Below are 72,089 nucleotides of genomic sequence, written 5' to 3'. Positions count from 1 at the left end.
CCCGGAATACCCCGGGCCCCCATGGTCTAACTCCTTTTGAAATAATATATAGAACACCACCCCCATTTGTCCATTTCTTTGATTCAAACATTGCTGATTTTGCTGACAGCCCTTCTCTGAGGGCCCATTTACAGGCCCTACAGATTGTGCAGAGAGACGTCTGGAGACCTTTGGCCGCTGCTTACCAGGACAAGCTTGAGCATCCGGTGGTGCCACACCCGTTCCAGATTGGAGACACCGTGTGGGTACACAGACACCAGTCCAAGAATCTCGAGCCACGGTAGAAAGGACCCTACACCGTCCTCCTGAGATCCACACACCACACGTCAAGGCAGTCCAGTCTGAGGAATTGACTAATCACAACACTACACCCCAGACATGGAGAGTTCAGCGCACTCCAAACCCCTTAAAGTTAAAACTCCTACGTGGCTCCTCCTAGCCCTTTTGTGGCCTAGAGTCAGTGGGGAAATAAGCCCCCACTAGACAGAAATTTCTTGACCAAGTCGAGTGAAAGATTTCACTCAAAGTTAGCAAAAAAAAAAAAATGGGGGAATGAAAGACCCCAGCTTAGCAGCAGTAACGCCATTTTGAAAGGCTGTACTTAAGATGACTGGTTCAGAGAAAGGTTAAAACACTGAGTACAAAGCAGCTGCCAAGCAGGATGTGTTTGGTTGAAGGCCTGGCAACAGGACGACTGCGGTTGAGCACCTGACAATGAAAAAAGCCCCGGGAGAGGTCCCACACCCTGGTGGGGGGCCGAGTCAGTCGTTATGTTCCAAGAAGGTAGCTAGGAAACTTGCCCCCGGGCTGAACCCTTGGGGGGCCGAGTCAGCCGTTATGTTTCAGGAAGGTAGCTAGGAAACTTGCCCCCGGGCTAAACCCTTGCCATATTAGAATCCACCAATTATATCCCTGTAACCATGCATCTGCTTCTGTATGCTTGCTTCTGCTCCCCAAAATCCTATAAAAGCCCATCCTTGGTTCCGTGGGGCGTGCCAGTCCCCCGAGTGACTGAAGCGCCCGCAGGTGCCTGTGCCTGTGTATCCCAACAATAAACCAAATCCTCTTGCTGATTGCATCCTGTGGTGTCTCGGTCTGGTCTTTGGAGTTGGAGGGTCTCCATCCCGAGGAAAAGTTCTCCCTGAGAGCTTTTCACCTGAAAATGTAAATTACATAGAATTCCCAATTATTTTACCTCCAGAGCCTTAGTCTTAAAACACGCTGGAAGAAACAGTGCTTCTAGAAGCATGTCTTAATTTTGGTTTTCCTGGAAGCAAGCCCTGGGAAATAGAATTGGGTAAAAAGTTTACTAAAGATGGGAGTCGGGGTATATGTGGGGAAATTCCTAGGAAATTCCTTGTGCAGGTTATGTGGTGCCAAGAATAGAGCTCAGGGATTCATGCATGCTAGCCAAGGACTCTACCAACATTCAGATTTATATTTTGTATTTTAAGATTGTGTACAACCCTAAACACAGAAAGCTCTCATGCACACTTGACCTTTGACACTGGTATCCTATTAAGGATCTTGGAAGACTGCTCAGGTCAATATCGTTTTTCTCTCATCTACCTGGACATAGTTTAATGAAGTAAAATGTGACCACCCTGTCTAGGTCTCTTTTCATCAGTGCCTAATGATTTAAAATTTTTTGGCTTTCTGAAATTTAATTCATAAGCCTTCAGGTAGCAATATAGGAAGTAGGATTGACTTTTTAAAATGATCTTTTGGATATAGTTGACTTGTGTGTATCTAATTTTAGCTCAAATCACTTCTATCTCTGAGCTAATAATGAGAAGACTCAATTTTAGTTGCAGCTTTGCCCTTCATTAGCTGTGTGGATTTGAGCAAGCCTTCTCTTCCCTCTGTTCATAATGATTGTCATCTAGTTGACTAAATGCTAGGCATTTTGCTAAGAGCTGTATATTCATTTTCTCATTTAATCCAAACATAACTCTGTGAGGTGAGTCTAAGACTTGCTCTATTTTCAGATAAGTAAAATGTAAGTGACTCACCCAGAGTCAAAGGACTAATAAGTTATGGGATCAGAGCTCAAAGCCAAGATCATGTGACTCAAGTCTCTGAGTATAACCTTTGGGCTATACTGCTTCTGTGTCTTAACATATTGTACCTGAGCATTAAATAGACTTGGTACAGGATTCATAATGCAAAGAAATTCTCGAGACTTCATATTATTTCAGCTACAAAATAGATATGTAACCCCATATTGTCTCCCAGTTCTAACAATGCTTCAATTCCCCTAAAAAGCATCTCTCACTCTGACTTTTAGTCCACCATAGAAAGGGTGGCTGACCTCCACTAGTCCCACTATCTTAAGATTAGGTACGTGATCCATTAGAGAGCTAATCAGCGTATTGTAACCAAGCACTGTAATTTTTGGTTCCAAGTTGATCATGTGATTTAATTCATGCTCAGGATATTTGTCTTGACTTTTGGAGGTGAATCAGGATTTAGGAAGATGTAGGTCCATAGCTGAAAGCAGTCAGCCACAGTTGCCATAGAAACAAGGAAAATGGGTTCAACAATCAACAAATTTATAAGCTTCTGTACTATAAGGGACATTGTTAACTGACTGACAAGCATTAATAGAATAGGAGAAATAATCTTCTCCAAAAATGCACAACATCCTTAACTATTGGCGAAATGAATTTTATTTTGAGATTTCATCTTATCTTTGCCAGAATGAAATAACCAAAGAAAACTGGTGAGAAACACTGGTGAATATGTGGGAGAGGGGCAATCATTTAATGTTGATGCATGTGAAAACTGGTGCTAGCACTATGTAGATCAGTGTAGAAGTTCTTCAAGAGGCTAGACATTGATGGAGTGTATGGTCCAGCCATACCATTCCTAGACATATACACAAATGGCTCTAGTTCTCACCACGGGGATGTATTCCCATATATCTTTCTTGTTGCTGTGTTTACAATAGCTAGGGCATAGAAGAGCCTAGATGATATCATCTAGGTCAGTAAATGCTACCAACGGATGAACAGACAATGAAAATGTTGTACTTATACACAATGGAATTTTATTCAGCTGTAAAGTGAAACTATGGAAATTTCAGCGAAGGAATGGAACTAGAAAAAAATTATACCGAGTGAGGTAACAGAGACCCAGAAAGACAATCTCAGCATGTTCTTGTTCATATGAGGATCCTAGGGTTGAAGGTTTATATTTGTGTGAGAACTTAGTCATAAACCGACAAAGATTAGATCAGGTCCAAATAGGGTAAGAGGGAGTACAAGTGGTCATTGTGTTATCTCCTGATTCAAGCCTTACCTGAACCAGGGCTAAGGCTACAAGTAATTGAACCACTGTTTTAATTTTAGGGCAGTGCTAGAGGTTTGGGGAGGGTTGATTTTGTTACTGGCCACCAGAAACTAACTATTCATTATGCTTCTTTTCTGTCACAAACCAACTAAATTTTGACAAAGTAAGCAGTTTCCTTAGAACGTGGCCTGGCCAGAGGATGCCAGGCCTTGAATCATCTCTAATTATTGCATGAGATATATTATCACAGTGGATGGGGATGTGATAAAATATCAGTTAAGTAATTGGATGAAACTTCATGACTCCCTCCTGCCAGAGGGCTTCCTGATCATTTGATGCTCTCCGGAAGACATTCATTGCTAATAGTCACCATTCCTTTCAAGACAGTGAACTGCTGCCTCAGATGACTGTGAGTCTTTGAGGAAACTTATTGCCATCCCTTTTATTTCTCTGTAATTGCATTTGAACTTTGAAACCAAAAGAATCATTTAGGTTGAGGTAATATGACTTGATTGAATTATCTCCTCATAAGTCCTCACATTTCATTGGCTTGTAGGACTCACAGTTTGGATGAGGCCTTTGGAGAATAGTTTCTCCAATCCTCTCATTTAATAGACAAGGGGGTGGCAACTAAACATTGGTATGAGCCACATTGTAGTTCCAGACTGTCATGAGCTTGATTCAAGGCCTGTTCATGCCATGCAAGGATTATTTTTACAACACTACCTCCATTTTCCTGGTCCTGAATGAGCTTATGTGTTACTTGACTGTACAATAGTAGAGTCCAGGAGACAGGTGAAATGAGTACAGCTTGGTCAGGAGAGAATTTGCCTTGCTTACAATTTTTCCTCTATTCCTTTTTGAGATAGACTGGAGGGATACAAAAGCCTCCTGGATGATCATCAGTCAGGAGACTTCCCTAGTAATTAATGTATAAAAAACTAAAACAATCAAACCTTTGTCATTTGTTCTTACATGGTAAGAGAATTTGTGATAAAGTTTTGGTGACCAGAAAAGAAAATAAGATTTTTTCCTTTTATTTTTTCTATCTTTATTAAATTGGGTATTTCTTATTTACATTTCGAATGTTATTCCTTTTCCAGGTTTCCGGGCCAACATCCCCCTAGCCCCTCTCCCTCCCCTTCTATATGGGTGTTCCCCTCCCTATCCTCCCCCCATCACCACCCTCCCCCCAACAATCATGTTCACTAAGGGTTCAGTCTTAGCAGGACCAAGGGCTTCCCCTTCCACTGGTGCTCTTACTAGGCTATTCATTGCTACCTATGAGATTAGAGTCCAGGGTCAGTCTTTGGGTAGTGGCTTAGTCCCTGGAAGCTCTGGTTGGTTGGCATTGTTGTTCGTATGGGGTCTCGAGCCCCTTCAAGCTCTTCCAGTCCTTTCTCTGATTCCTTCAACGGCGGTCCCGTTCTCAGTTCAGTGGTTTGGTGCTGGCATTCGCCTATGTATTTGCTGTATTCTGGCTGTGTCTCTCAGGAGAGATCTACATCCGGTTCCTGTCAGCCTACACTTCTTTGCTTCATCCATCTTATCTGGTTTGGTGGCTGTATATGTATGGGCCACATGTGAAGCAGGCTCTGAATGGGCGCTCCTTCAGTCTCTGCTCTAAACTTTGCCTCCCTATCCCCTCCTAAGGGTATTCTTGTTCCCCTTTTTAAAGAATGAGTGAAGCATCCACATTTTGGTCATCCTTATTGAGTTTCATGTGTTTTGTGCATCTAGGTAATTCGAGCATTTGGGCTAATATCCACTTATCAATGAGTGCATACCAAGTGTGTTTAGAAAATAAGATTTTATATGACTTAAGAAACTTACTTTCTAATTATAGATGAGTTGAGTTCTTTATAGTAGTTTTTTTTTAATTGACACATAGTATTTGCATCTATTTTTGGCTTCAGATTAATGAATTCTATGACCAGACAGTTTCATGATCAGATTAGAGTTATTGACACTCAGATCATCTCAAATATTCATCATGTATTTGTATTGGGTGTATTCAAAGTATTCTTTGCTAGCTATTTTAAAATATTCAATTTATTTTGTTACCCATAGCTACTGTATTTTGCTGTTAACCTATCCAGTTATTCTTCTTACAAAGGTACACATCTAAACTCAACCATTATCCTCTCTCATCTCCGAGTTTCCCCTGCCCCTCATCATAGTAGATAAGTCCCATAGCATTGTCTGAAAATACCACCAGAATCTGTTTGTGTTGTTAGCTACCCTGGGTGACTGGATGACAGGATGATGCATTTATTCACTGTATTCTGTAAGTTTGCCTGTCTTTCTACTTCATATTCATTCTATGTACCAACATTTCAACTCTATAAGGTTTACAACCAATAATAGTGAATATTAAATTCATTTTGGGGTCACTGTGTTGTCCATTATGCACTAAAAACACCAAGCAATTAACCAAATTACAGCAATTCTATCTTGCGTTAATTCATTGTGAATTTTTTTCATTTCCTAAAGACATAATTAGTACATTATTATCAGTAATTTTACAGACTAAGAAATCAGAGAAGAATGAGGAGGGCCAGTAGGAGACTCAGAAGCTCAAATACTTAGGTCTTTTATTTTAACGATGGCTTTTACTTCAGTGACACTAAATAACCGGAAGTGTCAACAACTGGCCCTGAGGTTGGTTAATAGAGGGCTAGGTCACCACTCAGCCTCTGAAAGGGAAGAGAGCTGGCAGAAAAAATTACCCTTTGAAATGGACTTGGATAAGTGATGGCCATGCACTATAGCCCATCAGCACTGTATCACACACAAAGGAAGAAAGCCCCTAAGACTCTGAGCCTTTGATTCATGATACAATGGCAGAAATTAAGAGATACAGCTCAGAATTAGAAACCGCGTTACCAATTTAGGGAGCAAACGTAAATTTTAACCCTGAAATGAAATAATGACTACCTGCTCCACTGTGGATGACCATCAGCAGTGTTCGTGTCACTATGAAGAGATATAACTATGGAAGGAATCCAAAAAAGACCTGGTATTATTTCTCTATAGTAAGATGAGAGGCAATTTTAACCTTTCTTTTTTCTTAAATTAATAAGAAAGTGAACTGACTAAGCTAATACAAAGTGATTTTTGTCAACAGTGATTTTTTTGGGGGGGGGGGTGAAGGAACTAATCTTGACACCTAGTTCTATTTTATGGAAGATCTGTTTGGAGCTGAGGGGATGTCCTTTAGAAAACATTAATGCTCAAGAACTCCTCACTCTCCAGTAGTAAAGTGTATTTTATGGGCTAGAAATGTTAAAGGTTAGTGGGCAAGTTTACTGCCGGCTCAGTGCCCCGTTTCTGCAGCTTTCTAAAACTTCTTGTAGTAAAGGAAGGAAGAACCTCCTAATGGAAACTGCCTTCTTGGAGCCATGGATGAAGTTGAAAGGGAAGAAGAAATTGAGCAGGAGTAGTCATTTCATACAACTGACAGGTATCATGAAGACGGTCACATTAACTTTATGAGAATTCTCCCAAGAGCCTTTTCACAAAAGCACTACAGCAAAATAGCAACTTCCATAGCAAACGCTGTGAGCTCAGCTAGACAGGGAGGAGGCAGACAGTGGGCATGATAGTGTAATGCCTCCTTTCCCTCAGTACCCTCACATCACGCAGGGATTCGGGGCCCCCTCTCCTGTAAGTCCAAGCCACAGCACAGTAGCCTACTTTCTGACACTGCAGTTAAGCTCTATTTGAACACTTACGTAAGAACTTCAGAATGCACAAGACAGAAGGGCAGATCCTGTCAACTAACTGAAACCCTTCATTCTGAAGATTAAGTAATTAATGCACTCTTCAGAAAATCCTGAGTACCTACTGGGTGGTGAATTTTAGTGCCTCATAACCCAGGAAGACTACTTGTTTAAAGAAAAGAGCTTTGGGCCATGTACAGTGTTATATTCCCCAAATGGACAGTCTGTGCACTATAGAGTTTATAATCGAGAGAGTAGACAAACAGGGACTCAGGTAGGTAGATCAGTAAAGGATTTATTAGTCCTAAGTGCTAAGACAAACCAAAGTTCTGAGTATGAGAGTATAATAGAAAGAAGAGAAAAGCCAGACCTGAAGGTGGACCACTGGAAAAGGTCATGGTTCATGGCAGACTGTCGGCTGAATCAGCAGGTAATTACTGAACTAATGGCTTACACCACCAAGTCAAGTTCTATGCACTGAAAACAAAGCTGTCAGAAACCTTTGACTTTATGGGGACTTTCCCTATTCTTAAATTGAACATAGAGACAAGAGATTAAGAGATGGATGGTGTCATGTGCCTTATATCTCTAATTACCCTGGAGAAGTAAGGAAAACAAAGTAAGCAATGGGGATAGCATTGTAAGGGGTGTGATTTGGGAAGCCCTCAGTGATATGGGGAGACCTAAGCAAGTGCTGAAAAGAAGCAAGGGAATGAGCCCTGTGGATATCCCAATGAAGAACATAAACAAGTTGTCCTGTCTAGTATGGTAGGCCCCAGCCTTATGGAACATCCATATTTACACTGAATTTTAATTTAGTTGTCTTTTGCTGTAGGTCAACTATTCCATAGCTACCCATGTGATATCTCACAGTGATTGTTTTGGAGAGTGCAGATATAGAGAATTTCTGTTGTTCTGGAAATTTCTAACTGTAAGAAGGAGGGAGTGCCCAGTATGAAGTACCCTTAGATGAAAGGACATCATTTACAGATGAGCAGGAGAGTGGGTGTGGCAGGCACTGCAGACTGAGTGGGAGAACTGGAAGGCAGGGGTGGGGGTACAGGGACTCGGAGCAGTTTGCAGTGATGGGGGCTCATATTAGGTCATGAAGAAATGTGAAGCTTGTGAGATTCCACTGCCAAATGGGAAGCCACTGGGAGGTTGTGAACTAAGGATTGTAGGCTCACTATTGTACTTGAGAGAACTGCTATAAGTACTGTGTCAAGAACAGCATATGGAGTCAAAAGGGCAGAAGCAGACCAGTCATGAGAATTTTAGAGCTACCTAGACATTAGAGAATGGCGATTAGATCCAGGTAAGAATAAAGGAAAGTCTACCTATCTTTAAGGTAGACCAATTAGAATTCACCAATAACTTGAAATGATGATGGCATGGATTGGGTTGTATAATTAGAAAAAGCGGCTCATGTCTGATTTTATACTGAGGGAGATGCAATGTGGTTTGTCAATTGAACATAACTTTGCATGGTGAAGGAAGAGGGGTCTGGATGAATTCAAGATAGGAGCTCTGGAGTCATTAAGGCTGGATCTGCTTGCTCTTAATTGATAAAAGGAAGATTTGGGGAGGCACATGCTTGGGGTTGAGCTTTGAACTTATGTGAAGTTTGAAATGACTATTTGATATCAGGATAGAGAGGAAAATCAGGCAGTTATGGGTTGAAACCCAGAATACACTTGTAGCAATTAAAGTCCAGCAACTGGAGGAGTGCATGTGAATGCAGAAGTGTGGTAGGAACTGAGCCAGAGGCACTTTACTTCAAGGAGTAGGGGAGACGAGAGAAAACCATTGAAGACCAACAAGAACTTGTCTGTACAGCAGGCAGAAAAGAGAAGGAAATTTCTGGGCAGAGGTGTGATCAAATGTCCCATCCAGTCTTGTTTCTCACTATTCAAGTAAGATTATTTCAAATCACTCACTCGGTTTAGCAGCATGAGGCCATTGGTATGTTTGTCAGGACCACTCTCAGGGAAATAGATTCAAAAGAGAGATTAAGGAAAGTCATTTTTTTGCTTTAAAGGACAGCTGAGAAATGAAGTTATAGCCACAGGGAGAACTAGGTCGAGATTGTCGTGTTTTGTGGAGATGAGGGAAATCACAGCACACTTGAAGGCTGACACAGATCATTCAACAGAAGGAAAATTTAATTACGCATGAAAGAGAGGCAACAAATGTTAGGGAATATCCTGAAGTAGTCAGGAAAGGAATGGGATCTATTGTACATCTGGGGAATGCATTTACGTGAGACCAGCTGGTCAGGAAACAGAGTAACAGAGGGAAGGCAGAACGTGTAAACACAGACACAGTGGATAGGCAGAAGTGGCTTGAGAGATTCGATGTCCCTTCTGTTGCCTTCTGTGTCCCATTGGAAGAAGAAAAAAATGAAGTCCTTGATTAATCCAGAGTGAAGGCTTGGAAGGATGTGGACAACTGGAGGAAGTCACATCCTTGTTCTTAGGATGGGGAACATATTGGGAAGTGTCAGTATACTGCTAGGAGCCATTTATGTTGTCATGAACTAAAAGGTGAGGCATTTTAATGATTACAGTTTTACTCTCAGCCATTTGTACAAATATAAATTTAAGTTTCATGGAGGGTTGAGTTTGCCTAGGGTTGGTTTTAGTTAGGACAAAAGAAATAGGAGTAAGGGTTGTGCTACCAAATGTAATGCTACACAAGTAATGTTAGCCCAGTCAGAAAGATGTGAGTGGGGCTGGGGAGAGATCAATGGTCAGAGTGCTGGCTATACAAGCATGAGGACCTGAGTTCATATTCTCAGAACCACTATCAAAATCTGAATGTGGCTGTGCATTGCTGTAGCCTCACCACTGAGGGTCAAGAGCTTTTAGGTCAACCTTAACAGTCATAATGGTGAGATTCCAGTTGAATGAGAATCTCTGTCCCAATGATGGAAAGTGATAGAGGAAGACAAGTATGGCCTCTACATTGATGCATACCTGCATACTCACTACATATGCATACAAAACACAACACACACACACACACACACACACACACACACACACACACACACTTTTTTTTTGACAAGAAAAATTTCTTCACCTATCTACTGTAAATAGAGGTTCCCTTCTAGCTGTTGGGAAAACACTGGAATCTACTTTCCATGAGCATAGCAATGCCCAGGACCTTTTTGTTCCTCAATGCTGGGTGATCACAGTGTTTCTAGGTCTCAAGATTGATAGACACATGGTTATAGAAGTGCCAGAAGGAAGTGCTCTGCAGCCAAGCTACGTCCCTAGTCCCAGAGTTGCTATGAGTAGCATGGTCTTATATAGGAGTCTCTCTTCACCTCTTCATTGTGTGGCACTGAACAAAGAACTAGTTTTGCCTTTAAAGTTCTCATCTGTGTCACTGTTAGTACGATCTCTTTCATGAAATGAGGGGACTTCAATGTACGGATGCACTTGCTAACTTTTTACTGCTGTCAGTAGGATTCACATTGTGATTTTGTTTTTAACTTGGCAAAGTACGATCATTCCTTACCTTGGGAACCAGTTAGCTTCTGTCAGGCACTATACTCAAAGGTCAGCAAAAGGACCCCAGGGAGCGATGGCCCATTATATTTTCCTGATTGGCTTCCTTTACAGTGTGACATAGTACATTATCTGCCCTGTTTTTGTGAACTAAGAGAGAATTTGATTGTGACCTTGAGCAAAGTTCTTAATACTCTGAACGTGAGTTCTGTATGTGGATATGAAGATAATTATACCTGTCTTACTTAATCCAGGATTGTATATAGAATGACAAGTGTGAGCTCCATTATAAATGATGTTTCTGTAAATGTAGGACCTTGTTGTTTGTAGCACTAACCCGTATTCATTTCTAACCTCTGGTAAAACTGATAGCTTTGCAGTATGGGCTCATGCAGTCCTGCCCTTGTGTTCCTGTAAATGGTTTACATGGCTATTAGCTGAGACCTCTCATGGCACTCTGGTAGCTAATATTTCCAGATAGGAACTGGGTGTCATGAGTTCGTAAACCATGTTTATCCCTGGTTTTATTTTTATTACATGGTCAAGACATAGTAAATGTTTGGTTAGTATTTGTTGATTCAGTCACTCCATCAGAAACTGGAGAAACATACCTTCATGTACCAATTACAGATACAGGCCCATGCTGTAATCATACCAATTCATTTACATTTCCATGAACATCATTTTATCCCTGTTCCTTGGCCGTTATATCCACTGTAATTTTTATCCCCCACCTTGTTTTTTAAAATATGGAGGATTGATCATAAAATAATGTCCATTTTGAATGTTTCTCGTTATCCTCACTAAAAACAGTTCCCTTGGGCTCAGAGCATAGCTTAGTGATAGAGTGAATGCTTATTATGCATCAGGCCTAGATGTAATTTCACTCTAGAAAAAATAGCTTCACACTCACAGTCTGCACATAGTGTTATATTCATATTGACCATAATGTCTTATTATAGTGGGGATGGAGGTGTTTTTATTGTTGTGTTATGGGTTCTTAATGGAGAAATATTAATCTTACTTTATTTTCAATGGCCAGTGACTACTGCAATACCATGAAAGTAGAATGCTTAGTCCTGAGAAATGTGCCTTGGCTAAGTGGGCTGGCAAGCAATCCCTGTGTTTATTACTTTAAAAGCATGGTCTTTAGTACCCGATGGGCAGATAATTACTGGCATTAGAACTCTTTTGTAGGTGAGAGGAAAGACTGACAGAGATTAAGGTCCTGTCTAAGGTCAATAAGTAAGTGATGGACTATGCTCGTGACCCTAGACTGTTTGACGCCAGAGTCCATGCTTCCCATCTCGTGACTGTTTAAAACTGAAGATTTAAAATACAGCATTCTTAGGCTGGAGAGATGGCTCAGAGGTTAAGAACACTGATTGTTCTTCCAGAGGTCCTGAGTTCAATTCCCAGCCACCACATGGTGGTTCATAAACATCTATGAGTTCTGGGGACCTCTTCTGGCCTGAAAATATGCACACAGGCAGAACACTGTATACATATTAAATAAATAAATCTTTAAATATCTATATGTGGGTTCTTAATGGAAAAATCTTTATTTATATATATATATATATACATATATACATGTGTATATATATCACTCTTGTCATGAGTACCTGTATTTGTTGTTTCCAGATGCCTTTTTTTGCAGACAATTGCATGAAAGACAGAATTCCTTGAATATGTGCTGTAGAGAAGTCAGCAATCTTTTCTTAGGTCAGTACAGTTACTGCCATCCTGAAACTTTATTTTGTTTAGCAAACTAAATTCGCTTCTCTTAATCCCTTCTTGAAATCCTGTTCCAAAGCTACTGTGATTCTAGAGAGAGGCAGAAATTAGCAAGTATGAGTGAAAAAGCAAAAACTAAGATAATTAGGGAAAAGAGTAACATAGCTTGTTTATTTTATAATTCAGTTTGGTATGAACCAGATCATTATGTGGGGAACATAACAAAAGATTCAGGCGAGAGCCATCAGTGGATGCTAGCTACTATCAAAGCATTCTCCAGTAGGGTGATTACAGAAGCAAGGGATGACCTTATGCAGAGAAACCAGGTAGATACACCTGTCAAACGGGGCACATTTGTTGTAGGAGTCTTCTGAAATGACTCTCTGAGAGTTGCGACCCTGTGATGGTAATTCCTGCCAAAATGGTGAAGGATCTAATCATGGAAAAAGATCTGACAAAAGCCAAATTCAAAGGTGTTCTAGAAAACAACCAGCCTGTTCTCTTCTCAAACTGTCAGTGCTGTAAAATATAAGGAAGAAACCACAGGTAGTCCATTTAAAGGAAAGTTAAAAAAAAAAAAAAAAGAGGAAAACAGGCACAAAAACTAAGTGAAACGCATAATCTTGGACGTTTTGTTATTATGTAAAGAATATGCTATGGTAATCTGAAAAATCTAAATAAAAGCCATTGATTAGATAGCATTTGATTAATATTGTTTTGATCTTGTAAATTGTGTTGTGGTCATGTAAGAGAATATTCTTTGTTTTGGGAAATATATAGAAGTGTTTAAGAATGAAGAAATACTATGTCCATGAATTATTTTTCTAGAAAAGAGACAGACTTTTCAATAGAATCTCTGTAGGACAGATCTAAAGTACCTGAGAATTATGGAGAATGTTCTACTGTTTTTACAACTTTCTTGTGTGTGTTGAATTATGATAAAGTTGAAAATGTAAACATTCTAAGTCATTTGAAATCATTGCTCTGCTCACCTCCATGATGCTACCCTGTCATAAAATAAGTAAAATGACTTTGTTCTCTCTCTCTTCATATATCCATTGGGATGCCTGTTCCCAGAGCAGAGTTTGGCCATCAAGAAACCGTAACCCGAATTTTGTGCCCTATTTCTGAAAGCCTTGCTGTATCATATCACTTTTCTTGACCTCAATCCATAACACTAAGGATTGTGCTAAGCAATCTTCAATACTTCTAGAACATTCATTTCTGGTTTTCTAAAGTCTCTTGGGCATTTCAGCAACATTGTAATCTAGACATGGTCTGTGATGACAGCTTTATGATAGGTTTCCCTTCACATGGCATTATGAATTTACCCAAGAGAAATTTCACTTACTGTTAAAGGGAGGAAAGAGGGCCATGATTCATGAGGTGAAGCTACTTGCTGCGAAGCCTGAAGACAGCTTGATCCCTAGAACGCATGTGGTAGGAGGGGAGAGCTAACACTTGCAAATTATCTTTTGACCATGTCTGCTGTAATACATATGCACCTGTACACACACACACACACACACACACACACACACACACACACACACTGTATTTTTTAATTTTTAGGTAGATAAATGCCATGTGGATGATCACAGAAAAACATTTCTTTGACAGCAGATTTCTTCTGACTTGGCAAAGGGCTGATTCATTTCCAAAAGCTCTAGGTGTGTTTTAGCCCCTGCCTTTCATTGAAGGATAGAACGTGTGGATGATGGGAAACTTAGGGACAAGGGGAGTAGAGCTCAGCTTCAGCATAAGCCCTACAAGCTGAACAGTTGGCTGAAGGTGCTTCTTTAGTAACTGACTTTCCTCTTCCTTAAGTAGAGGCAATGAGGCTTAAACCTTTCTCCAGCCTCTCAGAGGTCCTGTGATGAATGGAAATGCCATTTGCAAACTGCTGTGAATCCTTTGCTACAGAGGTATTTAATTAACAAGGCATCCTCATCAGCATACAGTCAGCAACTGCTACCAAGGGTGCCAAGAGACTGAGGCTCTTCATGTTACCAAAATCTAGAATGTGCCATTGGATAGCTGAGCATGGCGGGTGGGGTAGATCACTTCCCTTTCCTACACCGGCCAGTCTTATCTCAGCTCTAGTTTTTCATAGCAATTATACACTGTAAATGAGCCACTTACTTGTCTATAGTAATTATAGACAATTGTCCTTTAATAATGCAAATCCAAACTGGGCAGGGACCAAATCAATTTTTACACTCCCGATATCCTATGACAAACTGTAGGAGCTCAAAAAGGATTGAATGATATACAATCTATGATGAGAAATTTCAAACACATTTCTGTTTTTACTAGCATATACTCATCATACACAGTACAATATAATCTAAGGACATTTTATGTAAGTATATAAGGTATTTTGTTCATACTCTTCAATTATCCCTATTTCTCCCCTTTCCTCTCCATTCCTTTGTTTGCTTGCCAGGCTACTGTCTAGTGTCATATATGCATTCATGATTCTGTCTGTCTGTCTGTCTATCTATCTATCTATCTATCTATCTATCTATCTATCTATCTATGCATCTATCTATCATCTATCTATCTAAATAAATAAATAAATAGATAAATAAATAGATAAACAAATAAATAAAATCTAGGTACCACAGATGAGAGAAAACCGATGACATTTATCTTTCTGAGACTCATTTATTTCACTTAACCATCATCTCTGGCTGTATCTATTTTCCTGCAAATGACATAACTTCACTTATCTTTATGGCTTAAAAAAAGTCACTGTGCATAAGGACAACATTTTATCTATGCCACTACTAGTGAACATCTATGTTGGTTCCATGATTTAGTTCCCATGAATAGTCAGGCAATAAATATGGTTGTGTGAGTGTCTCTGTGATACTTGGTGTGGAGTCTTTTGGGTATAAACCAGAAATGGCATGGCTGGGTCATATTGTCTACTTTTAGATTTTTGAGGAAAATCCATTCTGATTTCTATAGTGACTAGAACAGTTTGCATGCCCATCAGTGGAGCACATCCATACCAGTCTTGTGATTTGTTTTTGAAATGACTACCAATCTGATTGTCATAAAATGAAATCTCAACGTTTTTTCAATTTGCATTTCTCTGATGATTGGTGAAGTTGAACATTTTTTCATACATTCATTAGTCATTTATACTTCCCCTTTTGAGACGTATTTATTCTGTTAGCCCATTTGTGCATAGAATTATTTGATTTCTCATTAATTAGGATTTCTAATTCTTGGTACTTCTATTATTTCTCTGTCAGATGTATAGCTATCAAAGATTTTTCTTTCATTCTTTAGTTTGTTTCTTCATTGGTTGTTTCCTTTGTTGTACAGAAGCCTCTTGATGTTATGAGGTCCCATTTGTCACTTGGTGCTATTTCCTGAGCATGTGGAACTGTGTGTAGCAGCTTTTGCCTACGCCTATAACTTTAAATTTTTCCCCTATTTTTATCCTTTAACAAGTTCCAAGTTCAGATCTACTTAAATGCAGAAGAATGGAACCAGATCCCTGTATAATCTCTCACCCTTTTTTAAAATCAACCCCAAATGGATCAAAGACCTTAATGAAAAACACAAGACCTTAATATTTATAACACATTGGACCTCATTTCCAGGTTATTCATGATTACCCACACATATTTGTAGTTCCATAGACAAATAGGTAATTTGTAATGAAGATGTCCTTTAAAATACCAGTTATGGACAGGTTAAGTTGTAAGTGCTACTTTGTAAGAGGATATCTTATATGTGAATGTGAGCTTCTTCAGGAAATACAACGTGGTTTGGTAGAAGAGAAACATATGAAGAAAGTTAATTCTTATATTTGAAATGGAGTCTGTGTGTAACACTATGTTGTGTTTCGTTACTGCATAAAATGCATCCATTTTATTTTTTCCATTTTTTCTTTATTAACTTGAGTATTTCTTATTTACATTTCGAATGTTATTCCCTTTCCCGGTTTCTGGGCCAACATCCCCCTAACCCCTTTCCCTCCCCTTCTATATGGGTGTTCCCCTCCCCATCCTCCCCCCATTACCGCCCTCCCCCCAACAATCTAGTTCACTGGGGGTTCAGTCTTAGCAGTACCAAGGCCTTCCCCTTCCACTGGTGCTCTTACTAGGCTATTCATTGCTACCTATGAGGTTAGAGTCCAGGGTCAGTCCATGTATAGTCTTTGGGTAGTGGCTTAGTCCCTGGAAGCTCTGGTTGCTTGGCATTGTTGTTCATATGGGGTCTCAAGCCCCTTCAAGCTCTTCCAGTCCTTTCTCTGATTCCTTGAACAGGGTCTCGTTCTCAGTTCAGTGGTTTGCTGCTGGCATTCGCCTCTGTATTTGCTGTATTCTGGCTGTGTCTCTCAGGAGCGATCTACATCCGGCTCCTGTCAGTCTGCACTTCTTTGCTTCATCCATCTTGTCTAATTGGGTGGCTGTATATGTATGGGCCACATGTGGGGCAGGCTCTGAATGGGTGTTCCTTCTGCCTCTGTTTTAATCTTTGCCTCCCTATTCCCTGCCAAGGGTATTCTTGTTCCCCTTTTAAAGAAGGAGTGAAGCATTCACATTTTGATCATCCGTCTTGAGTTTCATTTGTTCTAGGCATCTAGGGTAATTCAAGCATTTGGGCTAATAGCCACTTATCAATGAGTGCATACCATGTGTGTTTTTCTGTGATTGGGTTAGCTCACTCAGGATGATATTTTCCAGTTTCCTCCATTTGCCTATGAACTTCATAAAGTCATTGTTTTTTTTTTTGACTGCTTCTATTTCTTCTTCTTCTTCTTTTTTTTTTATTAACTTGAGTATTTCTTATATACATTTCGAGTGTTATTCCCTTTCCCAGTATCCGGGGTCATTGTTTTTGATAGCTGAATAATATTCCATTGTGTAGATGTACCACATTTTCTGTATCCATTACTCTGTTGAAGGGCATCTGGGTTCTTTCCAGCTTCTGGCTATTATAAATAAGGCTGCTATGAACATAGTGAAGCATGTGTCTTTTTTTATATGTTGGGGCATCTTTTGGGTATATGCCCAAGAGAGGTATAGCTGGGTCCTCAGGTAGTTCAATGTCCAATTTTCTGAGGACCTCCAGACTGATTTCCAGAATGGTTGTACCAGTCTGCAATCCCACCAACAATGGAGGAGTGTTCCTCTTTCTCCACATCCTCGCCAGCATTTGCTGTCACCTGAGTTTTTGATCTTAGCCATTCTCACTGGTGTGAGGTGAAATCTCAGGGTTGTTTTGATTTGCATTTCCCTTATGACTAAAGATGTTGAACATTTCTTTAGGTGTTTCTCAGCCATTTGGCATTCCTCATCTGTGAATTCTTTGTTTAGCTCTGAACCCCATTTTTTGGTTCTTTTTTTCGGAGCTGGGGACCAAACCCAGGGTGAACCCCATTTTTTAATAGGGTTATTTGTCTCCCTGTGGTCTAACTTCTTGAGTTCTTTGTATATTTTGGATATAAGACCTCTATCTGTTGTAGGATTGGTAAAGATCTTTTCCTAATCTGTTGGTTGCCGTTTTGTCCTAACCACAGTGTCCTTTGCCTTACAGAAGCTTTGCAGTTTTATGAGATCCCATTTGTCGATTCTTGATCTTAGAGCATAAGCCATTGGTGTTTTGTTCAGGAAATTTTTTCCAGTGCCCATGTGTTCCAGATGCTTCCCTAGTTTTTCTTCTATTAGTTTGAGTGTGTCTGGTTTGATGTGAAGGCCCTTGATCCACTTGGACTTAAGCTTTGCACAGGGTGATAAGCATGGATCGATCTGCATTCTTCTACATGTTGACCTCCAGTTGAACCAGCACCATTTGCTGAAAATGCTATCTTTTTTTCCATTTGATGGTTTTGGCTCCTTTGTCAAAAATCAAGTGCCCATAGGTGTGTGGGTTCATTTCTGGGTCTTCAATTCTATTCCATTGGTCTATCTGTCTGTCTCTGTACCATACTATGCAGTTTTTATCACTATTGCTCTGTAATACTGCTTGAGTTCAGGGATAGTGATTCCCCCTGAAGTCCTTTTAATTGCATCCATTTTATTTTTAAAAGGTAGTGGACCCCTGCCTTCCTGAAGAATGGCATCATTCAACCTCCCTTTGTAGCTCCTCTATACATACAGCTCCAGCCTTCATTCTGGCCCATAATTTGTTTCATCATTGAATTATTTAGTAGCATAGTGGTTAGAAGTGTGGATGCAGGGTTAAACAAATGCTCTGCATTCTGGGTAACTTTGAGAAAATGGCTTAACTTGCTAAGCCTCCCATTTTCTCTTGTATAAAATGGTAGCAGGGGTGAGTAAAGACTGAATCCATCTCCTGGGATTACTTTGAAGATAAAATGAAATTCTGTGCATAAAGCACCCATCATTGTGCATAGAATGTTGACAAGAATCTTAATATTTATTTTTGCCACATGTCTCCGTGTCCAGAAACTGAGTTCCTTGTATAAATACTGTAGAGTACTTGATACTTTTCATTCTCCTTTAAGCATCTGTTGCCTTATGCTGTCTGTCACTCTGTCTCCACTTTCTGTAGGTCATTATTTCTTCATTTTTGAGTCCCTACTGCAGTACTCCCTCCTCCAAGGTTGTTCTCACAAAACTAAAAATAAACACCCCACCTTTCTGCTCTTCACTGTTCTAAGTGATATTTTTTTCTATATTTCCTTAAAGCCTTTTTTGAGGTCAATGTGACAACCAGATGAATTGAGAATTCTCTTCTGGACTCCTGCATATGTGGCTGACATCTGCAATCAATTTCTTCTTCTTTTTCTATGAACCTCTGTAATGAAGTAATGTCTGCCAGCTTATTTTCCCTGCCACTCATCTTGACCAGTACAGATCCACCCTGTGGTCATGTACTGCACATAGTAGGTGTTCAATAAGTGGGTGACTGCAATATTCAGCAACACAGCCTGAGAATCTGGCTTCACCTTAAATGGAACTTTACCAGATATGTAGAAATGAGTCTCTGAAATCCTGTGAACTTTGGGGCTGTGGAAGATTAATTGCATGTCACATATATTTTATGACAGAAAAATTTAAGTTAGTTTTGGGGAATTCTGTATGAAGATATCGATCTAATTATTTCCTTCAGGTCATTATCATGCTTATTTATCATAGAGATTAAAATATGACTACATGTTATTGTGTGTGTTAATTTGCTTGATTTAATCATTCTTCAATGTAAACATAAACATATTTTAAAATAAATACCTGTAGTTATTTCTTGATTAAAAAATAATTGCACAGGAAGCAGCAGAGTTTGGTATTTGAAAGGGCTGGGAGGAATTACATCTATCTTACCACCCTCAAAAGATGACAAGTAAAAGGTGAAGTCTGCCATGTTTTAAGTGGGAAAATGTCCTTTACCTGGATGTACAGAGTGGGCTGGGAAGGTGATACCGCTTGGTGTTACTCAGCACAACTGATCTAGGCAGAGTGGTGGGGTTAAAGTGGAAAAGAACTTCTCACACATCGTATAAAAACTCAGAGCAGGTCTTTCATAGCCAACACTATATATGATCATAGTTTATACACCCCAGGACTAACGATAACAAGGCTTAAACAACTTTCCTCATGTGTGGCAGAGAATTCTTGGCAGGTGGAATTCTCAACGTTCCTATTCCTTGAATTTAGAATTTAGTTCTAGTTTAAACTCTTCTGCTCCATGGCTAGGAGGACTTGATCAAATTCTTTTGTTTAAGGCCGTGATCTTTCAATCTACTGTAAAAGAAAGCTGTGGAACTGCATGGTTGCATAGGCTCTTTTTATCACTTACTAACACACCTTGATGAGATAACCTCCCACAGTAAATGAAGAAGCAGAACTCTCCTTGGCAGGAATACATCCTCCCCAGAGGTCAAAGCAAGCTTCCAGAATAGGGCAGTTATGAACTGAACTGTGCCCTCTTCCAACTCATGATCCACAATGCCTAAAAGCACGCTTCTATTTGTAGAGGTGATCAAGTTTAAATGATGTAATCACATTGGGCCTCGTCCAAAATACTAATGGCCTTTTATGGAGAAAAAGGACAAAAAGGACACAGGGGAAAAAAATGAGTCCCCGGGAGATCCTCCCACCCAGTTTATCCACTGTTGCCACTATTTCATATTCTGGAAATTTTAGGGAACGAGATGCCTGCTACTTGGTCCCTATGTGACATTTTCTGGATTTCCTATGCCACTGTTTGGGATTTCCACACTGGTTTTTCAACTATTTTTCTCTTCCTTCCCTGTTATCATTATTCTTCCCCAAACTCTTATTCCATAAGTGACCTGGGCACCCACTGCTGTAGAGTACAAAGGATATTGTATATGAATTCATACTAATCATCTTTAAAGTTCAAGAAATGCTGGCATCACAAAGATGGGTGACTTTTCAGTAAGGCTTTCAGAGTTTGAGGAACTAAGTATATTTCACAGAACCATAAGGGATGGAGACTTATCTTCTGATGGAGTCTTCACATCTACAGAATTCACCAAGACCCACAGTATGGTCCAGAAAGAGTAAGCTGTTTTGCTTTGAATTTGGATAGCATCTTGGGGCTTGAGCACCAATCCAAATAGTCCCTGATCCACACAAGTGGTGCAGCCTCTTTGGACCCAAAGGTGCTCTAGATGAATGAGTCCCACAATATGGGAATAGTTCAGGCAGAATTTCCAAGTCCTCAAAATGTAGGGGCTGAGGGAGAAAGAAAATTCAAGCGCTGTAGCATGTATCCCCAATCACCAAATGCCAGAATGCTCTCTGCAACTGTCCAAAAAAAATCTATTATCAGATACAACATCAAAATAGAAAGATATTTCTGCTCCTAGCAAAGTTTGTCATTCACTGCAAAGCCAAAGTCATGAGTGGCTTCTTCCATCCAACCAACTCCTTGATTTTCAGGTTCTCTAATATGTGTGTGTGTGTGTGTGTGTGTGTGTGTGTGTGTGTACTGTGCCTGTGTATGCATGTGTGTGTGTACAAATGGTTTGTTTTGACTTATGTAGTTAATAAGAAGCTAATTATAACTTATCTTTCCAACCAGAGAAAAAGATAGGAATTAAGATATTTATTTAAATCTTTCTCTGAAGAGAATGTAGTAATTCAGAGAATGGGTTGATTGAATCTGCAATAAGGTTTGGATTCCTCTCTGGGTGATAAAAACATCATCTAGTATTATGGCTGACAAAACACTTGTTAAGATTTGTAGTGTTAGACACAACATTTCTGTCAATCTCTGCTGTTATAATTTCTTAGTATCGGGATGTAATCCAATTATAACACTGAGGCGGCAGCTGGGGCAATGGCTCAGCTGGTACAGTGTCTGCTAAGCAAGCTGGAAGACCTGAGAGGCAGTCCACAGCCATGTAAAACAGCTGGGGTACCTGTAATTCTAGCACTGGGGAGGAGACAAGGAGCATCCCTGGGTTGAGCTGAATTGGCCAGTTTGAGATTGAGTCAGACCCTATCTCAGAAAGTAAGGGTGTGACTAAGGAAAATGCTATGTGCCAACCTCATGAGAGTGCATGGGTATGTGGACAGAAGTGCATACAGAAGTGCATAGTAGACACACACACACACACACACACACACACACACACAGAGAGAGAATTAAAAATAATAAATGAAACATTTTTAAAATAAAAACTGTGTGTGTGTGTGAGAGAGAGAGAGAGAGAGTGAGAGAGAGAGAGAGAGAGAGAGAGACTGAAACAGAGAAACACACAGAGAGAGACAATGACAGAGAGACAAAGAGACTGAGACAGAAAGACAGAGATACTGAAACAGAGAAACAGAGAGACAGGCAAAGAACAGACAGAAACAGAGAAACAAAGAGACTGAGACAGAGAGACAGAGAGGTGAGAGACTGAAACACACACACACACACACACACACACACACACACACACACACGTAAGGAACACCCAGAAAATAAGGGTTTGGCATCAGAGTATGTTTTGGTAGGCTATGCTACAATGTACTTGAGTTATTTTATTTTTTGAAATAAAATGGATGCAATAGTCAGGTTTGGGGTGCAGATACAAAAGTATGGCTTGTTATTGTTACATATCTGTTTGTGTCTGTGTCTGTCTTTCTGTAGTCTGACTGACTGACTGACTCTCTCTCTCTCTCTCTGCGTGTGTGTGTGTCTGTCTGTCTGCCTATCTCTCTCTCTCTCTCTCTCTCTCTCTCTGTGTGTGTGTGTGTGTGTGTGTGTGTGTGTGTGTATGTGTGTGTGTGTGTGTGCAGAAGCACTTGTGGCGCTGTACATATGTGGACAACAAAGGGCAACTTGTAAGAACTGTTCTCTCCTGCCACCATGCAGGACCCAGGGGTGGAACTCAGGCTGTCAGGCTTGAGTGTCCTGACCTGCGTGTGGAAACATCTCACCCCCATTGATCCTCATTAGTATTCCTAGATTAGGCTTTCTTTGATACTACACCACCCACAAAGAAGAATTTTGTTCAAGCAAATGAACTAGAGAAATTCTGAATGGACAAGGGGCAAGTCAAGGAGAGAGTTGATTCCTGCTTTAACAACCCCACACTGATCATTTGTTTGAATTTTCCAAGTAAACATTATGTAACCCCCCCACCCCCACTCCCAACCCCTGGGAGCAGACACTGAAGGAAACTTACTCTGTGGGCCACTGGCTGGGACAGACACAGGCAATTAGAAAAGCCTCACATCTGTTTAATACTTGTGTTTTACATATTACCACAGCAGAGATTCCAGGCGGATGCTCTAGGGCTTAGAAAGGTCAATCAAACTGCTTTTGCAAGCATCTCTTTTCTCACTAGGAGGGCATGCCACCAGTGATTATGATGGATGGGAAAGAGGAAGCAGAGGTTCACCTGGGACCAGAGTCATTATGACCCTGCTCCTCTTCATCTCCACACAAAATCTTGTTATAATTTTACCATTATCTCCCGTGTTAGCCACTCTCGACTTCGAGTCCTTTCTTCTCCCTCTTGAGAACGCGAACAGAATCTCCAAGTTCACCTTATGTCCTTGATCAGAGTTAGAGTTTAGACCTTAATAGTCTTCCAAAGGTCCTCATGCAAAGGCTTGGTCCCCAGTTAGTGGCACTATTGGGAGATGGTGGAGCCTTCGGGAGGCAGGACCTAGCTAAAAGAAGATGCATTCACCTTTCTAAGGAAATAGAAGGGCCATGCTCTCTCCTCTACAGTTTTCCTGCTCTCAGGTTTCTTCTATAACACAACCCTCCTCACCAGGTTCTGCCTTAGGGCCAGGAAAGCTGCAGCCAGAGGAACAGACTGAAACCTCTTAAATTGTGAGCCCAAGATGATAATCTCAGCTGCGTGTGGCAAAGGCAGAAGCTGAAGAGAGCACATGGTTGTGCGTTCCCAGTCCTGCCCCTGGATGTTTCTTAATGGGATTTTCACTACAAGTTTCAGTTCTGAGTTTCAGTAGTGCAGTTTGTAGTTTGATCAGGCTGCATCTTGTTCTGTATGGTATTTCATCTTCCTTTAGGTAGACATCTTTCTCCACAACTGCCACTGAAGGATGCGGGAAGCATAGATTCATTTTCATCCACCTAGATCCTCATGTGAGACGCATCTCTGGACTTAGTGCCAGGGGAAGGAATTGTTCGTGTGTGTGTGTGTGTGTGTGTGTGTGTGTGTGTGTGTGTGTGTGTATGTGTGTGTATGTGTGTGTGTCTATCTATATGTCTGTCTGTCTGTATGCTATATGTATGTATGAGATGCCTATAACCATTAATACTCTGCTTTACAAGAGATCTGTTATATGAAAAGATGCTTGCTTTTTGTGTAACAGCAGAAGTATATGACACCATGCTATGATTCTAATTTTATATTCCTATGAGTGCATATTTTACAACTCTACGTGTATACGTACTTATAGATGTACATACTCATGTTTAGAGAAAATAAGCATGCCACCAAATGCTCATTTCTGAGCCATGGAATAACATGCTATTATTATTAATATGTTCTCTACAGTGACCATGCTATAGCTATAATGAGAAGAAACAGAGACCTGCTAAATGGTTTCGACTCCCAGGACCCACATCATGAAAGGAGAAAAAGAACTCCTGCAAGTTGTCCCCTGACTTCCACCTGTGTGCCGTGCATACACATGCTTAAGTAAGTGAAAGACAGTATCAAATTTAAATAAGTTGCAGAAAAGATTTACCTTATAGTGGAGACCAATACCCTACACCAGTTACAATAAAATCGGTGAAATCAAGTGTTATTGATGAGTCTGTGGGATTTTAAACAAAAATTCCTGTAGCTTAAGGCTCGTAGTTTCATCAATGATGTGGGAGATATTACAAGCAATTTTCCTCTAAAAGGCAGAAAGGGTGATAAGAGTTTAAAAATCCAATGCGCTGAGATCACAAAACTTTTCCCTCAGGGTCTCATTGTGTTCCAGGATTATAGGCAGAAGCTACTTTGCTGGTATAAAATTTTCCCTAGAGTTCCCAAGGGAGTTTATGCTCTTTAGGGTTGTCCAGAAAGATCAGATGACAAAAGGCAGAACAGTTGTTTGCCCTGGATGATGTTATCAACCACACGTAGTATGTGTGCACACGAATGCATGCACCACAGCATATGTGTGTAGGATATGGGATAACTTTGTGTTGTTCTCTCTCTTTACATGGGTTCTAGGGACTGAACTCAGGTAGCCAGGTTTCCAGGATAAGCATCTTTACTCATGGAACGATCCTGCCTTTCCTTATTTTTCTGTGGCATGAAATACCACTTCAAGGGAGCTTTTGTGGGAAATTCTTTTCAAGATCGTGAACTTACTTTACATTTTACAAACTCAGTCATGCAAATGAGATGCCGGAGCTCAGACTCTGGTGCTTCATAGCTAGAGAGAGGCAGTTATGGACCCTTGATGCTAACATGGAAGGTGGGAACTTTGGCCTTGTCACTTATGAAGGTTGAGCTGAGTATCTTTCCTCATATAAAAATTATGAGGAAATGACCATTTTCTTCCAATTGTTGGAAGATTCCACATGATACAGATACCAAAGGTCAGGTACCCACTATCAGAATTTACTTTTATTTGCATTGCCCACGTCTCTTGCTCTAATTTCTGTCACATCCCCCTACCTCTGCTGCTTCTGTTTCTCCCATTTCTTTTCTTATGAAATTAGTATCACAAGCCTTTGAGTATGTCTTGATCTTTTCCCATTGGCTCACTTTGATGCCCTTCGGGAAGTGGTTCTAGGTCTCAGTGGACACCAAACTCCACAGCTATTTGCCTGTCCTATAAAAAGGCACAGTATTTGCATTAAGCATTGCACATTCTCACCTGTACTTGAGAGAGTGCATGTGTCTAGTCAGGTGCCTCATACATTTGTAATACTTTAAAAAAAAACACACTGACCCTCAGATCCAAAATGCAGAATGAAACTTTTTGTAACATTAGAGTGCTTTGAGCACTGAAAGAATGCTCAAGCTTTTATAAGTGGCTCAGGTTAAGCATGCTCATCCAGTATAAATCATTGTTGTATAATTTTTTTAAAAGCCAAACAAATTGAAAGTTCAAACATTTCTGGTGCTAACCAAGCATTTTAGGCAAGGGGCATCGAGCCCTTAGAATTAGTTGGTTCAGAAGGCGATCTGTCTCAGGTTGGAGTCCTAAATTAGTTCCTGTACTGGCCTCCTTGGTGGGCACTGCTGTCTTCACATCCACCGTTCCAGCTTCAGGTACCCAAATATATTTGAATTAAAGCATGGACAGTTAGGTAGTTGAACAACTACACTCTTTAGACATGTAGTTGAAGTTCTCAGTTCTGTTTCTTAGAAGTTGCTTGGTTTCAGAGTATTGTTCTACCTTCTCAGGAACATCCACAAATGCTTGTTAGAGGATATGAGGTTTTAGTAAATAATCTCAGAGACGCTTACGTAGAAAACAAACCTCCCTCACGTTTTCTTTCCTAAGGTGTTGCTCTAAATTATACATTCTTGTCCACTATGACAAGGTCTTCAATTTCCCTGAGCTCATTATGTCTCCGTGTCTATTAGTGAGATGCACTAATATGCTCTGGCACATTCAAATGTCACCTTTTACGACACTAGCTTATAAGGAATTTGGGATCATTCTGTCAGGGCCCAGGATGGAACTCTCATCAGTGTAATCACACCAGAGCCTCTTGTGTGCTGCCTTTGTCATTAGCCACATGCTTCATCTGCCAGTCAAGAGCTGCCCTCCCTTTCTATCCTAGAAGAATGCTGGACAGAGAAAACTGCAAGTGAACCTCTAATGGATGCCTACCTGTAACGGTTGTGCTATAGACTGTAAACTGGAAAGAATAATGGGCAATTTACCTAGTTGTTTCAGAAGGATGTTCTCAGAATCCATGGTTCAGGAAGGTCTGTGAGATATGCTGACACTCACTTGAGGTATATTCTATATGAATAATATGAGACAAGAAACTCACTTTGTTCTGTGAACTTATGCTGAAGCAACAAGGATAAAAACATTATTTCCCCTTCCATCCCCTTATTTCTTAAAACCCTGATGTCTGATAGAAAGATAATCTGCTGTGTGTGTGTGTGTGTGTGTGTGTGTGTGTGTGTGTGTGTGTGTGTGTGTCCTGAATATAGCCCACACTGCAATAATCTTTCCTTCTCCATGTTGGTTGTTTCAAAAGAGCCCATACCCTGAAACAGCAGAGAGAACTAAACTTTATAGATTTTTATCCACCAACATATCATATGTATCATAACACTGAGCATAGTTTTTGTTTTAAACTTTTTAAAGGTCAATTTGGGAACAGGCTGAGATAGAATTGAGGTGAGAAAGCATTTCTCAGTTGTACCTTGACTGTATCAGAAGTTAAAGTCCCAAAAGGCAGAGCATATGGGTTTCCCAGCAGTATCAGGAACACAAAGAGCTTTTATTTCCTGAGTGGTGAAAACAGTGAGGAAGGAAGGGAACTGCTTGGGAAGTGAGCGCCAAGATAGAAAGAAAACACACAAACTGTGCTGTCTTGAGACCAACAGTGAGAAAAATGGACTTAGGTCCTGTTTACGAAGGACCGGTTAATGATTCTTTTTGCTATAGACAAATTAGAAACAGTGGTATCAAACATAATGTCTCTTTTTATATTCATGGCTCCACTTTGCTTTGTCATTAACTAAATGAACAGATTAGGGAATGCTTATTGTAAGAAATTGCTCCAAAAATAAACCTGGAGAACCAGGTCAGAGGACAACCAGAAGCAAAAGGGAAAATATTAGACTAGTACATGACCTATAGCAGCCATGTCCCGGGTAAAGCTCAGAGGAATCCCCTGTCCATCGGGATCTAGCCTGTAGTCTAATGTCACTGGCTGCCTAAGTTACCAAAAGAGCCTGAACTGAGGAAAAAACTGACTAAGTAGAAGAATGCTCTGCCATCTTGCTTTCCATCAAGAGAAAAACCAACCCAGTGACATGGATAGGGTGAAGTAAGTTGTAGTGGGTTTTTTTTTTGTTGTTGTTGTTTTTGTTTTTTGTTTGTTTGTTTGTTTTAGCAAAAGAAGTAATTACTCCAAACTGGCCTGGGAAATGATACTCTCCCAATGAACATTTGGATTCCCCTGTGCCTGTCTTGTTTTCAGAATGGCTGAGTAGGCATGTTCTGTGCCAGCTCAAAATATGGCTTTTTGGGTAAGTGATGCCTTCTTACAACTGTAGCCGCCATAGGCCTTCTGCTTTGGTGCCAACCTGCCTCATAACTTAGGTGATCTGCTGCTCAGATGTCTGTAGCCAAGAATGCCTGCGGTTGCAGAGGGAGCGTCTTCCACTCTGTGTCACAGGTGAACTTGGCAGTAAAGCAATGCAAGATACCTTGCTATTCCCCCAGGCTGCGTTTGTTTTAGACTTTATTCCAGGTAAATGGGTATTTATGGATAACCTGCATGTTTGAAGCAGGGGCACAGAAGGTAAGAGCTGTAAGACTACTGGGTCTAGAGGAATCGCTGGAGGGCAGGGGAGGCTCCCTGAGAGTCCCACAGCCTCCCTGTGCCCTCTGTTTTTCTCATCAGCAAAGGGAGTCTCTGAGAAATGCCTCTCATTCAGATACTGGCTCTATCTTGGGTGCAGTTTGCTTGCAGAATCTGGGGTTCTCTTCCCTGACCCCCTTCCACCTGCAAATGCCAAAGCTCATTTGACAAAGGGTGATTCACAAAACAAAGCTTCTGATAATGAAAGTCCTGTCCCTTTCTGCCTCCTCTGGACTTTCTGTTTGTTCTCTTGTCCTTTCTTCTTCTCATCTGGCACCTGTCTCCTCCTACTCATTCCTGATACAGCAGCGTCTCCACAGCAGCTGCTGCCTCCTGTGACACAGCTTTTCTTTCTTTCTCTGTCTAATCAATGCAGATGTTCACACGGGTCTTCTGTCATCTCTCTTTACTTTGTAATCTGCTCCTTCTAACACCCACAGGACACTGACAACCTAACTCCCCTGTTCTGAACGTCACAGACACATGTGCAGTCATGAAGCAGTCAATTGAGCTAAACTGTGGGTAATGTTTGGATGACAAATGCTGACCTTAGGAAATCACTCTGCCTTCTATCAACCATCTTCTCTAGAAGACATCTCCATAGCAGTTGATACCCCATAAGCACATAGACAGCTATTAAATGGGATATGGCAATAAATTTTTAGGACATTAGGGAACGTCAGACTGTAAAATAAATGAAAGACAGAGCGTGATAAAAAAATAAAATAAAGACAGAGTAGTTTAACCTGGGTTACAAGAGTATGTATTTTTTCTTTGTATGGACACCTGCCTGGGTTACAGTAGTGTGCACTTTTTCTTTGTATAAACACATTCTTGAATAGCCTTTATTGGTGGTATTGAAAATATAGAAATCCTGTTCATTAAAATGTATCCATTAACTTATCCTTGCCAGTGAATTTGTTTGTTGTCTGTGTGTGCAAGTATGCATACACTTGGGTGTGCATATCGTGAAGCATGTATTGCCGTGAGAGGACAGCTAAAGTCTGTCTTTTCCTCTGCCATGTGGGGTTTGCGGATAAAATTCAGGTCAGGTTTGGCAGTAGGCACCTTTCCTCACTGAGCCATCTCGCTGACCCAGGCTGTCTTAGTTAAGATGGATACTTCTTTTGTTAGAAAGTGAAAGGAAAAGATTCTAGTGCCTGACTGTAAAAGATAGCATGCACACATGGGCTTTGGTTGTCCTTTGCACTGGTGGGAATGATATTACCTAGGCAACTAGCAGGGACTAATAAATGATACATTATTGCAAGTGTTCTAAAAAATCAGAACAAACTAATTTATTATACTTCTGTCTTCATTATACACCAAGTTGGTGAGTTAAACACAACAAAATTATCTTTTCTTCTTTAAAAGTGTCTACTAAAGATAAAAAGAATATAGTAACAATTAACATGTAGTTCATTACATTAGAAAATCTGATATACATATTTCTATTGCCTGTTAGCTTGTTCTAAGCCTCTTTAACTATTAAAAAACAAAGAGGAAGGAAAAAGAAAGTTGTTGCTGAAAGGCAAACATTCAGTTCAGTTGATACAACATTACAGTACAGTCAACTAACATCTTTCAACAAAGTAGCAAATTTAGTCGTAGCTTGAGTCAAAAGTCTGTAGACCAGATTGCTACAAAAGATTTAATGCTGCTTCCAAACCATATGTTAGCTGTTGAGAGGACATGGTTCGGCTCTTCGGTTCTTCGTATTGATGGCTTCAGAAGAAAGGGGTCAAGCACAGGAGAGCCCCCACCTGTCATGAATCATTTTTATTGAACATTGTAGTTAAGACAGCATTACTGAGTTTAGCACATCAACTAAAATAAAATAATGATAATAATAATATAATAATAATCATAATAATGATAAGGATAAAAACCAAACACAAACTGGAAGCTGAGAGTCACTGCCAGCTGTGTCAAACCCTTGCGATACGCTATACTAAAAAAACTTTGAAATATCCATCCATCCTCTCCACTCTGCCACAACTAGCAAAGTCAAAAGTACAAAAGTCTTCACCTTGTTACTTTTGCAGAATAAAGCAAAAATGTCTTTGTGCTCCTTACTACCAGAAGCAAGATACCCACTGAGTTACCACATGTAATAGCTTCTGGATGTGTCCACCTGGGTTGGCTTGGTGTCAGCTGAGCCATCTTTGTCCTTGTCACTGTCACCTTCCCAGAGGTTAATGAGTGGGGGGTACAGCTCATTCAGTGGGATGGATGAGGTTTTTTGCATATACTTTTTAAGGGAATGGTGGTAATTTTTCCTCTTAAACCTTTTTGCAATGTAAATAGCAATGGATGCTAGACTGATGACTGCAAACATGGACCCCATCACTGCAGCAAGGGCTGTGCTGGTTTCGTGATCTGAGATGTCCAGGGCGAAGGCAGCGGTTTTGGTTGTGACATTGACGCATGACTTTTGAGTCTGCTGGTGGATGTTGGACACCGTGAGACACACTTCATAGTCAGTAGAAGGCTGCAGATGTGTTAGGTTATACTCGTGAACATCTACTGGCACCCTGGCTGTGTATGTTATATGAGGGTTGTCGATCTTCATAGTGGCGGATGACCATTTTAAGTTTGATGTCATGACATTAGAATTGACTTTCCAGGATACTAAAATTGAATGAGATTCTGTCTGCTTGACGTATATTTTCAGCACCTGGGCACCATCTAGAAGGGTTCCATTAACCTTGATTGTGGCCACTCGAGTGTCTGCTCCTTGGACATTCTGGGCAACACATGTGTACCTTCCTGAGTCTTCAATCTGTATATTTGCTATCTCCAAGGTGCCCTCACTACTCAGCTTGTATTTATCTGAAAGGGTTTCCACAGTTATCTTATTTCCAATGGGAGTGACCCAGTAAATTTCTGGTTCTGGCTCAGCCATGGCCCGACAGTCTAGGAAGAGTGTTGTGCCAATGTCCATGTTTAAATGATTTGGGAATGTGTCATGTGATATCATTGGGAGACACTGCTCACTTGAGTCTTGGATTAATACCTCCTTTACCTGCTGCCCTCTATACTCAGGTGGCATGGCGCAGAACATGGAGAGGGGCTCCATGAAGCGAATGTTGGTTTTGTTGGAGTTAATCCAGTGGATGACACAGTCACACCTCAGGGGATTGCTGTGGATGCTGATCTCTCGCAGATTGGGAAGAGATTCCACTGTTTTTTGGTACACAGCATTCAAGGCGTTGTTGTTCAACATTAAGCTTTCTAGAGCCGGGACACTCCGGAAAGCTAAACGGTGGATGTATGACAGTTTGGGGTTATTGGTTGCTTCGAGCTTCGTCAATTCTGGCAAGTTATCCAGGGCATAGCGGTCCACTGAGACCAGCTCTCCCATGTTGTTGATTCCTAGTTCTTTCAACCGAAGCATGTTTTTAAAGTCCCCTTCTTGGATTTTGTGAATGGGATTCTTATTGAGGTCTAAGAATTTCAAATTTGGAACTTTCTGCAGGGCAAGTTGAGGGACTTTGATCAGTTTGTTGTCATAGAAAGACAGGCTCTCGAGGCTATCCAAGCCTACCAAGGCGTTTCCAGGAATATCAGTGAGGTACATTCCTGCTAAAACTAGGCTTCTCAGGTTGGAGAGTGGTCTGAAGTTCATGTCCAAGATTCCAATCACCGGGTTTTCCCCAATCATGAGAATTTCCAGGTTGGGTGTGGAATCAAACCAGCGGCTATCGATCACTTTCAATTTATTGGAGTTCAGGTGCAGCCTTAAGAGATTTTTCAATCCTGAAAAGGCGTTGGCAGAGATTGAACTGATCTGGTTATGGTTGATGTAGAGTTCTTGAAGGTTGCTGAGGTCCTGAAGACAGTAATCCGTCATCTCTGAAATCTGATTTTCCTCTAGATGCAGGGTGGTGAGCTGGGTCAAGTTTGCCAGCCCTACCTCTTTGATGTTTGTAAAGTTGTTCTGGGAGAAATCCAGCTCAGTCAAGTTGAAAAGCTGCTGCAACTCGTCCACGGTCTTGGCGATGTTATTGCTCTGTAAGAGAAGCACTTGTGTGTCACTAGAGAGGTTGCCAGGGATCCTTGTTAGGCGGAGGTCATTACAATCAACAGTGGTGGCTTCTCTGTATGTGGACTGTGGGGTAAACCAAGGACGAATTTCACAAACACAAAGCTGGGGGCACTCACTATTCAATATGGAAGACTCAGTTAATGAAGGTATCAGCAAACCCAGCACCATCCAGCAAGCTGCTTTCCCAGGGCTCAATCTGGCCATGGTGGCTTGCCAACCACACCCAGTTCCTGACCAAGATCTGAACACTATTCAGTGGTAAGCAGAACAGCAAGCAGATAGTGTAAACATTCAAGTGAGTCTCATTTGAACAGAATCCCAGAGTCCGAAGACAGGGTTTTCGGAACTTCCCAAGAGGCGCGAAGCAATCTGAAGTCCTTGAACCGTGTCACTTAATTCCAGGCATGTGCACAGGTCCTTGCGGGAGTTACTTCGGCCAAATCAAAGTCTGGAGACGTGTCTGAAAATTAGATCAGGGGAGATGTTATGCTTATTCTGTAGATGGTCTTTTGTTTACTACAAGGATATAGGCACTCGCATAGCTGAAGAAATGTGTTCAGAATGCTTTCAGAGTATCCAAGCAGACTCTCAGCCTTAGGATGCTCTTGTTATGCACTGCACTAGCTAGAGCTCCTTTCCCTTGATAATCAGAACTGCACATACTTCAGAATAGGCCTTAAACACACACTCATTCTCGGAGTACCCAGGAAAACCTAAAGATACCACTTATTCAAAAACGAAGATTATTTTAGAAAGTGCATGTTTATGCTTCTAAAAAAGATGAACAGTCACTTTTAGTAAAACCCAAACATGGATGGTAGTTTATGAAAGACTCTGTGCATCTGAAATTATCTATGATATTTCCATTAATATCACACTTGTTTTCAGACATACTTTCCTCTCCAAATGCTACAGTCTGTAGACATGTTTGGCAAGAGTGTTCCAAGCTTAAATACTTATATGTAAGAAATTATTTTAGCAAAGCTATGGAGGAAAAATAGCAACTATATTCTATTATATTCCCCCATATTCTAATAGCCATCTGATCTTGGCTGGGTAAAGCAGTGAGTACTCTGTCTCGCTACAAATTTTTATAAACACACAAATAATTCAAGATGTACATGTGAAAATATGTTTCAGGCAAGAAACAGTTGTATGGAAGAACACTAGCCTACGTGAGTGAAACTCTAACTTCAATCCCTAGCACTGAAAATGTGTATGTGTGTGTATATATGTAATATATATATGTATTATGTATATGTTTTAATTAACTACTTGGAATATCACTGGCTACTTAACAGCCACAGGCCACGGATATGTTATATCATCTCTCAATTTATCCAAGTTACAAAATAGGGTTGCTCATAAAGGACTCTTACATTATTATTGAAGAATTGGATCTGTTACAAAACAAAAACTAGAAATCTATATAAAACTCTGTGCAGTATTTGGTACATATTAAATGCCCGTAAAAGTTGTATTTGTCATGTATTGTCATGTTATTGTGATTCTACACATGTGGTCTTAGCTGAATAGTAGTTTCTCAGAGGACAAACGCTATTGTTGATATATACAAATACTGATAACTATTGACTTAAGTATGGATTTTAACAAGATACCAGGTAGAAAGAGTCTGTGTCTTGCTAGTTTATATAATACCAGTGGTTACTGGTTCTAGTGTTATGAATTCGAACAAGCTACAAAATAGTCACTATATAACTAACTGACAGCAATTTTGCTTTCTTAAGAACAGGCTGGCCACTTCTTAATTATACTAAGTATAGTTATATGTTTCTGTATATTTTTCTGTTATAATGCACTTCAGCTTTGAGTACTGAAGAACTTTGGTTGTAGGATCACATCCAAAAATCTTCTAAGTCTCTATGATCTTGCCAGAATGAAGAGTTGCCCTAGAGTACAGTATGATCTGGTTGGAATACAGACAGGCCCTTAGTACACACCTTTAATCCCTAACAATGAAGGTAAGGTTCCTTTGTAGAACAAAGCAGTCATGTTTGAAAATGATGTCTAATTGAGGGGCAGACAAAGTGACAAATCAGAGCAATATTTGACAAAATGAGTCAGAGATAAAATATGCCAAACTTTCACGAGAACAGCACAGGTAAGAGAAACTATTTAAGAGCAGTGAGTGAGAGAAAAGGTGGTGTGTGGTGTGTTTATGAGTGAATGTGGTGAATGTGTGTGTGTGTGTGTGTGTGTGTGTGTGTGTGTGTGTGTGTGTGTGTGTGTGTGGTGAGTTTTATTGGACAGTCTTACAGAGACAGGTTACAAAGAAAAAATGCTAGACACAGGTGAAGGAGCCAGAGAATGAGAAGGAGCCAGAAAATTAGAGCATATTGCCAAAGATAGTGTGAGGCCAGGCAGATCAATTCAGTCAGAAGTTAAGAAAAGCCAGATTTATTCAGTCAGCTTGGAAGATTAAATTGTATGGAGGCTGGAAGCTTCTAGGCCTAGGCCTAGGCCTAGTTAAAACAGAGAAAGAAACAATCTGGGCTCCAACCAGTATCCACACAGCTTGTGTATAACTCTCATCTCTTCACTTCATCTGAGGAAATAAAAGCAACATTTACATTTGATGACTGATGTTTTCTAGAGAAAAATTAAGAAGGAAGTATTCAACTCCAGAGTTCAGAAGCGCAGCGAGCCTAAGCCCTCACTTCATGTGGTACCCTGTGTTGTGTTTTTACATGTCTGTAAAGCATGTGCTTGAACTCTAGCAAAAACCATAAGAATACTTACTAATAGGCACTACAAACATTTCAGTACAAAAATTTTAAAAAGGCCTAAAACTTACTGTTGTTTTATTAACCATGTAAATCTTATCACTAGTCTCACAAGAGGGTATCATGACATTCAGATTGTGACAAGTCCGAGGTGAAATTAATTTGTGTGGCTTTGATGCTTGCTGGTCTGTGGGGAAAGCACATTTAGCATTGGTCTCTCGTTCACCTGCAAATCTGGTTACTTTGCCATTTATTATTTGAAACTTTTCAATAGTAATAAACTACCTGATTTGGATGTTTATCAGTAAATCCCATAGAATGCAAACGTGCAGAATAATATTTTTCAAATATAAACTCGACAAGTTCATCCTCTGCTTGTTTCTGTTAGGATCAGTGGCTCTTAACCTTCTTAATGATGTGACCTCTAATACAGTTCCTTATGTTGTGGTGAACCCCTAACCATAAAAATACTTTGTTGCTACATCATAACTGTAATTTTGCTACATGATGAATTATAATGATAGTATCTGATGGACAGGATATCTGATATGCGATGCCCAAAGGAGTTGTGACTCTCAGGTTGAGAAATACTGATTTAGATCAATTCCACAAGTTCAAGGGCATTATAAACTTTACAAAAGATCTGGCAGAGTTTTTCCTCAATCTTAATTCACATTAGGGAGGCAAATGTACAAACCTATCTTTCAGAACTCTTGGATGGAATTACAGCAAACTTTTATTTTTTGATTGAATTTAAAGAAAGATGTTAGAAAGCAAAATATGCATTAAAATTATTTTAGAAACTCTACAAATAGTGTATTACTACTGAAAAGAACGATAATGGGTCTATAGTCTCACTGGTGTTATGAAAACACATCATTTAGTTTTAATTACAGCATAAGAATTATATTGAAGAGTTCATATTTGTCTTTGTGCATACATAGCCTCAACCAATTGAACAGCCATGAACCTCAGAAACCAGAAGTTCAGATTTCATATGAACTATGTTGCCCAACTCTGAATATGGCTCTTTCGGGAATGCACAATGAAACTTCTAAGATACAAAGGAACAAAAGATGAAGACATATAGAACAATGGGGCATTGAACCCAGAAATAAAAACAATCTCTGACAAGGACTGCACAATGGGAAAAGAACAGTTCTTTTGACGGAAAACACCGGCTGAACTGGATATCCATGTGGAAAGAATAAGGCAGTGACCTTAGCTTACATCGTCTTAAAAAAAAACCTCAGATTACGTTGAGGGCCTAAGTGTAGCATACAAAATAATAAAATTCTAAGAAGAAAGCATAGAGGGAAATTCCCGTGTTGGGTTTCACAGTTATTTGTTGCATATGACACCAAAAGCTTTGGGACGAAAGCAAAAATAGACAAGTAGGATGGTTTCACAGTTACAGCCTTCTGTGCATGAAATAAATCAACAAAATATAACGGCAGCCTAAAATTTGTGAGAAAATAATTTGAAGTCATTTATTGGGAAAAGGGATTAAAAAAAAACAGTATTAGTAAGTCCAGCAATAGAACAATAGCTGTAAAAACAAACAAACAAACAAACAAACACCATAACCTAACTAGAGGACTAAAACACACAGTTTGAACGGTCACTGTCAGAAAGTAGAAAATAGGATGTGGTGGCAAAGACATAAAAATTGAAACCTTTATGTATTGGTGAGACTGTACAATAGTGTGGCTATTATAGAAAACAATATAGGATGTCCTCAAAAAATTATAAAAACAATATGAAATTCTCAAGAATTAAAAATATATGTATTGAAAAAACTATATTATTATGTGATCCAGCAATTCTTCTTATATTTATGGACACAAAGTAATCAAAGGCGAGGTATCAATGTGCAATTTGCCTACCCATTGTTCACCGCAAAATTGTTTGTAAGAGTCAGGAGTTGGTGGTAATCTAGGTCAATCAACAAGGCTATTGGATAAAGAAAATGTGGAGCAAACGACTGACTCTCAGCGTCCATGGGTTTCACATCACGAACTCAATCAACATTGGCTGGAAAGAAGTCAGGAAAAAGCGTGACTATATTGAGTAACGACAGATGCTTAACATTCGTTACATAGAATTATGTATCATTTGCATAAAATTCAAGTGACTTGAGTGTTATAAGTATTACACAAATGTTTTAAAATAACCCTCACAGGAAAGCATGTACAACATTATAGGCAAACACTCCATTATTTTATGTTAGGCATTTTAATACGCGTATATCTTGGTATGTGGAGTGCTGGGTCATCCTCTGACGCAATCTACTAAAGATGGGGGATTAACATACAGGTAATAAGTCATTGGTTTTTTTTTTTTTTTCTGTAAACTTGACACAAGTTAGAGTAATTTGTGAAGAATCCTTAATTGAGAAGATGGCTCCAACAGACTGGGCTATAGATAAGTCTGTAGAAGCATTTTCTTGATTAATAATTGATGTGGGACAGCCACATGAGCAGTGCAATTCCTGGGCAGATGGTTCTCAGAGTATAAGAAATGTTGTTGAGCATAGTCGTGGGGAGTAAGAGAGTAAACAACACTCTCCATGGACTGTGACCAGGATATATAGGCCAAATATACCCTTTCTTTTAGAAAGCAAGTTAGGAGGGTCACTACAAAGCCAGATATATGGTATAATATGGATGAATCTTGGTGACATTGACAAACCAGTCACAAATACAGTATGATTCCACTCTGAAGAAGTATCTAGTGTTGTTAAAATCATAGAACTAGAAAGCAGAACGATAACACCAAGGACCAGGTTAATGGATTAGTGTCTAAGTGACAGTTTCCGTTACAGATGCTGACCAGTCTTAAGATACTGAGTTCAACTGAACTTGGAAATGGGGTAGAGTAAATTGAATGCTGTAAAAATGACAGTAAGTGCATTTAATTTAGGCTAACTTTTATCACATATATGAATTATCTATTTTAAACTCCGTAAAAATAAAAATGGCTGGTGCAGATTAGTTAAAAACATAAATACAAAACAAAAAAGCAGCTTTATTCTAGGACTGGCTGGCTAAATTTGTCAGATGTGAGAAGAAAATGTTCTGCTAATTATGAGAATAATGTTCCACAAACAAAATCTGGCAGTTTCAAGAAACAATCCCTTAAAGAACAAACTGTGGCCTTAAAGACTTAAAGTTGGCAAGGGACACATTTCAATAGAGGTCTTTAAAACAATTAGATGATTACATTTGATGCTCTTTTCTCTCAATGAGATATGTTTGGGACACGTTGCTCTGAATATAAAACCCCAAGGGAGATGAAGTGCATGGAATCACCATGATAGAAAGGATCCAACTCTCACCTGCCCTATCTGTTTTAGTTTGGATGTGGAGCAAAATGATAATATGTGGTGGGATGTAATGCTTAATGTATACATTAAGTTCATATGGATTTGAGAAAAAAGAAATACACATTTGCCATAGAATTGTGACCACAAATATCTCTATTGATTCAGGAAAAGCTAAGCAAACAAAGACTGTGGGAATGTAGAAAGAATTTTCTTTGGGAAGGTCAATTGATCCAGACACTGACTTCTCCATTTTATAGATGTACTGCCTGATGCAAAATACTTGAATTCTTTTTTTTAAATCCCTGTTCTTAGTTAAAATTAAGGCCATTTGTATATTCCACATACATGAAAATTATTTTAAGTAAGTAAAGTAACCTATGAAGAAATATTTAGCCTAAGGTCTAAGAAACAGCGCCGCTCATGGTGGGCTCTCAAAACTTACTTGAATCTGGCATTTCATTGAGTCGTTTCATCCCATTCTCAGCTCATGAGTGGGTAGTAAAGAATCAGCAAAGCTTGTAAGGCCCTGGGCCATGAGGGGTAGCGGGGAGCATCCATACAACAATAATTTATCACTTCTGTTTTCAACTAGTGTTAACTAGAATCTATAGCTAGAAAGCTACAGACCAAATACTGCACCAGACCTAAATGAATGCCTTGTGTGTGCAAACAAATAAAGTACCCATGGAAAGCTAAGAATGCAGCTTAGTGTAAAAGTGATTGTATCGTGTATGTAGTACATCCAAGAGTGATCCCTCCCCCTCCCCCAAACAAACAAACTGTAAATTCAAATCTTTTGGACCTCCGACTTGGAATTATTAGTAACCCTGGGCACTCTAGTTACAACAATGGAAAACTAAATTTGATCCCCAAATGAAGACAGAATGGCAAAGGACATCTGCTTTCATATGCACTCTTTCTCTGATGGACAGATTGTTACAATATAGCTGTGGCAGGCTGGCGAGATGATTCTTCAATTAAAAGCTCCTTGTTGTTCTTCCAGACAACCCTGGTTTATTTCCCAGCACCAACATGGCAGCTCACAATGGCCTATAACTCTAGTGCTAGAGATTGCTGGCGATGTTTGTGACAACTTGACACAGTCATCTAAAGGAAGGCAACCTCAACTGAGAAAATGCATGCAAAACATTGGGCTGTAGACAAGCAATCATGTAGAGCATTATCTTAGTAAGTTATTGATGTGGGAGGGTCCAGCCCATTATGGGTATGGCCATCCCTGAGCTGGTGGTCCAGAGTTCTATAAGAAAGTAGGTTGAGCAAGCCACGAGGAATAAGGCACCCCTCCATGGCCTTCCATCAACTCCTATGTCCAGTTCCTCCACTGCTTGAGTTTCTGCCATGAATTCCCTCTTGATAGAAATGAAAGCAAAATAAAGCCTTTCCTCCTTTACTTGCATTTGGTCATGATGTTTCATCACAGCAATAGTAACCCCGAGAAACTTTCATAGGCACTAGGCATGGACATGTCATGAGTACATATATGCAGGAAAAATGCTCATACACATAAAAATTAAAGTTAAACATCATTTGGCATTCGCAAGACGGCACATCTGGACCACTGCACTGTGACCTTTACATTTTCTCTTAAGAAAAAACTTCAGTAATGCTGAAGTGTGATTTTTGTCCAGATTCAAGGTTTACTCTAGCCATATAGGGTTAAAGATAGTTATATCAATACAAATTTTCCCAGTAGCCCCGCCCACATGGAAGTGGCCATAACTCGATATTATGAAGTCAGCCCTGTGGAATGACCTTCCAGAAGGGCGTGTCCTGGACCTGAAGTCTATGCTGACTTCTGCTGTGCACACAAGTGCTTGCTTGCTGTTAACCCTCTCAAGGCCTTTAAGCTTTTGAACCAACGGGAACCTCTCTTTAGAATTAGAAGTGTGGCTTTGAGAAAGGCTTGGTTTTCAATTCAGCCCTGTGACCTTGGGCCAATTATTAGAACTTCCTAAGTCTCGGTTTCTTTTCCTCTTTAAAAACGAAAATCATAAAATCTATTTTGCAAGCATAGTGAGAACTGAGAGAGCAGATGTAACACTTTTGACAGAAAGCCTGGCACATAGCACACAAATGCCCAATAGATGCTAGATGTTATATTTACAGGTTTGTTGCCTCATATTGAATATAAATCTTTCTTTTTGACATTGAGGACAGAAGGAATCAGTGAGTGGGTGAACCAGCAGATGATGCCCATTGATGTTTGGAACCTAATGTGGATGGATACAGCAGATGGAGCCAAGAAAGAGATGATAGCAAACTGCTTGTGGGGGATTCACCTTATTTCCCTTCTAAAGGAAAGGGGCCTGGCAAGTGCATCTGAACAGCTAATACACGTAGGCTAGACATTCATTTTTCGGACTTTTTATTTCATCTTTGACCCTTTCTCACTCTTAGGTTTCTTTGTCTAGCCATTTTTCATAGTAATATTCCTGGTTCAGACATTGTCCAAGGTGGACCACTCTGTCCTGTTAAAAGTGATCACAGATGTTAAATCCAAACAGGAGGAAAAGATCTGTCTCTACAGTGCGCTAGCAAACAACAAAGCCTATCCCATCACAGGGGCTGAAGGGAGCTTGCAGGGACTCCTTTGCATAGAGAACTCTCCTGAGAGTCCACATTATTCATCAGCTAGCAATGCAGCAGTATGCCTGAGTGGGCTAAACAGCACAGTGAAATGCCTGCCAGAGAAAGGGTTCATTTTGTCGTCACCACAAACTTCATAGCTGACCTTCAACAACTCATATAACCAAGGAGAGAATAGAAGTCCTCCTCACTTCCCAGGCCAGAAGGAGCCTCAGGATCCATTGGATCTACCTATTCTTCTGAAGCCCTGGAAAATTACACTCGCAGCTATTTTCAAGAGAAACAATTGTTCCTTTATCCTTCTGCCCTCTTTTCCCTTCTTGTTACTAAATTATGATGGAGACACAGAATTTAATATTCCAGTGTTCTCCAATTTAGAATTTCTTGGCTCTCCAGGGTCAGGAACGTTAAGGTTGGTGGGTCTAACATAGTAGAAAACAGTGCATGAGAGAGTAAGCCAATCCAACACATTTCAGCTGTGCAAGTTGCACAGCGTCAGCTCTCTGAGGACTTTTGTAGCATGTAGGCATGTTGAAACATCTGAGTTATAGACCAACATGACCACTAATACTGCTGAGTTACGGGGAAAACTTGATAGCTAAATGATTAGATAGCAATGCCTGGATATTATCTGCAAAGACTGCATGTGTGAAAACCCACAATTATAAACATTAAGGTGTGACGCTTTGCTATGAGGAAAACTTCATTAGATTTTCTTTTTAAAGACACTTTGCCCCATTTTTCCTTTTTGTTTTATTGGAGGGGGAAGGTCCTATTTAAAAGGTATGCAGATATAACTGTAGATATTCCCTAGGTGATCAAAATGACCCAGTTATTTGGTAGAGAGACAAAGCAAATCCCAAATGCCTCAATTCAGCATTTCCAAAGCTCTCATTAAATATCCGTGGTCATTTCTTTCTGGCAAAGCAAAATATAATTGTTTTTCCCCACATTTTATTTTTTTATGCTGCAATTATTATTTAATGAACTCCAAAGTTCTCTGGTGGGTGAGTGGTATAAATACACCAGTGTGCAGAGAGGATGGGCACAAGTGATCTTTTGATTCTCTGTCTCTCTCCTTCTTCTTTCAGGCCAGGGCAAATTCATCACCCTGCAGGTGCAGCCTCAGCCACCGTCTCTGGGAAAAGCTCAAAGGCGCAGCTGGTCTCCAAGCTAAGCATAAAAGCTGGGGTCACAATTCATTCAGCTCCTAAGAGGAACTGGGCATGGCCAGCACATTAGTCCTTTGAGGAGTGTTGGCCAGGCATGGTAAACAGGGCAGGGCTGGTCTGGGTGGACTGAAGAATTACCAAAGAAAATTATAAGAAAGAAAGAAAGAAAAAAACCAAAAACAAAACAAAAGAAAAATGAGAAGTCAATAGTCCAGTGCCAGATGGCAAGAGTTCAGTCCACGTGGGTGGCTTGGCATGGTTGAGAAGAGCTATGCGGATAGAGCAGTGGCCTCAGACTGTGACTGGGCTCCCACTAATTGAAGGCAAGCGGGCTATTTCCCTGCAAAATCTGGTGAAGCCAAGTTGGAGGAAGGCTTCAGAGATAGCCAAGAGCATCTCAACCAACCTTTCACTTTCGGGCCACATAGTCGGATAACAACTCTGACTTCATTCTAAATCTCCAGCCACCTGTCTTTTATAGAATACTGCCCCCTCTTGATTTCTTAAAAAAATTAAATTACATTTAATGATTTGGGAGGGGTATGCCATCCTGCATTTGTGTGGGTCAGAGGGCAATCTATAGGAGTTGGTTCATTCTCAGGGTCTGAACTCAGGTTATCAGCCTTGGATTTCAGGCTTGGTGACCAACACCCATGTCACTGGGGCATCTCACTGGCCCCGGATTCTATCCTTCTTCACTTAGTCTGGGCTGTTTAGGTAAGGCTGTAAGTGATCTTTTCATTCTCCTTCATTCTCAATCTTGAAGGTCACTGGTCTTTAGTGTCCTACAAACCAACCATCTATTAGTAGTACAGGAAAAATAACCACACTCAGATTAGCAATTGCTTTGTGGTTTCTGAACCCTCCCACCATAATCTCCCCTTTAATCTTTGCTTAGGAAAATCAGGAATATAGTTAATCATGCTGATGGCCAACAATTTACAAACATTAGTCAGGTCAGCTAACAATGTTTATTGCTGTTTTGTTTTTAAACATGTCAAAAAATTGGTCATAATTATTGATCTGTTTTATAAAAGGAAAGCCAGACCACAAGTTTAATCTTCAAAATGCATAAATTAAAACCTTCATATTGATGACTGACCACGTGTTGTAAACTGTATAAGGACATAGAAATTCAAATGAAAGATGGGTAAAGAGGATGATACAAAAATGAGGAGGGGTGAAAATCATGGATTTAAGATTGCAGAGCCTCATAAAAAATATAACACATCATAGCTAACTTTAATAATAGTCTTAACTCAGGGACCTGCATGGTATGGAGTGACTAAAATGCAAACACAGAGTGAAAACATTAGCGTCAGCTCCGATGTTGTTTGTCATCCATTAATCCCATAGCAGTAACATGGTCCTTTACATCTATAGTGATCCATCATGAGTCTTCAATAGAAGCTAAACCAATGGGTCAGCCAGTCTTGAAATTTTATCCTCCAAATCTGTAAGATATAGAAATCTCTTTGTTTTTATAACAAGGTTCTGAAACAGCAACCAAAGTATACTGTCTACAGTCTACAGTCTTACAAAGTCTAAGGAATCAGTGAGTCATGGAATAGGGGGTCTAGGACCTCCTGCAACTGGAGCCCCAGATCCTCTCTAGTTCTCAGGTACATGGCTGTAGAGACTCCAGTACTGGACCAAAGTTAAGCAATCTGAGTCTTTTCCTCTCGTTTTCGACTCCATCTCTGGGCTGAGTATGCACATCTCTTTCCTGCAGATGCTCAGCTCAGCCAAAAGCAGATGATGTGGAGGGATTTGTCCGCTCTAGGATTCTAGACGAGCAATGATTCTTTCAGATTCTGACCCCACGGGCAGCCCCTTATGACTCTTGGCCTCGGCTTAATAAGAAAAAAATTGAGCTCAGTTGTTTATTCTTATTTTTAAAGAAAATCCAAAGACGTCTCAAGAAGAGGTCACAGCTAGGTTCATATTCAAGCACTACGAATTGGCACAAAAGACAAATTACCTCACTTTCCTGGATCTTGGCTTCCTTCTCTGTTAGCAGGACACAGTTATAGCTCACGTGTAGTCATGCCTCATGTGCAGGTTGTGAGAACTGAATGAAGGAACATGTCGTAAGCAGGGTCTGCAACAAAGCACGTTTCTACAACGTATTTTCCTTTAGAGTTCCCATTACAGAAGATCCAAGTTAGTGTCTGCTCCTCCTACAAACATATTACTGTGTCTCTGAAACTTATGTGGAACAGCTTTTCCTCTTTTTCTACCAGACACTTATTTGGCACATATTTTTCTGTTATAACACTGTAGGAGAGTAGGGATGCCACAAGAACTGACTGAAGCACGGGCATGAAGTGGTCTCCTCAGATAGATACAATTAGAAAATGACAGAGGCAGAATTAAGACTGAGTCATTTGACTTTAAAGCCTGTCGTCTGACATCACCTCCTATGGACGTTTGATGTTCCCAAAGGACCCCTTCCCCAATTTTGAGTCAGGTGAATGGGCAAATTGAAAAGTATCAGAACAACAGACTGGTTTCTTGCATTGGGGTTGGGAGAAGGTGTTGAAGACAATGCAGATTCCTTCTCCCAAATGATTTATCTTAACAAACCACAGAGAAGACTGGAGTGCTCTCTATCCCAAGAAACTTCTAGAATAGTAAAATTGTAGAACATAACCAGTTCAGTTTCCACAGAACTCAAGCTGGCGATATGGCGGCTCCCAGAATTTAAACCAACTTTATCACAATATACAGGAATAAGCCAGTGTCTTCCTGGGCAGGTCTCAGGAAGGTCAACTTGTTAACTTCCCATGAATCAAGATTGCGTCCTGGGGACTGGGGAGCTGGCTCTGTGGTTAAGAGCAGTAACTGCTTTTTTCCAAATGACCCAGGTTCAATTCCCAGCACCCATACTGTAGCTCACAACTATTCACTACAATTCTAATGGACCAGAGGCCTCACACAGATACCCCTCAGGCAAAGCACTAATGCACACAAAAAACAGTAATAATGGTTCATATTAGAAATATTAAAAATCCTGTAGTTCTATGGGGTTTGATATTAAACTGAATTGCTAGTGGTATATATAAAATGTATTTGTTATTTATAAAAGAAGAAAAGAAAAGGATTGCCTCTTGAAAGCCTAACCCTCCCCTTCCCAATTCATTTTCAGAATGCATTTGCAAATGTGCCATTATTTTGAAGATAAGAAATAAGTCATAAAATGTTAATTAAATCTTCACATTCTAGTTACTTAGGATTTCAGCTTTGTAGACCAACAGGAAATTGCTTTAAAGAAGTGTCCTCTGTGTGTACTATGTTAAAATGCCTTTATATGCCTCTTTGTTGAAAGACAGTTTGGATGACAGACAAACCATTCACCTGTCTGGTTGTTGTTAAAAATAACTTTCTCAGCAAGTTTCATTCTCTACCATCTACCAAACAAAACCAAAACACAAAACAAAACCAAAAACAGAAGCCAGAGATGGAAATCCACCCTTTCTCCTACCACATCATCTTAGCTACTCTAGATGGAAGCAGTAAATTAAGAGGATGAAGTTAATAGTAATGAAGACAAGATGAATCTTTTTGAAGTAATGATTCATTTTTTAACTTCACAGGCACTCTTAAAACCTTTTCTTACAAAATAGACAAACAAACAAACATTCATCTTTCAATTTAGAACACATCTGCTCCACCCCATCTGCACATACTTGTGACTGAGAGAAATCTACTCTCTAATCCACCCTTTTCTTCCAGTCTCTGCTAAAAATCTGGTGTTGGTCTGCACATAGTACATCCAATATGAAGGTACTGACTGAATCTGCCTGACTTAGTTCAGTTAAAAAGATCTTCATTGTTTATGATGTTAAGGGGCCAGAAACACCATCCAGATCTTGCCCTTAAAGAGCTTACAGTCTTATGAGAGAGAACAAGACAAATATACCAGTAATCCGCGAAGATAACATATGAGAAGACAACATATGTCAAAATAGAGCGGTGAAGCAGACATCAGAGTTGCCGTCCTGTGACCACCCTGCTCCATCAGTGCCACCCAATATGACTCCCTGCTATGACAGGAACATTTTGTATGTACATATCCCAGCATGGCAGCTCTTGAGTACTTATTTCATACTTGAAATGTGTCTGGTGGGAACAAGGAATGGATTGTTTATGCTTTATTTTATTTTGATTGACTTCAATTAGGTTTAAATAGCCAGATGTGAACCAGCAACTACCACTGCAGACAGCATGGCTATCATGCTCCAAATCCAGCTGTTCATTGACCTGGGATCATTATACATTATATCATTATGTGAATTCTTTTGCCTCTTGAGAGTTTGATCAACTACATCCAGATGGGTTCTGGAGATGCATGTGTATTTGGAAAAGTGCCACTGAAGACTGACATGTGGACTAAGTTTAGATACTTCAACCTTCTTCTGTCTTGGTCTGACTTCACCCAGATACCATACACAGGCCCAGAGGAGCTCATAGGCTATTGGCTGGGTCCTGGTGTCTATAAAGACATAGCTAGGCTTGGTTTTGCCCTGTGTGTTTCTATCCTGTATGTAATCAGAGGTGACTTCATGTTCACAGAATGATAGAGAAGTCCAAGGTAGTGTTTATTCATCACAGTAGACACAGGTCTTAACAGAGTGTCTGGTCTGCAAATGTTTGATAAATGTAAGCTCAAGCAAACAAGGGGTCACAAAATATATTTAGACAGTCTTCCATGGATTAGACTTTCTGGCTCTGCTATACAGTGAAGAACAAAGGCTCAAGGAATTGGTAGATGTCAGGGCAAGCACATAGAAGAAAACCAGGAAAGCCGAGACACTGCTGAATGAAATAGTTTAATACTGCCCTTGAGGTACTCATCTTTCTACTCACAAGATGGTGCCTAACACAAAGACCCATAACTGGTAGGGGACAGAGCTGGGGAGGGGGAGAAAGAAAAGGGGAGGGAGGGAAGAGGGAAAGGGAAAGGGATAGGGAGGGAGAGAAGGGGAGAGGGAGAGGGAGAAGGACTACTTAGCCTTAAATGGGGCACCTATATCATGCCCCTTTGTCCCAAGGTTTAGGGATAGTTTGCAGAAGAGAGGGTGGGAAGGTTGTAAGATCCAGAGGTAGTGGATGATCACAAAGAAACACTGTACTCTGGACAAAACAGGGCCACGGTACACAGAAACTCACAGTGGTGGGGACTACTATGTATAAGACCTACACAAGATCAAGACAGACAAACACCCAGAATGAGGTGGGAGGGGCTCGTTATGCCCCATCCACCCCCCAGGCTAAGGAGATATATTGATAGTTGGTAGCCAGCAGGTGAGGGAGAGTCACATTTTCCAGTGATGTTGGTCTTGAGAACTTATCCATGCTCCAGTGATGGTCCTGTAGCCATGCACTTGCCGGCAGCACCGAGTGGACTCTCAATGGGCTTTAAATCAGAACACAGACATTGGGCAGGAGTAGTGGTGGGGGACTGATGGGAACAGGAGTGGGAGTGGGGAGTGAAGAGATGGGGCAGGACTCAGACTTGATCAAAATATGCATACTTGAAATTCTCCAAAGAGAAGGTCACACTTGGAATTAGAAAGAAATTAAAAATCTTAAGAAAAGAATTACTTCGACAGACTCTTGGGATGAAGAAAGTGTAAGTCTTCACTACAACTGAGGTATTCTCAGGTCAAGAACTATAGACCACCATCGTTCTTCCTGAGGCTATAGTTAAAAATAATAGAAAATGTCCCTTATAAAATCCGTGGAGCCCTGTACTGTATGTCATGCCTTGGTGTACTTCTAAAGGCAAGGCTTCCTGAAACTATTCACAAATTGTTTCTGATGGTGTGTCCATGAGACAAGGCTGTGCATAGAATGGACACTCAAACATGTACTGAAATCTCTCTCTCTCTCTCTCTCTCTCTCTCTCTCTCTCTCTCTCTCTCTCTCTCCCTCCCTCTCTCTCTCTTTCCCTCCCTGTCTCCCTCTCTCTCTCTCTCTCTCTCTCTCTCCCTCCCTCCCTCTCTCTCTCTTTCCCTCCCTGTCTCCCTCTCTCTCTCCCTCCCTCCCTCCCTCTCTCTCTCTCTCCCTCTCTCTCTCTCTCTCTCTTACACACACACACACACACACACACACGTCCATATTATTGTGAGGAAGGTGGAAATTACTCTAGGGAACTCCTGAAATTATCTTTTAATTTGCCAATAACCAAAAAAGGGAGGGGTTGGGAAAATATACCAGAGAGGGTAGCTCTTCACAAAAAATCAGTAGAGACTTGAACCACAGATTGATATCCAAATCTGACTCTGTACCTGTGTTGGTTTCTTATTCTTCCTGGCTCCCTTTGGGTGTGGCAGCAGTCTTTACAAACTAGGGGATTGTAAAAAAATGCAGTGAGTTCACATATATAGAAGCCCAGGTCACACACACATGTCTAGGATTGGTCTAGGCTGAACTGTGTGTTGTGAAAGAGAAGTAGGAATCTCAAGATCTTGTATGATGACTGTTTTTGGAAATTGGTTTGGAGATGTAATTAGTTAAGAAAAGCTGGGACTGAAATGGGATAGGCAACAAACTCAATATGATTACTTTTCTTTAAACATAATGTTTTTTTTTTCATTTACTTGTGTGTGTGTGTGTGTGTGTGTGTGTGTGTGTGTGTGTGTGTGTAACAAAAAACAAGTCTACAGCTAGGGCATTCTATGGAGTCAATTCTTTCCTTCTACCAAGTGAGTACTGGGGACTGAGCACAGGTTGGTTAGGCTTGGTGTCAAGGACATTCACCTGCTGAGCCCAGGGTGCTATGAAGGAAGAGCGAGGTTGGAAAGGCCAGAGAATGCAATGTTAACACTGAGGATCTGCAAGCCAAATCTGCAGAAGCTGGAGTGGGGCAAGCTAGCTTGAGTCTGCTGACATTGAAATAGTTTATCTTGGTCTCTAGTCTCCATAACTGTGAAACAATAAATTTCTATTGTTTTAAACCATCCAGTGTGTGGTCCTTTGGCCTTAGGGAACCAATAAAGTGTGTGGTTTTAATACACATAATAAATTACTCTGAGGCTATACTATAATACTCATTTTATTAATACTTAAGGCACCAACTGTCCTTATGTGCCTTCTCCCCACACACTCCCAATACACACTATGGATTAGCAAAGCAGTCTGTGTTCTGTACTTTCTGAGGTTCTCATGGATGCAGACAGGGCAACCCAGTTCTTCATTTCCAGTAAACTCAACGACCTCGCCCCTTCATTTCCAAGGACCTCATAGCTAAACCAGGAATTATTTATGAGCCATCTCAGTCTATGCTGAAACCACGTTCTTCCAACATTTTGAAAGCCACATACCAGATATAACTTGGAAACTTCTGAAATCAGGACTGCAAAAGAATATTTTATTTTTCTTTCTGGTTAAATCACTTGTACAATTAAGTTCTTTTTTTTCTTTGAAAGAAATGGGCCATTTGCATATCTTGAATTAAAAAAGCAATTTAACATTATCTAACTGAGAAACTGACAGGAGGGTAAACAGAACTACAAACAACAACTGTCCTATTTTTATTGCTGCTTTTAGCAAGAACAATGATATAAAAACTATTGTGAAACTGACTAATTTTAGTCTTTTATAGATTATTTTAACTTTCATCTTGTAATGTGTCTACATGAAATGATTGTCCTCTAATTAGTAGCATGAATAAATGTTAGATGCATGCTATATCTTTAGTGCGGCCACATTAACGCGTCTGGAAGGTCCAGGTTCATTACTTTAAATTCTTCATAGAATAGTGCTTAGAAGTTTTACTTTGGATATGGTGCAGCTTCCGCTGTGTTGTGCTAACTAAGTGGGACAATGGAGCTGATTGCTACAATAACTTTGGACGCTCAACACTATCGGAGCACCTATGACAATACAAGATTCACCACGGTCAGGTCAGAAAATGTCGTGAATAGACTGGTAATGCCAAGGAATAGGTTTCTGCATGCTCACCAAGCTGAGCACCTCCTTTAGACTATAGCAGACTTGACTTCTCTCCAAGGCAGAATTAAAGACTGGCCTATAGTAATGGAAATACACTCTCCACCAAAATACACCAGTCTTATATTTATTTTAGAATATTCACTGCATTTTTTTCTTTGCCTTACTAGGGTTCCGCACTGTCTCTGATCATTTTAATCCAGCAGTTATCTGACATTTTAACTTTTTACATTTTTAAAAAAATGGTATCTCCAATGAAATGGAAGCTTATATCTCTGAGGTAGTGTCATTCTCTAAAGAGTCTGGCTGCATGAAATTTTCAACTTTCCAAACTTTAGAAAAATGTCAAGAATGTATCTCTTCCACATGTAAGTGCTCCTTTAAAATCTGAAGAAGTGCCTGGCTCCAGCATGGTTGGGGTTGACAAATTGCTTGCTTTGTGTTCATGAAAGCCCGGGTTCTATCTCTAGCACTGCATTAAGCAGATATGCTGACGTGGACCAGCAATGCCAGCATTAGAGGAGGTGAAGGCAGGGAGGCCTGAAGTTCATAGCCATTGGCTGTGAAATGAGTTCACGGTCAGCCTGCAACACATTGGCTCTTGTTTCTAAGTAAGGAAATACAATAGATAGATAGATAGATAGATAGATAGATAGATAGATAGATAGATAGATAGATAGATAAGAGTCAAATGTATGAAATCATGTGCATGTGTGGCACAAACTCTCCTATTGGTCAAGATATAATATAGCGATATTTGGCAAATGTCAGTTGTCCTTTGGCTTGGGAGGAAGCCAGCACACCGAGCTGTACATTTTAGAGCAGCAAAACAAAGCCAGCTGTCCCTGAACTCTTAAAATAAACTTGATTTCCAATGCCTCTTCTAAACTATTTTTATATAACTTGCCTAATAGGATGTGAAGAACTGTGTGACGTTACCACACTGAGAGAAGAAAGAAAACTCTATCCCTATATTCTGAGGAAAAGTGTGTTGCAATGGGCAAAGCCAGAAGGCAGGGCCCAAACCATGGAGTGAGGTTGGGGTGGAGGGACATGGGGCAGCAGGTGGGGGTGAGATATATGCCCATCACACTGGGCCTGTGTAAGTTTCAGGACCTTTTAGTTTGACATAAGTCTGTTGTAGACTCCTCCCGAATCATGAGGCAATTCTCATAAACTCTCACTTATCATTTATTTGTCAATCAATCAATGAATCAATCAATCCTATATTTACCTACCTACTTATTATCTACTTGCCCATATGCTCTATTAGTTCTGTTTCTTTGGAGAACCCTGACTGGGTGATCTGTCTGTCTGTCTGTCTATCCATCCATCATCCATCCACCATCCATCCATCCATTTATCTATCTATCTATCTATCTATCTATCTATCTATCTATCTGCCATTTATCTACCTATCTACCACTTATCTGCCTGTTTACCTGCTGGTTCAATTATTGTTCGTTTGTTTGTTAGAGAACCCTGACTAACTGAAGTGTCAGAATTCCCGAAACAACTAGGACAAGGGTTGATTTTAAGCCAGGTTTGTTAGCTTTTGAGTTTTTAGTATTTTATCTGATAAAATACTTGCTTCAACTGCTTGCCTGGATTTCAGTGCACACGGGGATACAATGCAGTGTTCTACTCATTACATAAAACGAAACCAACTTTTGGTGTAAAAATCCACAAAAATGGTAGGCTTGGAAAATTTGCAAATTTAAATTCTGGTTAGCTCAAGGTTCCTAGAAAGCTTGTAGTTTCAAACTTTAATATTTTTCTTCCCCTTTTAAGTTTACTTTTTAACATAATTTTCCACAAAACCATGATAATGAATTCCTAATGGATATATAATTTTAACCAGAGCCCTTGTTATTAATTTATTTTCTTACAAGTTTCCCTTTTTGTTCCAAAAGTATACTTGGGATAGGTGTGTGTGGAAGGGGCAGCTAGTTAACGAGAATTTCTGTTAATCAGGTTTTTAAATTGTTTTTTTAGCAAATTACAATCAGGTGGAAACTACTTTCATGAATTTGAAACCATTTCTTATTATAGCATTTCCTTGATAATGATGTGTCCCCCATCTTTATATGCATTTGAAACTAATGGTCCAGTACTCCAATGTGCTCAGAGCTCAGATGACCTGGGCACCATAAACCTACCGGAGCACTTAAGTGGCTGGTCCTTCATTATGCAGCTAAGGTCTGATCTAATCGAATGGTGCAAGGGAACAGCTGAAAACATTAACATGCCCACGGGTACTATAAATCATGCTTTCCATGCATTTTCTTCAATTCATGAGTTTTATTAAGTTCTAAGTAAAAAGAATAGCCATCCTTGAATATCCACAGTATAATTCTTAACCATTAAACTATAAAGTAACACAATGTTATTAGAAAATCATCTTTATTACATACTCGGCCCATGGTTTTTCTAATAGAAATTATAGTTAACATTTTGAACTTTAAAAATAAAAGTCACTTTAGGAATGATGCAAACACTAAAGTTATCTCTTAAATAATGGTTCTTTCTGAATAACATACAATTTTGACTAATATATACCATCTCCTTTTCTCTGCTATTCTCAATGTGTACTTGACTTTCTTCTTCTGAAACAACCATGTCATCTCATGAGATTTTGTGGATCAAGCGATTACTGGAAAAGAAACACCAAAACACCCTGTTCCTCAGTGGGTTTGGGTGAAAATCAGTAATAAAATCAGGCACAACTCCAAGAGGAGAAACAATGGGGAAGAATTTTAAAGGAACTGTGTATGAAACCACATACATTTATATTGCCTCTCTTTCCCCTCCATCCCCCCATCCCTCTCTCCTCCCTCCCTTTGTCCCTTCCTTTCTAGCCATATTAAGTTGAAAACATTGTCACATTAGGACAGTTGGGCATGTCTTAACTACAAAAATTCATTCTCTTTGTTTTGGTGCTCTGCACTGGACAAAACCGTCATTGCCATCTGATACAGTCCAAGAAAACTATGCGCCTTACAAATTTTCTACAGGATTTTAGGTTTAAGGACAAACTAAACTATGGGATATTCAAATAATTCAAATATTTATAACAATGAAGGAATACACACATGCATAAATATGAACATGTATATGTTCTCTGGTGCTGGGGATTTCACATGAAGCCTTGTATATGATATACAAATGCTCTGCCACTCACCTATAGTCCATTATGTTTAAAATGATTTTACACAAAATTCCCCCAAGCTTGTTTTGAATCCATTTTGTAGCCCAAGCTGGCTTTGGACCTGTGATCTTTCTGGCCTTAGACTCATAAGTGCTTGGGATTACAAGCCTGCATTACTAGTCAACATTGTATTTAACATTGGATAACAACAATGGATTTTTAAAACAAAACCAGAAAATCAGTCACTTTCTTGGAGTATACAGCACTAGATTCCACCATGATGGCTAAGAATACAAACATACAACTTTGTGGATTTTATGTCTCAAAACCTAGGGAACACACACATTAGTGTAGTGTTTGGGGATGATAAATATTACCACCAACATGTGCTTGTGTTAGGTGTTTCATGCACTCCAATTTATTGAGCAACGCTTCTGGGGCAGAGGAGTGGAGGGAGCTGCACTGTATTCTGTATAGAGGGGAAGTTATATGTAAAGTGCTGGCATTTGGAGCTAGGTGTGTTTCTCTAAATCTAGTCCACAGACACACTGGGGGCCTAACAGCCTACATATTGTAGCATCTAAAAAGAGAGTCAGCTGTTTACCAGTGAATAGCACCTTACTGGTTAAAGTCCACAGCAGACACCTGGAACAAGTGTGTGGCATAGGAATTACGTAACATCTGAGCGGGATTTAGGTTGTGCCATGAGAGGGATGGAAATCCAGACAGGGAAGTAAATACAGGGCTCTGAAGATTTGCTAAGGTATTTTCACTTACTTCTTATTGGGTCAGTTCTCTAATGAGGATCAATTCACTATCTATGAGCAAGGTAGAGGGAAGAAGTAAGAACAAACAGGAACCTTTGGGAAGGGGTTAATAAGCCTCAACACAAGCTACATAAAACTGTAAGGAGACCTGGCCTGGGCATCACAGTGACAGTAACAAAGAAGGGGAATATTTGGGAACAACAACTCTAGGAGCATCTATTAGGCATCACAGCTAACTAGACATGAATAAATGGGGTGTTATTAAATACAGAGGCCACCTGTGATAAGGCTGGTTCCCAGGCTAGCAGACAGCCAGGCAAGTGCACTTTTGGAAGTCAAGTGGATTTCCACTGGGGTGACAGACTGTGGGAAATGAAGGTCTGGGTTTCTCCTGCTTGGCACCCCTCCTTGCTGGGCCAGTTCACCGTGGCTTCCTTCTTAGGCAGAAAGCAAACTCGATCACATAGATGCACTTAATTCTTGATATACACATTATTTCCTCTCGCTTATCAGGGTGAAAAGATCCAGCAGACATTCGCATGTAGACAACCACGAGTTTGGAGTGAATTTATTCTCACTTCCAGTACTGAGATTGAAATCTAGGAGGTCACTTCATCTAGCGGGTCCCTTAAGATCTCAAAGTGTAAGGAAAGAAAAAGTGAGTAGTAAAGGGATCATGCAGTGAAAATATAAAATACAACAGAGCATTACTTAAAAAGAACTGAGTGGAAAGACCGGGTGATAACTCAGTCAGCAAAGTGTTTGAACTGTAATCCCAAGGACTAGAGTGTGATCCACCTGAACTACATACTTTTGTGTTTAAAAAGCCAGTGGTTGGTAGATATTTGTAATCCCAGCACTTGGGGAGGCCGAGAAAGGTGGATTCCTGGAACTCCCTGGTCAACCAGCCTAGCCAACCTGGTTATAGGTTCTGTATAAAACATTGCCTGAGAGAGTACTGGTTGACCTGTGGTCTCTGCAGGTACCCACACATGCACACCCATGTGTATGCACAGCTTCCTCCCAAGTTTTGCTCCTATACATACATGTACATGTGTGTGCGTGCGCGTGCGCGCGGATTATACCTCTACCATCTCCTAGACTACTTGGCAACATTATCTGATTATAGTTATAAGTAGATACAACAGTGAAAATAAAATGATTACAAGAGGAATCTTCCTCATTCAGTGGGACGATGAGAGCTATGAGCTACAGTGACAGAGATTAGACAGGGGAGTAGATCTTACGCCTAAGGACAAATCACTAACGAATACCTGTCAGACATTAGTCCTCAGGGGAAGGTAGTCAGCATGTAACTCTCACAGAAGAGCTTGTAGCCTCCCCACTGGGCTCCATTCTCTGATTATTGTAAGATGAAGCCAAGGAAGTATGATTTCCATAAGTGGAGGTCATAGGCAAGAATGACATCCCATACATGAGTCATGTGCATGAGAGTCTTTCAAGATACTTCCAAATCAGTATTAAGAAATTGTGTTTCATGGGCAACATAGGTGATGGCTTGTCAGTTAACTCAGCGATAAGAAAAGGAAAGCATGGTAGAAGGGGTAAGAAGGCAATGAACGTAAGTCAAAAGTAGGAATCTAACTTATAAGACACTGCTATTTTGGCACTCATTTTTTTCTTTTCATTCTTTCAATCCTATGGTTTGTTTTCTGATAAGATTCAGTTTACTTAATTGATACACACAAGGCTATACATAATACAGGAGAGAACCCCCAAACCATGTGACCATTATTCTTAGAGCTGGACACACAACATAACAAATATGTGAGACACTGGCATGCCGCACAGCCAGCCAGGACTCTATGCTGTTCTGTTAGTAAGCAACTTAAGTCTTCTGTTTTTTCCTTTCCCAAGACCATACATCATGCATTTATTATTATTATTATTATTATTATTATTATTATTATTATTATTAATGTATTGTGCATTCATGTTCAGAGATGCACACACTCATGCATGCCCATTGGCGTCCAGGCTGACATTTGAGTGTCTTTCCCCAACTCTCCCTCCACCTTTTGGATTTTGAGACAGGGTCAGCAATTGGACCTGGACTTCACCGATTAAGCTATCAAGGAAAGCCTACAAGACACTCCTATTCTGCCTCCCAGTGCTAGGGTTACAGGAGTGCACAGCTGCCCCATGCCTGGTTTTCTCATAGGGGCTGGGGATTTGAACTCAGGTTCCCATGCTTAGGTAGCCATCTCTCCAGCCCCACCTCTTCTCAATGTACTTCAAACCCTTCTTTCCCAGTTCATCATGCTAACTCTGCTGACTCTGGTCTTCAGTCATGCTATTCTGTCTCCTGCTCTTCAAGCCCACCAAGCTCCTTCTCACCTCTGGGATTTCATTCTCAAGCTTTCCTTGATCCGTCCCCTTTGCCTGGATAGCTCTTAATCATTCTACGGGCTCTTGTTCAAAGATCACCTCTTCGGAGAGGTCTTCTCTTAAATATCGCCAGGTCATACTCTTCAGGCCCCATGTTCACTGGACTTAATACAGTCATGATTTCATATTTACATATGTGATGCCTGGATTGTTGCCTTTCTCTCCCAGCAGCTGGCAAACTCCACACGGGAAGGCAGACTGTATCAACCACTTTGCTTGCCACTGTATCCCCAGCTTATGGGGGAAAAAAAGAATCTGCTCACAAACGGTGCTGTCACTGTTTGCCAAATGACTGAACTGCAGACTGTCATGCTCTGAGAACTGTGCCAAGTTCTTTCCCATATATACTCCTAGTTGCAGATGAGAAAGGGTGGGGGAAAAAGCAGTCTTTTAAAACCAACCGAGATTGCACAGCCAGTATGCCTTATAGCAGAAAGTCAACCCTAAATGCATCTGGCTTCGTCTTCTGTTTTATCTGATTTGCTCAAGAGCAACGACAGAGGGTCACTTAATTATTTTCTCTTGCTTCCATTCACCATATCTCACCGTGTCTGCAAGCTCATTTAGGATGGAAATAAGACCGTGTAATTTTACATATCCCTCACATTGCTTTTCTAAGAGAAACTCTGAATTCTACGTTCATGTAATGAATACTTGGATTAATAACATTCTTTAGGAATAATACCATGAAAGCTTTCTCAAATTGAGTTCAATGTTCTATAACAACCTCTCTGAGAGAGACATGCACTAACATCTGAGTGTAATGCAGGCATGTGAAGGACTTATCTTCTATCCGAGTACAGAGGAAATAACTAAATATTGTTTAGAAGATGCAGCCTTGGCAAAGTGAAACAGACACACTACGGACATCTCTTCTCCTACTCACTGAATATTTGCTGAGCGCATTTTCCCTATGCCAAGTACTCTTACGGGTGCCAGGAACCAGAGACTAAGTTGTGGGCTTTTCCCTTATGGAGCTGTGTGGTAGTGATGGCATTATAGTGATATAAATAAATAATCTTAAATTAAGGCAGCATGTTCTATACTTGAGGTGAGGACAGGGAGGAGACTCAAGAAAAGCAAAGGCAGCATGAGTAACTCAGGCTTGGGTGGGAAACAAGGCTAAGATCTCCTGTTCTTCTCTATTTACTAACTGACACACGCTGGGCATGTCAGGTTTTTTGTTTTACTTTTTCCTCCCCCCACCGCCCATATCTACAATACTTAACTTTCAGTGTTGCTACGCACTCCTCTCTATACGCTTAGAAAATCCTATTCATTAGCCTCCAAAGGTAGGCAAGTAACCATCTGTGAAGAAGAAGAAGAACTAAGAGTATGTATGAATTTTACCGATAACCAGTAAACTTACCCACTGTTAAACAGACATGTTTATGAGATAAACTAGACAACGTGTATGAGGCTCTTCGTAAGTGATCTTCCTTTCCCTGTCACACAGAGTTCAAAGATGATATTCCAGATTTTCCCTTTCAGGTGCCCATGAAATTCTGCTAGCTGTGTCAGGGGAGAGGCTGTGATGTTAACCAGACTCCAGTGGGAATGAGTGCTCTGAAGCAGGCTCACTTCACTGCCTCACTTGTCCTATGTCTTTGTTTACTTATAACCGTGTCCATGGAGGTTCTCCTGCATACTAGAACACAACGAGGGGGCCACAGTGTGGTAAATGACTCTCTAGTCAGCAGTGTCCACAGCCAAATAAGCTTTGTTAAATATACTGCCCCGGGTATTTTGTTATAACTACAGGAAATGGACTAGCACAAGATATGATCTGGAAATAACAACAAAGGTTTGAATGCAGCTTCTACTTGCCAATTCTTAAATGCAAAGTTCTCTTATGCTCAGTGACAAAAGGTGCCATCTGTGTGAGCTAGTGACTTCATGGAACATCTACTCCGAGTCTTCTTGTCCCTTAAATTCTAGTCTTGGAATTAGCATCCTAGAAATGCAGACATTCAGTTGCTGGCATAATTCCTCTTCTGTGCACTGCTACTATGTACTAAGGACCATTTACCGTGCACTAAGTGAAGGACTTTGTATGCATGTTGGTGGCATAAGGCAGGTTTTATCATTATAATCTCAATTTTGTAGATGGGGATACTCAGGCTCAAGGAGATACTGCCAAACCTCGGAGACTGTTTGAAACTATTTTTTTCCCTAATTCTAAAAACTGCATTGTTATTGCACCCACCCCACGGACTTTGGGCTGTACATCCTGAAACACTGCAGCACTGACTGGCACGCTGTTCTGCTGTGTCACTACCATGGCTGTGGGACACCCTAAATGAATACAATCTTTAGAAATAGCTCAAGTAGTTGTTTTAAACACTGCTCACAGCTTGAAGATCTGGGAAAAATCATTTAACGCTTTCCCTCATGATTCTGCAACTTACCTCTGCAAATGTTAAAGACAGTAATCTTTTTTCAGTGTTAAACACTTTACATCTGCCTTTTCTAAGTGTAACAGAATGGTGCCTATCATTTGTTTGGTTGTTGGTACATGGTCATGTGTATGTGCCTATGTGTGGGAGAATATATACACATGTGAAGTGCACATAAATGTGGAGGTCAAAGGTCAGAATTGGGTATATTCCTCTATTGGTTTCCACTTTAGTTTTTCAGGCAGCTCTTCCAATGAGTGTGGAGCTCACTGGCTGAGCTAGAATGGTTGGCTAACAAGCTCCAGGTATCCCGGTGTCCCAGCTCTGGGATTACAAGTACATGCCAACATCTTGTCTCCCTTATAATACAGAAGTTTGGGACCCAAACAGAAAGCACATGGCTCATGGAGCCATCCCCTATCCCCTAAGTTGCCAATTTTTGAAAATTGAGCCCGTAATTATATAATAATATACATGGTGATAATAATGACCAGAAGAACATAATCTTCAAAAATGTACTTTTATCCACTCAAATTACTTTAAATGTAGTTCAAAAAATATGTGATTAGTAATCTCAATATAATTTTAAAAGAAAGCTCAGAAGTTATTAGGTAGGTAAAATATGAAAACAGATTTGATAATTAAAAGCAATAAAATGTTTTATTTTATTTATATAGTACTTTATGTGACATTATGGAATTTTTTAGACTATAGAAAGGCTACTAGAGTTCATCTAATCCAGTGTTTTTCTCTAGATCTGCAAACTAAAGAGGGAGAGATATAGCAAGAGCTTCAGTGGTGAAGATTTACAGTGAGACAGAGCCAGGTTCACGTCTTGACTCTGTCTCTCACCAGCTCTGTAAGTCACAGAAGGAGGTCTTAAAATGCCTAGGCTAGAAAGAAGAAATGCTAAATTGTAATAAAGAATTCTCCTCAGAAACCTAAATCACTCATTCATTATTCATCCATCCATCCATCCATCCATGCAGCCATCCATCCATGTATCCATCCATGCATCCCTCCCTTCCTCCCTGCCTCCCTGCTTCCCTCCTTGCTTCCCTCTCTCCCTCCCTCCCTCCTTCCCTCCCTCCCCCCTCCAACAAATATGTATGAAGACTGCACTCCAGTGTGGATTCAGGCAAGTTATTTAGTCCTTTCTGCCTTTCTTCCCAAAAGAGCCTTAAAGTGTGGATCTATGTGACAGTGTCAAATGCTGTCTGTGACAGTTGTAAATAAGTTAATGTATATAAAGTGTTTGTGGTTTCTCCTGGTGCACTGCAGAAAGCTGAGAACTAATATTGGAGATTATTATCATTCTCCTACTACCCTGGTGTGTTGGGGAAAATAATGGACTCTGGGGATATAATTTAGGAGCCCTATGTAATATTTTCCTTCCAATTACTAAGCATCTCATTTGCATAGACCCAATCTCTCATTCTATTGCTCAGCTGTGAGAGTGAAACCATTTGGAAACTTCTTCACGAAGGGTCTGTTTTGACAGTGCTATCTTTCATATATGAAAAGAAAAACACTCCATATGGAAAATCTTTGCATGAAACTTCATGCTTTCCTGAAAATATCTCTGCAGTCTCAGTTGGCCTCCCGGGTGAGAAACGATGAGCTCGTGAGTGCAGGAGGAGGTTAGCTGTGTCCCCACAGAGTAAAGGAAAGTTAACTGGTCCTCTGGAGGATTGAGCCTTGCACATCCTCGGTGCTCAAACCCTAATCAGCAATAACAAGCCACAGAAATCCAGTAATGGTTAGTTCATTGTCCTCGGTGGTTCTGTGATGGTCAGGTGAGTTAATGAGAATGCAGATTCCATAACTCATGTCTGAAGAGTTAATGTAGATTCCAATAGCAGTGCCTCGGAACTCTCAGGATCTGACAGAACTCCTATGTAACTCTTACTTGGGACTGTGCGTATCACAGAGGCTTTGGGTGGCCATATAGCTTAGCTCTGTTTCTCAAGAAAATGTTACCATATCCAAGAGAAGCAAAGGGTCAATACACCTTTATGGTCTCGAAAGAAAGCTCTCTTAAAAATTCACTTTGATGCACTAGTCCTACAAACAGGAAATGAAAAGGCATAAGCTTCTCAGTATGCAATCTCTATCTCTGTCTGTTTGTCTTTCTGTCTCTCTGTCTCTGTCTCTGTGTACACATATGAACACACTGTGCATTCACACACATCCTGGTGGTCATCATTTTCTCATAAGAAAGCTGAACTACTCCAGCCCAGGAAAAGAAACAATCAAATCCATAAAGTTACATTACTCGGGCCAGCAAGATGGCCTAGCAGATTAAGGTGCCCGCTGCCAAAGCTCTGACCTTTTCCTCAGGTTGTCATCGACAAGGTGAAGCAGTTCTTCTAGCAGCTGGATGGAATTTGGTCCCTGGGATCTATATCATAGAAGGAGGGCTCTGTCCTGAAAGTTGTTCTCTAACCTCCACACATGCCATGGCATGGGTACCCATGAAGGCATGCTTGCAGAGACGCACTTGCATGTCATACACACACACACACACACACACACACACACACACACACACACACACACACACACCCTACATTGTTGCCCATTTTCTTAGGAGATCATCCTCTCTGTGTTTTTTCTGCATTTTCTAACCCTACTGTCACTTTCCTATAAGCTTTCTTCCCAGTTTGTCCCTGGTACATTTTAAGCTACTGTGGTCAGCTTATGAGTGGGCCCTGGATTCCTCTGTAGGTGGTGGTAACCCATTTTAAGTTCCTCTGCATTATTCCTCTTCACTGGGGCATCCCTGCTCTTGACTTTGGTAACCCAGGAGCTAGAGTGCTGAGTCATCATCGTAGGGTTACCTGCCCTACAGTCAAGAGAGGAAGAGGCAGTGGGCATGAGGGAAGCAGAGAGTCTTGGATCTGTCTCTTCTCACTTCCTTTACTCACTTAGACAGTTTCTACCTGGGCTAAGAAGCAAATCCTGCTCTTTTACCGAAAAATACCATAGAGATATGTTAAGTGACTTGCTCAGTGTCACAAGGAAACTGTTCATGGTTCTTGTTCCTTTAGAGGAAAAGAAGAATGATGATACCATCTCCAACTGTCACAAGTCAAGTAAGATGTATTTTATGATCGTGGAAAGTTTAAAGTTCGAAGACATGAGGCATGAGCTTTCATTTCAACTCAGCACATCTTCCCTCTGTGCAAGCTTGTGTTGTGTTACTTATTACTATAGACTTTCTGTTTGGCACCTTGTGTGTCTGCAAGACACACTGAATACTTAGAGTCATATGAGGAACAAACAAGTAGTCTCCAGTCTGCAGTTGTTCATACACTAAGCAAACCCTTTCCTCAAGCAAACCCGTGCTATGGCCTCTCAATGGAACTAGACTTCAAACTGTCACTTAAACCTCTGCTCCTGTTGATAGCTCACCCTTCACATTAACTGGTGTGATTCGCAAAGCCTTTTCTGACTGCAACTACATGAATTAAAATATATCCTGTATTTCCACAGTATATTTCGCTCTCTTGTCTTTCCGGAACCCTAGTTGGATATAATCTTGTTGAAGGCAGTGGCAAAGTCTGTGAAAAGATGGTTTCACATTTAGGGCCCTATTAGTGTTGGATCAGGTAAATCTTCATTGAAGGTGACCAACATAAGAATTTTAGGTGCTTTCTATCGCCTTTGGCTTCTTCACACTAAATGCTTTCAACTGTCTTGAAGATAGGTTTGAACAATTTTCTAAATACCCTGTGTATATGTGTGGAGTTTGCCACTGGTGGAAATCTTCTGCTAAGACTATCTTTTTCATTCTGGGCACGGAAAAATACCAAAGGGTACAATGACTGATGGACACAAGACGCTTGTGCTGGATTTGGTAAGAGCTGCAGACAAATCAAGCTAACTTCACTTGGGTTCAAGGCCTTAGGTGAAATTCTGCATGTACTTCGTGTTTGGAATGTACTCATGAGGTAAACATGTTTAGGACTCAGAAACAGCTTCCTGGTTTTTTTTCTGCTTCAAATTCTTTCCCCCAAAAAGGTGTCTCAGACCAGGAAGTATGAAGCTATCAATACTGGGGAGATTATTTTATGTTTGTTTTAACTTGTGCTTATGAATATTTTACCTGCATGTATATATGTGCACCATCTGTGTGCTTGGCACCCATGGAGGTCACAAAAACAGAATCGGATCCCCTAGCATTGAAGCTATAAGTACTTGTAAGTCACCACATATGTTCTGGGGACTTAATTTGAAGAGAACCAGGGTTTTCCTCAAGAACAAACAGTGATCTTAACCTTGGAACCATCTCTCCACATCCCCCCAAGGAATTCTTTCAAAGGGAACAAGAACAAGAGCAACAACAACAACAACAACAAGCTTAGCTGTAGGACTGAAGACCAGAAAAATCACCTTGTAGAAAAGGTGCGGTTGTTCCCTTGAACATTAGCTATACAGAGAATCACAGCCTTGGAGCAGAAATCTAGTTCTTTGCAGCAACAATCCTAGAAGCATCTAGCAGCTTCCCTGGGTCTTTTACAACAGCACTCTGACAGGGAGAGGAAGCATCAGGATTCCTGGTTGCAGGACAGCAGGAAGGTCACACATCCGGGGCATTAGTTTCAGAGCTGGGAACTGCTCTGAGCTTTCCTGACTGCACTGTACTTGATTATGCTGATTATTATGGATACAAATGGAGACTCACTACTATTGTGAAATAACAATGCGGGTTAATGATATTCTTTATTCCTAGAGGGGGGAATTACAGACACGAAACCAATTAAGCCACCTTTCTTCCTTTGCAAAGCTGTTTTCGTTGTCCTAAATGAAGATCCTCACATAGGGCTTACTGCTAGTAAGGACAGACTAATTTGTTCTTCTTCCTCAGATTTTACTGAGGTAGGCACTGATATTGGGGCTGTCCAGGTTTTCCCTTCTGAGCTGAAAATGACTATGTTAATATGCTAGCTCACAAAAGGCAGTACCAAATGGGAAAACCAAATATTTTGAAATGAATATTCAACAGTTTATCCCTTTTCAGAGGTCCAGCAACACTGCTCTTGGAAATCTCTATTAGGTAAAGGGTCTTGATTGCCCTTTCCTGAACATAGCTTTGGGAAGGCTGTCCTCCTGTGATTGACAAGGTGGCTCCAGAGAACAATGGGAGACTAATTTATGTGTTCCTCAAACTTTAAATAGTTGTACTTTAGTTCCAGGGCTTCAAAATATGTGCCACAAAAAACCTTTCACATAGAAGGATGTCATGTCACATGTATATTGTTAATGTAACTATGGTAACCTCCAAAAATGCCACCAATGTGTCTGTCTCATACACAAATGAGGTGACAGCTGTGGAGTCCATGTCTGCCTGTACTATAGTAGATGTGAGCAAAGACAGCCTGGGTCAGAGATTACAACTCATTTACAGTAATCAGGGCTTCCAAATAACATCTCGACTCTGAGATACAGAACGTACATGGAAAGTAAGAAGGCACTGGGAAAGCGGCCTCTACTCCATAGCTCTCAAAACTAAGTGACTTATCTTAACCTAATGCATTTGTCTTTTTAACAGGTGCTCCAAAATTAGGGTGGACAGGACCTCTGATGCGTATTCCAAGTCAGCACCTATTGTCTCTGCTTCTTAGGGGCCATATTTCAGTTTGGTGGGCGAAGAGGATTCCACCCAAGTTGAATGTTTTATGGTGGTAACGGCACTGGACGAAAAACTTCTATAATCATTCTGACTGATGGTGGTAGTTAGTCCTTTCAGCCACATTGGCCCAGACACTCTATGTTACAACCGAGGAATCTCAAAGCTGGCAGGTTAAGACAGACACACCAGAACACTTAGGTATAGTTGGTAACAGCCTATTTATCAACCAAGTAACTGGTAAAATAATATTAGGTCAATAAACCACTTATTATGTCTCTATCTCTTCCTTGAAATATGGAAACTAAACTCAGATACATGCCCCGGATGGTGATATGAAAGAAATGAGAGAGAGAAAGGGAGAGAGGGAGGGAGGGAAGGAGGGAGGGACAGGGAGAGAGAGGGAGAGTGTTTTAAAGTAAACTTTATTTAAAACTTTAATGACAAATAGTTCAAATGTGCTCTCTAAAATCTTGCAATTTACCGAGTTTAGCCTTTGTACTTTGAGCCAAAATAAGAGACTACATGTTTTTCTGACTTCGTCTATATAATTTTAATTTTATTCTGAATAAAATATTAATCAAAGCTCTATTCATGAGTTAAAGATATTTCCATTGTTCTCAGAAACCAAAATATGATTCTAAAATGGAAGCTGCTTTATCTTCAGATTGGTTTAACCCAAAATAGACGTTCAGCATAATAATTTTAAAAACTTAAATACAATATTGGAGCAGCCTTATATTAGTTCCAGAATGAGTCAGAGAATAACCATTTGCAGTTGAAATGCAAACAGAACTGAGCGAGCCTGGTAAAAGCGGCACCTCAGTAATGCACCGTACTTTATAGACAGTTTATGTCTATAAAGGTGACATCAAAGCCTCCAATAAGATAATTGATGGTCATTTATAGTTAGATGAGAGGAGAAATAGAAATATAATTGCAATAGTAGATTTATTTCTTAGAAGTAGTATTTCTCTGGATATGTTATCGAGAGAGAAGATTTGTAATAGATGGACGGAGCAGTGCAGGTCAAGAGCCCAGCAACATCAGACCACAGAGCAGCCGAGGGGAGGTTTTCTCGTGTTTGTCTTACTTGTTAATTTCACCACTCTAGACTCTAACAGGGGCTACCTGTGACTACGTTGTCACAACTACTGCCTGCGGTTTGATCTGGTTAGTGTTTCTTTTATTTAACAGACTAATCTTTTCGAATAAGTACCTTGTTACTTTTATTTACAAAGGAATGTTCACTCAGTTTTTCCTGCATTAGACTTGTGCAATAAAGATCTTGTCCAGGGAGGCCAACAGTTGAGAGTTCAAAACTAAGGTGCGGTGCCATCTCAGTTTGATTTCAAAACTACCCTGGAATAATTTTTACAACAAAGGGGCATGTGGGCTTAGTTTGGAAATGCTACCATCTTTTGTTTTAAGAGTCATTCCTCAATTCCATCAGGGAGACAAAAATGCCAGGTTTGAGAGTCCCAGAAGAGCTCACCACACCAATGTTACTTCCTGACTTCTGAATAGTTTCAAGACACAAAATGCACCTTGACTATAACACTTCTTATTCAGATTGGATTTGATTCATTTTTTTCCTACTTGGAGCAGACTGCTTTACAGATAAAAAACACTGGACAAGAATACAATAACTATAACAACAACAACAACTTCAGAAAACATGGGAAACAACCTGCTAACATTGTTGTCCACCCCTCTTCCCAACCAAGCCCCTCAAAGCAATATGGTCTTTCTGCTATTTAATTTCTCCTTGGGCCAAACACTGTTCAGTAAATAAGCTTCTTTTTCCCTTCAGCAGTTTTTAGGACTGACAAAAGAAGAGTTTCTGGTGCTAGCCTGTCAGGGGTTAGAACTGCCAAGCCTCACACGTGGACCATGCTGCCCAGCTTCTGTTCCATCGGTCTTAACAACATCAGGAGGTGAACAGCATGGCAGACTGGCTAATCTATACAAGACAGAAAGGACCTTGCTTTGGGAGTCCATTGAATGAATTCCCCTGCTCACTGTTCTGTATTGAGAGACCCTCACACACTGAGCTAGGTCTATTCCTCTTGCTGGAATAGGACGCTCTTCACTTGCAGTTCTGTAACTTGGGCACCTATGGAACCCACATGCTGTTAAAAGGACAGTGACCTTTCTAATGAGATCTTTCAGACGACCAGTGACAACTACCTTCTCCTATATTACTTATTTTACAGGGCAGGGAGCAAAAGCTGGCCAAGGCAAAACATTATTCAAAGGAAAAGAAAAAAGAACTCTAAAAGTTGGGAAGTCCTCAAAGAAATCACTTCAAAGCGCTGGAAGTGGATTGATTCAAGTTCCTGCCTGCAGAGAAACAGTCCCTATATGTGGCAGGCACAGCCACAGTCAGGTATGAGCCAGTAGATTCCATAGAATACCACACTACAATTTTGGCTCTTGAATAAAGGTATCAGCAAGCCATGGAGTCCCCAAACAGAGAAACTCACACTGCGCCTTTATTCCATGTTCTTAAGGTCTATTGTTAACTGAAGACTCCTTGTCTTTTCAAATTCCTTCATGTGAATGGATGAGGCCAGACATCTGCCAGGATCCCCTTACATTTGCATGCAAATTAGAGACTTCATGACATACAGGGCCTTGGAGCCAGTAACACCACTTCGACTCCAGCTTTATACAGGTCAAAGTATAAATCTTCGTGAACTTTACACTCCTCAAGTTCCGGCTTTTAAAAATGAAGTAATGACCGTACGTGAATAATATTAATTGCCTGGATGGCTGTAGTAAATTGAACTATGAAACAAGATAACCGGACTGACTAGAAGATCCTACAGAAAAAAGTCCAAGTCAGCAGTTCTTGTTCCCTCGGCAATTTGAATTCATCAACATTTGTTTTATTATCTGGGTCTGCAAATGCACACACTACAGACAGGATGGGATTTAGGCGCTTTTGCCTACCCGGTTCAGGCACTCAGGCGTTTACACTCTGAACCCCTCACTCTATTGCTGTGGATACCGCAGGGAAGGTCCCTCTGGAGCAAGTACTACCACGGAATCTTCCAGCCTGCGCATCCATGCCTGCTGTCCGGCAAAAGACCCAGGACGAACTTTCCAACCTGCCCAGTTGTGCAGGGCACTTCTTGGCTGCTAGGCTTTTCCGGGAGAGGAGAGGAGGGAACCCAGCCAGCCAAGGACTTCCCCCTGAGCCTGAGGTAGCAGCGGTCACCGCAGGAACCTAGGAAGCACCGAATCAGTCAGCAGCAGCCCAAACCCCTCTCCATGCAGCACAAAGGACACTCGCTGGCAAACTTTCCTAGCCACTGACCCCGGAGCAGAATGCCTGGAAAAGACCAAGACTTCCCCTGAAATGTTCACATCCATAGCAGGCCTCCTTAAGGGGCTACCCCTTCTAGGCTCAGAACAGTTTTCTCCTTCTTGGACCACATAATAGTTGAGTATGTTCTCCCCGATGGTCTGACTTCAGTATCCTCAACGTTTTAGGATACTTGCTCTTTATTCTTAACACCGAGGCCATTGCCAAGACCTCTCCCTCTCCCCACAACCTGCCACCTTCCTCTCTCTCCTTGTGACCCCATTTCCAACTTCCCGGGTCTTCTGTCAGTGTCCTTTCCAGGCCTCCAGCTTCTTTTCCCTGGTTACAGCCCCAAGCCTTCTCTTCTCTTTCCCACTCTGATGGGTCCCTAAGATCCTGGGGGCTCAACTCCAGTCACTGCATTTTGCCCATTTATGTCTGGCCTTATTTCTCAACTATTGCTCTCCCCCGCCCTGCTTCATTTTGAAGGCAAGGGGGTAACCAGTAGATTCTCCTTTCCCGACTTTTTCCACCCTAGCTGGAGAAGCCGCGCCCCCTTGTTCCCCTTAGCCCTGCGATCTTATCCCAGGGTTTCTCAAACGCGGTAGGGTCCGCCAAGCTGCCAAGTTTGTCTCTACTTCCTCCCCGCTGCCTCCCGCACCTCCCGCTGCCTCCCACACCTCATGCTGCGGCCCAGTTGGTCCGGGCACTTACCCTAAGGCTGGGCTGACAGGGGTGTTGGGGTGCGCACGGAGAGGGTGGTGGTGGCAGCGGCAGCGGCAGCAGCCAGCCGGAGGATGAGGACCGGCAGAGCAGCGCCTCCACCCAGCCCGCAGCGCGCACTGGCTCCTTGGGGGACCCCCAGCAGAGCACCAAGACGCAAGGCGAGACAGCCGCAGGAGCAACAGCTGCTGCGCGGGGCTGGGCTAAATCGCGTTCTTGGGGGTCGTGGTAGAGACTGGCGGGATTAAGAAAGGGGGTAAAAGAAATGGGGTGCAGAGGGCGGGGCAGCAAAGGATCTGGTCTCAAGGAAGGCGCCCTAGGCGCCTTGGGGTGCGGTGGCAAGGATGCCGCTGCCTGGGAGGACGCCGCGGGCCTGGGTCCCCGCCCGGCAAGCGCTGCAAACCGGGGCGCACGGGCCTCGCCTCGCTCCACCGCTTGCTGCCCGCGCCCTCCGTGCGCCCCGCTTTGTGCTCCCCGCAGCCGGCGTGCACCTGGTGTAAGCAAAAGCGGTCAGCTGATGGGCTGCGCGCCGATTGGCTGCTCAGCGGTCTCCTCCCCTCCCGCCCGACCCCCTTCCCGGCCTCCCCCTACCGGCCTCCCGCCCCGAAGCCCGCCTAGGCGCAGTCCCGCGCCGGGGCACCATCTGTAGCCCGCCCAACAAAGGGGCAGCTCAGGCCCGCCACCCTGGGCCTGCCAGATCGTTGCAACGCCACTACAGCCGCTGCAGGGAGCAGAGAGCCGCTCCTTTTTTCTTTTTTCTCTTCTTTTCTTTTTTCTTTTTTTTTAAATAGGGACGAAAGGCTGCGACTGGGAGAGGGAGGAAAGGACAGGAAAAAAGCCCTTGTAGGAACGCCATAGTCACAATTGGACTGCAATGGAGTTTCAGTATGAGATCTGACCCATCCTTTGGAGATAGCTGGCTATGTGGTGCAGACATACATACCCGCGGTGGAATTGGTTCATGCCCTTGCAGAAACCAGGGTAGTTCTGAGACCTTTAACTGCATGGCAAAGCCACTGCGAAATTCTGGAGGCTTTCGGGAAACAATTCTGAAACTTTGAAACTGTTTGATTAGGTGTGGAAGTTGTTTTCACATTAGCAGATGGTTGAAAGTGCAGACTGTTTGCAGAGGGGTCTGAGAGCAACGGTGGTGGAGGGCAGGCAAGAATATGGAAGTGATGGCGGTGATAGTTGAAGACTATACCTGAGCCAGGGTCTCAACTTCAAAATTACAGTTCAAAGCAAGATTCAGGAGAAGCCTTTGATACATGTTATTGGGGGAATCAGCTGAGAGAGAGAGAGAGAGAGAGAGAGAGAGAGAGAGAGAGAGAGAGAGAGAGAGAGAGAGAGAGAGAATAAATTATTAATCATCAACGTTGAACAACTTTGAGAAAGAGAACCTGATTTTATTTCCCCAGAATACTCAAGCCAAGAAATTCTGGGGAATTTGGAACAATGCATTATCACAGAATTTACGTTTGAAGTCGTCAATGCTAGGGGAGAGATTGGATAATAATAATCTTACATTCTTGATCCCATGGCTTTCCCTCCTGATATCTTGCATAGAGATCTGGGAAATGTTTGCTTACACTTGTCAATCTGCTTCATATTGTCCCAGTAGTATTTTGTAGTCACTGGTAGGTCAAATGAGGTACCTTAACAGGTTCTAGGGAAAGACCATGTTAGGATGCAGGTTAGATAATGAATGATAGATAATGAATGCAGCCGCAGAGAGGTAGGGCTTGGAAAAGACAGCCGAAGCTATGGCTGAGGATGAGGGCTTACTCCAAAGCCCTGTAACAGCATCCAGGTTTTAGAAGACTTCATGAAGATGGTGTGAATCCGGCACCAAAGTATGACCTTCGAAAGCAGACCAATATTGTTTTAAAGCCCAGAACCACAACTAGGGTCCAGGTCGCCACAGGAAAGTCACGTTGCCTCTTTAAGCCTTAGTTTCCTTGGCTCTAAAGTGGGATTAATCACAGTACCAATCCCAAGGGAGTGTGCTGCTTAAGTGGGAATAATTCTTAGTTATCTTACCATGTGGCAGATAGTAAGAATTGACAGACATAACAAGTAGGTGTTGTGTAGCCAGGTTTAACAGATCAAAAAAAGACATCAGACATGGGATCAGATGGGGGATTCTCATTCCACAGCTCTGTATCCGAGGAACTGGCAGAGCCAGCAAGAGAAATGCTCGCTCCCTGCTGTTCAAGTCATTTCTTTTAAACTAGCATATCATCTATTTAAACTAATTTCTCCCTTCCCCGAAGCAAGAGTGAGAAAGGAAGCCTAACCTACTTCTACTTGATCACAGCATTTTTTTGGCTTCGATCAGAGGAACCCTAGGAAGACCAGTGTGTGTCAACAGTGGGAGCAGGAACTCGAAGCTGGGGAATTGGTGACTGCTGGGTGAAGGGAGGGAAAGATTATTGAGGACAAATAGAGCATGGTGATGATAAAAGCTGGGAATGTGACCTAGTTATTGGATATTTCGTGGATTCTTTACATTGTTAATGGCTCTACATTTTACAAACGGTCATCTCGTAACTGTGCGAAGGGTGTTGGCAAATACTGTACGTGCTGCCACTTAAAAGCCTTTGGCCATTGAGATGAGTGACGCAGAGACAGTACAACATGACTAGATCTAATTTATTTCTCACTTAAATCCTCCAGTACATCCGTAAATGAAGCCTTAGTGAATCCATCCTGTTCTGGGGGCCAGAATTTATTTGTTGGTCAGATAAGTGCTTGTAGGTCATTGATGAAGACTGGTGTCTTTGAGATGGGATGGAACTGCAGACATAGGGATGAGCATTCCCTTGAGAACTGAGTCTTTATGTTAATGCGAGCAGTCGCTCTTGCATTGGAGTTGGCTACGCTGAGACACTACAACCTCCCTGCTGTTCCTTTAGTCCTTCTTGAGTTTTCGCTACTTGACTTTGAAGAACAATGTATTTGGTATACCCCCAACTATGCTAATCTATGTGGTAAATGCAGAGATGGCTCTGTAGAGGGCGGCCATGTTAGAATATTCTTTTAGTGAACACTGTGTTTTTGAGAACAAAATAGGTATATGGCATCTAAAACTACCACTTTTTAGAAATCAAAAATTCTAACAGGATTCTATTCCTTCTGATCTCTAGACAAGTACTACAGTATTAAGATGACTACCACTAAGCTTTCAGAGTTTTATGCATGTGAAACTTCGAAGTATATAATTCTTGTGATCATCATTAACTTTCATGACAGGTGTATTATTTGTCTAAAAACTTTGGACAATTGAGTGAGTTCTTTTTTTTTTTTTTTTGCTACACATACACAACCCTTGTTCTTTTGTTTTTATAAACTGCTTATGAAGTCATTCTAATACATAAAAGTCACTAATTGAAATTTATATGATTATAATTAGTTTTAGCATTTAAGGATAATTATTTGACATGAAACTATGGAGTCTGAACATCTACAGTTTGCTCAGAACTCTCTTTGTATTAGATCTGAGAGTCTTATCTTTCAAGAAATCCCCTTCATCTTGGTTAAATGAAGATAGTTAATCACTTGAAGTAAAACTAGAATTAAAGGATTTATGGTGATGATTACAGGTTCAGTTAAGTC

At 40.9% G+C, this 72,089-nt stretch overlaps 1 protein-coding gene across 2 annotated transcripts; it reads right to left on the bottom strand.

The window, feature by feature from the left end:
- Positions 1 to 29,510: 29,510 nt before the first annotated feature.
- Positions 29,511 to 68,944, bottom strand: Lrrn1 (leucine rich repeat neuronal 1). Of its 2 annotated transcripts, XM_087658867.1 has the most exons (3): positions 68,466 to 68,943; positions 44,115 to 44,204; positions 29,511 to 32,745 (listed from the first exon to the last, which is right to left on the bottom strand). In XM_087658867.1, the coding sequence occupies exon 3, from the start codon at positions 32,487 to 32,489 to the stop codon at positions 30,339 to 30,341; it is 2,151 nt and encodes a 716-aa protein (XP_087514993.1). In that variant the 5' UTR covers positions 32,490 to 32,745; positions 44,115 to 44,204; positions 68,466 to 68,943; the 3' UTR covers positions 29,511 to 30,338.
- Between the last annotated feature and the right edge of the window lie 3,145 nt (positions 68,945 to 72,089).

The sequence above is a fragment of the Rattus norvegicus genome, chromosome 4 (assembly GCF_021556685.1).
Source record: "Rattus norvegicus strain SHRSP/BbbUtx chromosome 4, alternate assembly SHRSP_T2T, whole genome shotgun sequence".
Classification (NCBI taxonomy): Eukaryota; Metazoa; Chordata; class Mammalia; order Rodentia; family Muridae; genus Rattus; species Rattus norvegicus.
The sequence above is the reverse complement of the archived record's forward strand: the minus strand, read 5'-3'. Positions and strand labels throughout refer to the sequence as shown.

Bases quoted from the DNA above. Each gene is read 5' to 3' on its own strand.
- Lrrn1 (XM_087658867.1), bottom strand. From the start codon at position 32,489: ATGGCCAGATTGAGCCCTGGGAAAGCAGCTTGCTGGATGGTGCTGGGT.